A 72,089-nucleotide genomic window follows, 5' to 3' on the forward strand; every position below is an offset into this window, starting at 1 on the left:
GTATTTATTATATAGAGATAAAATTAAGTATATAACATTAGATGGACAATGTTATATACATATAATTCTTAAATAATTAAATATTTTGTTTATATTCATTGCACACATTTTGCATGACGATTCCTCCCGCACATGGCTTTGCATGGCAATAAATTTGGTCGAACAAAGAAATGCAACAGAATATGAATATATCAATTGACATATATACATATGGAACGTCAATGTGTAATTAACAAAAAGAAACGTATAATGCCAGTACACGTTAGATCGCCCCTGGCTTTATATATAACATATATAATATAAAATATATTTATAGAATATTTTATATAGAATAGGCGCCTTCCATCGCCCATTCTCGTAAGACGCAACCATAATGTATGTATTATTTTCGTCTCTCCGAGTACAAAGAAATCAATAATATTGAAGCGCCTTTTTCCAATGATTCATTGGATTACCATTTTGGAAAAGGCGACAATTCATTTTCTGCCACAATATTAAGAAAATGTTGCCTCATGTATTCCACACGATTGGAATATTTCTCGTTAGAAGGATTTCCTTCTAATGCTACAGCTGTGGCGAAAGCTGCAGCATAAATTCCACAACATATCCATCAGGTTGTACTTGAATCTTTGCAAATATTATATCATTTGCACTTATTTGTGAATAACGACGATCAATGTAATTTTTTTCTTTAGACGCCAATTTATCGTATGTACAACCGGATAAACTGTCGTACACTCGAAGCTTGGTGCTGTCAAAAAATATACATTGCTAGTGATCACTACAATTTCCTCCAATAATTTGTAAACTTTTGTCGCTATGACTTGCTTCAATTAAATGAGGATATTCTAAATATAACACACTTTGTGTTTTAAAATAAGCTTTATTTCTTACGACGCGTAAAAATCGGTCCAATAATTCGTCGTTTAGTTTGCAACGTACAGGTAATACATTGTCTCTTACTAAATTAATAACCTAGTAAAATGGAACTTTTTTGAAGAAATAATTGTACAAATGCTGCAATTTCGTGGAGAGGTGTGTTTTGGGGTGCTTTTTGACATATCAAAAGTCCCCATGCGTGGAAGCTACAGAAAACTCATAGTGGTGACAAAAAGGTCCAATAAACCTGTTTTTCGTAAATAATTCGAAAAGTATCAAGTTTATGAGCAAAAACATGAATATCAAAATTGTAGCTAATAAAATTCCGCACAATTTGATTTTTTATAGAACTCCGTACAACCAATAGAAGCCGAGATAGAATTTTTTAAAATATGGGTCATTTTGCGACGCGACGAAAACGCGCCCGCGCGTCATGCATTTTTCGTTAATATTTCGAAAATGGCCATTTGGATCGCAAAATCGTTTAAATGAAAGTTGTAGAGCACTAAATTGCGAATAAATTGCGTTTTGTTTATTCCTGTGCGATCGATATTTGCGGAGATACGAATATTTAAAAATTTTAGTGCGCTGTTAGTGGCTAAAACTACAATTTTCGTATGAAAAGTCGATTATAACTCAAAAAGTACTGATCGAACGCATATAGCATGTATTATAAAAGTAATAGGGAATAAAATTTTGAAACTTTTCATGTACATTTAAATTCATTTTGGTAATGACTGTATGAGATAAAGGCAAGAAAGTTGCAAAATTTGAATTTTGAAAGGTATTTTGCAAAATAGCTCACTTCCAGTTGACTGTGGGCTATAATAACATTATTATTTATTATACATTAATTAAAGACAATTAAATTATCTTTAAAATGAGCCGCGGCAGACCCTTCTACAATAAATCGTTTATGAGTTATAGGTGTTTAAAAATAAAGGCCAATATACATTTTTATTAAAAATTACAGTTATAGTTCATATACATATGAAAATGGTCCAGCTGCGTAAGTCCATCACGAGATGTGTGTTACTAAAAAAACAGGCATTGGAAAAATGCTGTATTTCGGATAAATTATGCCAAAATTGCATTTTCATTCCTTTTCTTGTCTATATCTTCATTTCTGTCAACTTCACAAAGAAAATGCACAGGACCTAAATTGAAGGTAACAAAATTTCCTTCAATTTAGGTCCTAAATTGAAAGTAACAAAATTTCCTTCAATTTAGGTCCTGTGCATTTTCTTTGTGAAGTTGACAGAAATGAAGATATAGACAAGAAAAGGAATGAAAATGCAATTTTGGCATAATTTATCCGAAATACAACATTTTTCCAATGCCTGTTTTTTTAGTAAAACACATCTCGTGATGCACTTACGCAGCTGGACCATTTTCATATGTATATGAACTAATAAAAATAGGTTGAAACTAATTTTTAAAAAATTGTTACCCATACGTTTTTGCACTATAACTGTAATTTTTAATAAAAATGTATATTGGCTCTTATTTTTAAACACCTATAACTCATAAACGATTTATCGTAGAAGGGTCTGCCGCAGCTCATTTTAAAGATAATTTAATTGTCTTTAATTAATGTATATGTTATTATAGCCTACGGTCAACTGGAAGTGAGTTATTTTGCAAAATACCTTTCAAAATTCAAATTTTGCAACTTTCTTGCCTTTATCTCATACAGTCATTACCAAAATGAATTTAAATGTACATGAAAAGTTTCAAAATTTTATTCCCTATTACTTTTATAATACATGCTATATGCGTACGATCAGTACTTTTTGAGTTATAATCGACTTTTTCACACGAAAATTGTAGTTTTAGCCACTAACAGCGCACTAAAAAAATTTTTAAATATTCGTATCTCCGCAAATATCGATTGCACAGGAATAAAAAAAAACGCAATTTATTCGCAATTTAGTGTTCTACAACTATCATTTAAACGATTTTGCGATCCAAATGGCCATTTTCGAAATATTAACGAAAAATGCACGACGCGCGGGTGCGTTTTCGTCGCGTCGCAAAATGACTCATATTTTAAAAAATTCTATCTCGGCTTCTATTGGTCGTATGGTGTTCTATAAAAAACCAAATTGTGCGGAATTTTATTAGCTACAATTTTGATATTCATGTTTTTGTTCGTAAACTTGATACTTTTCGAATTATTTACGAAAAACCGGTTTTTTGTCACCACTGTGAATTTTCCGTAGCTTCCATGGGGACTTTTGATATGTCAAAAAGCACTCCAAAACAGACTTCTCCACGAAATTGCAGCATTTGTTCAATTATTTTTTCCAAATCGTGAAATATCGAGCAATTTTACTGGGCTATAAAAGGAATAACCTGTTTATCGAGAAATTCTTTATGTCTCGCTGTATCATCTTCAGTTAGTTCTTCTTTATTTTGTGAATAACTAACAATGATGCAATCGTCATCTTGTTTCGCATTTGTCAGAACAGTAACAGTAGTATTAGTTGCTTCCATTGGTAAAATATTGGATTCGCAACATTGACTTTCTTTGATAATATTATCGTCTATATTATATTGTCGACAATTTTTTTGACCAGTAAATTTTGAGCTGCTTCTTGAGCTTCTATTTTATTATATATTTAGGATTTCTAATAGGCATATGTCTATTATGTCGACTCCAAGATTTCGGGCAGCATGCAATCCTAATAGAAACGTGTTAAAAAGGGCAGCATTTGAGTATTCCAAAATACATTGTCCCTATTAACACGTACTATTTTCAAGTTTTTTGGCGTCCACACAGTGAAAATACAATATTCTCGCTGCGTTACACTTAACTGGCCTTGAACTTGATAGAAAAATCGATGTTTTGATCAATGATTTATCTTATCTAGATTTTTCTTATCAAAAACGCTTTTTAATTGAGGCAGCGTCTTTATAGCCTCTTCCGCTATTAAATGTTCAGCTGATAGAGGACATTTTATTTCTATCAGGCCATCTTTATCTATGAACCCATCAGGAGAAGCACCCAAGCATGGATTTTTAACATCAATGAATAATCAGCAAGTTTTAATCTCCTTTTTCTTTTTTTTTTGTCCAATTTTTTTTGCAATTTTTTTCCTCTCGCAACTATATTTCATAGCCGCGGTATCGATAGAGGGAGGAAACAAAATGTTCTTTACAATTGCAGCGCAAAATGTCACATGCAAACCGCATCTGGCATAAAATGCAACCAGCTCACGAATAAATCGCCTCTGGGATAATTTTTTAACCAGTGCGCCTTGCAAACCGCATCTGGCATAAAATGTAACCAGCTCACGAATAAAGCGCCTCTGAAATAATTTTTTAACCAGTGCGTACATGCAGACTACATCTGGCATAAAATGCAACCAGCTCACGAATAAATCGCCTCTGGGATTATTTTTTAACTAATGCGCACATGAAAACTGCATTTAGTACAAAATATTACAACCAGCTCACGAATAAATCGCCTCTGGGATAATTTTTTAACCAGTGCCCCTTGCAAACCGCATCTGGCATAAAATGCAACCAGCTCACGAATAAATCGCCTCTGGGATTATTTTTTAACTAATGCGCACATGAAAACTGCATTTAGTACAAAATATTACAACCAGCTCACGAATAAATCGCCTCTGGGATCATTTTTTAACCAGTGCCCCTTGCAAACCGCATCTGGCATAAAATGCAACCAGCTCACGAATAAATCGCCTCTGGGATTATTTTTTAACTAATGCGCACATGCAAACCATTTTAATAATAGACTTTATATATACTATTTATATGTTCTATTAAAGAATTGTTTTAAAGATATAATTTGAAAAAAAATGTAAAACAATTTTCATAATACTAATGTTTTAATGGACTTTATGGAAGTCAAATTATCAAATATTATCGTTTTCAAATGATACAAGTCATCATTCAAAAAGTGTGATTAATGACGTTAAAAATCCGTCTTGTGTTAATAGAAATATTTGGATTTTGAGATCAATGGACAATTTCAAGAACATTATAACATTATTTTATTATTTTGATAATTTGATATTAGAGAATAAAGTATGTGCTTTATAAAAGTGAAAGTGTCAAATGGGACATCGTAACTCTCTCTATATATATTATATTATTTAAATAATATTATATATTATTATATTTTATATGTATATGTATATTTTTATATATATATATATATATATATATATATATATATATATTATTTATATATAACTTATGAATCAAAATTCATATTTGATAAAAAATATAAATTTATTGGAATAAGATCGCTCTTTGAGTAATGAAATCTTTCATTCGAAAACAATATGCCGTAACATAATTGGATAATAATATAATAAACAACATATGATATAACAACATTAAAACAATTCTTTTTATATAAATGAAAATACTAACCTTTTCATCCAGCCTTCCTTGAAGAAAACGTTGACAGAGAGACAAATATTTCCAATCGTGCTGTTGACCCATAAATAACTAACACTACACAAATAACTTCACTACACAAAACTACACTAAACGATATTAGAGCGTGCATCAGTAATGCCGAATCAGATGCATGGCTCACTCTCCGTATGACGCACACACAAGCGCGAGTCGTATATATATGCCGCGCACGTGCCAAGCTCACATGTAAACGGCTCGCATTTGGGTGTGCGTCATACGGGCCGTGAGCCGGTTCGGTATCACCGACGTGTATGTAAGTTCAATATAGTTAGCAAACAAATTCAATATTTCGCATTTTCTATTATTGCATTCGTTTGGGAATCATTTGGGCAAGTTTAGGAAAGCATTTTAATTTTTACTTGACAAGCATTTTAATTGATATATAACTAAAAAGCATTAGAACTAAAAAAAGGTATTGTGAAAAGCGGGAGCGCGTCAAGAACGAGTAAATTTTGATTACATATTAATTAAAAATAATCTGATTTATGTCGTGTTTGGTTTCATTTTAATCGCAAAAAGCTCACTAATCCATTACAATTATTTTCAAATTAATAAAATGCGAAATAAAAGTTTCAATTTTTATTTTATAAGATATTTATATTATAGATCAGATAAGATCTCCGCGAGACTGGTGAGTCGTCGAAAGCAAAAGAGAGAACGAGTAAGGAGCAAGCGAGATGGTCAACATCAAAGGCAGTTCCAAGGTCTCGTTTGCGAGCTTTCCTTTATTTCCAGTCTTTCGTATCATATTTCATCTTTCCGCAGAAAATAAAATTTTTTTATTTCGCATTTTATCGATTTGAAAATAATTTTAACGGATTAATGAAATTTTTGCGATTAAAATGACACCAAACACGACATAAATCGAATTACAAACATGATAAGTTATACTCGGCGATGTGAGCCCATGCGCGGATGTTGATGCGTAAAGAAACTGCGTAAAGAAATTAATTCTTTTCACGAAAGAATTTTTAATTAATACCCAGAGCACATATTTTCTAGATTCTCATTTTTGAGACCCCTAAAAAACCCGCTCTATAACCCCCCAAAGAGATGTAGACGAGAAAAAATATCGGGGCGAAGTCGCTGAATCGGGAATTGAACCCGAGTCTTTCGCTTGCCGGGCGACTGCTCTTACCACTGAGCTATTCAACCCCACACCGATACTTCACTCGTCTATTTGTTTATATAAACCTCCTGATAGATAAATCGAAGAACGCGATTTTTCAGCCCCGCGTGATTTCAAATGATTTGAAATTATATTCGGCTCCAATATTTACAAACATGATAAGTTATACTCGGCAATGTGAGCCCATGCGCGGATGTTGATGCGTAAAGAAACTGCGTAAAGAAATTAATTCTTTTCACGAAAGAATTTTTAATTAATACCCAGAGCACATATTTTCTAGATTCTCATTTTTGAGACCCCTAAAAAACCCGCTCTATAACCTCCCAAAGAGATGTAGACGAGAAAAAATATCGGGGCGAAGTCGCTGAATCGGGAATTGAACCCGAGTCTTTCGCTTGCCGGGCGACTGCTCTTACCACTGAGCTATTCAGCCCCACACCGATACTTCACTCGTCTATTTGTTTATATAAACCTCCTGATAGATAAATCGAAGAACGCGATTTTTCAGCCCCGCGTGATTTCAAATGATTTGAAATTATATTCGGCTCCAATATTTACAAACATGATAAGTTATACTCGGCGATGTGAGCCCATGCGCGGATGTTGATGCGTAAAGAAACTGCGTAAAGAAATTAATTCTTTTCACGAAAGAATTTTTAATTAATACCCAGAGCACATATTTTCTAGATTCTCATTTTTGAGACCCCTAAAAAACCCGCTCTATAACCCCCCAAAGAGATGTAGACGAGAAAAAATATCGGGGCGAAGTCGCTGAATCGGGAATTGAACCCGAGTCTTTCGCTTGCCGGGCGACTGCTCTTACCACTGAGCTATTCAGCCCCACACCGATACTTCACTCGTCTATTTGTTTATATAAACCTCCTGATAGATAAATCGAAGAACGCGATTTTTCAGCCCCGCGTGATTTCAAATGATTTGAAATTATATTCGGCTCCAATATTTACAAACATGATAAGTTATACTCGGCGATGTGAGCCCATGCGCGGATGTTGATGCGTAAAGAAACTGCGTAAAGAAATTAATTCTTTTCACAAAAGAATTTTTAATTAATACCCAGAGCACATATTTTCTAGATTCTCATTTTTGAGACCCCTAAAAAACCCGCTCTATAACCCCCCAAAGAGATGTAGACGAGAAAAAATATCGGGGCGAAGTCGCTGAATCGGGAATTGAACCCGAGTCTTTCGCTTGCCGGGCGACTGCTCTTACCACTGAGCTATTCAGCCCCACACCGATACTTCACTCGTCTGTTTATATAAACCTCCTGATAGATAAATCGAAGAACGCGATTTTTCAGCCCCGCGTGATTTCAAATGATTTGAAATTATATTCGGCTCCAATATTTACAAACATGATAAGTTATACTCGGCGATGAATCATTTATCTATCTGGAATGATTTATCTATCAGGAGGTTTATATAAACAAATAGACGAGTGAAGTATCGGTGTGGGGCTGAATAGCTCAGTGGTAAGAGCAGTCGCCCGGCAAGCGAAAGACTCGGGTTCAATTCCCGATTCAGCGACTTCGCCCCGATATTTTTTCTCGTCTACATCTCTTTGGGGGGTTATAGAGCGGGTTTTTTAGGAGTCTCAAAAATGAGAATCTTGAAAATATGTGCTCTGGGTATTAATTAAAAATTCTTTTGTGAAAAGAATTAATTTCTTTACGCAGTTTCTTTACGCATCAACATCCGCGCATGGGCTCACATCGCCGAGTATAACTTATCATGTTTGTAAATATTGGAGCCGAATATAATTTCAAATCATTTATAAATCGAATTACTTTTAATTAAAAAGATAATCGTAATTATGATTATTAATTAATTTCATTTTTTATTTTATTTTTTATAAATAATATATAATGAGAATAATTAATGAGAGTTTTACGATTATAACATCAAACACGATATAATTCGAACAATTTTTACTTAAATAAGTAAAAAATTAACATTTTTCTCTAATTAAAAAAATTATATGTGTGTGTATGTGCGTGTGCGTGTGCGTGTGCGTGTGCGTGTGCATGTGCGTGCGTGTGTGTGTGTGTGTTTTTATACATGCATAAATATGTATACAAGCAATTATGTTCACCGCGCGATTGCTTAATATGGCTACATAAAAATGTTTCAATAATAACATATAACATGTTATTCGTAGTATATAAAAATATTGCACGCAATTACGCAATAACTAATAAAATATATTAATTAATTCATATATATGAAATTTCTTATCTATAATTTATAGATATAGCACGGACTTGAACCTGTTGTGGATATTAGAATAAGAATCTCTTTTTAAAAATCATTTATTTTATCAGAATTATTCACTACAATAAAAATTATTTACTATGATAAAAATTACTAGTTACGATTAATGCTACTTGGCCCGTTGCCTCAACAAGAATGAATGCTCGCCCTGCTTTGTCCGTTCATCGCAAGAATTGTCTTATCGCTTTTGCTTTGTCTGTCGATCGAAAGAATTTCCTTATCGCTATAGTGTGTCACTTGCTGTGAACCACCTTATGCCTATATGACATGCACGACACCTCCCTGCGTTTTTAAGAATTGTTTATAGTTTTCTTATTTTGTTAAAACGATTCTTGTCCATGATTGGGATGGCTGATGCATAAGCTACATTTTGTGCTTTATCGTCTATATGATTAGCATTTTCTCCGAAACTGCAATTATTATAACAATTTCCGCACATCATTCTAATAGTTTGAATTAACAGTTTAAAGAATCCTATCTTTGCTAGAAATACAAAAGTAAGTCTTCCTATTGCTACATATCCTATATAGTTTAAGTATTGCATTAATTTTTCTTTCCATGTTTTTTGTCTTTGATGTTGCATTATCTTATCCGCTATATTTTCTATTTCATCTAATGATTTTCCTATTCCTTGTAAGTCATTATTATTTAATTTTACACTTAATAAATCTTTTGGAATATCAGACTTAGTCAATGTTATGTTTGGCAGTTTGATTTTTGTATCAAATATGTCAACTGTAATGTTTTCTTTGGTTAGATTATTAGGTCTTAGTGTCACTGAGTTGGATATTCCAATACAATCTGGCACTAAATCAATCATTACATTTCCTTTTAATTTCGGTCGCCTTGTTTTATTATCTGTACATAATAAATATGTTAATTTATTCTTCTTTAGGAATAATGCCTATCCACTTGTTTCCCGTGTCAGATTGTATCCAATACAATTCTTTAATAATAGCATATTTACTTTCACATTCTTTACTTGAACGCTTAGTAAGTATATTTAATAGACAATCGTTATCTTGTCTTATTGAATAACCTGATTTATTTCTTTTTATTAATTTTATGTCTCTTAATTTTCTTCCTTTTTCTAACTCTAGTTCTATTACGGGAATAAAATACATTTGCATCTCGTCTAACAATATAAATCTATTCTTGATATCAATTATTGATTGAAATAGCCATCCATGAACAGGTAAAGTTATTACTCGTTTTACGTTTAATTTTGCTTCTTCTAACAATGGAATTTTCATTTCTATTAGTATTCTTTTTCCATTTAAGATTGCATTTATTTCGCAAATATTAATTAATGTTAAATAATTTTTTTCCTCTAGTTTTACCGGAAAATTCCTTACATGTTCGTGTGTTCTGAGTATTTCAAACAATCTTTCAGGTGTTAAAATATAAAGTTTAATAGTGCCATGTTTGGCATCGTAAGCAAGTTCTTCTATACGCTTTATTTTATTTTTTAATTCCATTATATCTAATTCTATGTCAAATATTAATTCGTTTATTTGAATATTTATTTCATTACTTCTACTTAAATCGCGTACTTTATTAAACTTATTGTTTATATCATTTATCTGTTTTTGGGATTTATTTAGGTTGATTATACTGGAACCTATCGAGATTAATATAATACTTGTTTGGTTTCTTATATAGTGTAATATTTCTTTTTGATCATTATACAATTTGTCTATTTCGTTATTATAGTACGTCGCATCTGATGCATCTAGCGTACCAAATAGGATTTTGCTAACTTCTCCGATAAAATCAAATAGACCTCTTTTGATTCGCGAGGAGTTGCTGTCTAATCCAATAAGATGGAAGGTATTTCTTAGCTCTCCCCGAACTTTATTAAAAGTAAATTCGTTTTGAAATTCGTTGAAAGGAAGAACATACAAATTTTTCTCCATTTCTAGTGTTTTTCATGTATAGATTATTTAGTACGTATCTATACATTGTATCGATCGCGTTTAAGTCGATTTCTATGTGAAAAATCAAAGCCTATTATGAGTTTCCATTCTTCATGGTAGAGTCGAGCTTGAGCTAATCCTTCTAGGACTATATTTTCATTATTATCAAGTCTTGTTACACGATATTTATTGTCGCCTTCTTGTTCAAGTCCGTTAACGTATGCCGTGGTCGTCAAAATGAGTAGTATAATAATAATAAGTTTAATTTTCTTTTTCATCATCGCTGCTTTCTGTAATAATTAGATCTTTATGTTTAAATACCTTTACGTTTGTCCGATGATGAATCACTTGTCTTCCATTTTCATTTACTATCACTGAGTTATTTGGTAGAGTTTTAATGACCTCGTAAGGTCCCTTTCCAACGAGGTTGTAAACCTGTGGCTATGTAATTTTTTGTTAAGACTTTCATTTTTGGAAAGATTGGTTCTAGGTTATCATAGGAAGTAGAGGGTTGGTTGTGTTCTAATTTTTCTCTTACTTCTTTTAATTTGTTTTCTTGTTCAAACTTTCTTCTCTCCTGTAAATGTTGTATTTCTTCTTCTTTATTTATTTCTTCTAAAATTGAGTTAGCTTCGTATCCCATTTGCAATTCAAAAGGTGTATAACCGGTCATTCTGTTTTGAGTAGTATTGTATGCTAGCATTGCTTTTGGTAGTAGTAGATCCCAAGGATTTTCAGGAGTGGAGTAATGTCTAAAATATTCTTTTAATATTGTGTGACTTCTTTCGTTTTTTGCATTTGATTGAGGGTGATATATGGAGGTAAGGGTTTGTTTTGTCTTTATTCTTCTACAAAATTCATTGAACTCTTGACTCATAAACTCCTTTGCATTGTCTGTTAGGATTTCTTTTGGTTTTTCAAATATTCTAAGCCATGAACTCTAAAATGCTTTTATTATTGCAGCTGTTGATTTGTCAATTAATGCTTCGCAAATCATGTATCGAGTTAAATAATCTTGAATAACAAGGATGTATTGATTTCCTTGTTCTGTTTGCTGCAGAAGTCCTACAATGTCGAGCGACACCTTTTTATTAGGTTTTGTAGGGATATCCACTTTTTGCTGTTTATATGGTTGTTTTTCTGTGTTTTTATTTCTTTGACAGGATTCGCAGTTTTCGATGAATTTTTTGACGTCTTGATAAATTTCTTTCCAAGTGTAGTCCTTTTGTATTTTTAATACTGTTTTTTCTATGCCAAAGTGTCCTCCAAGCTCTGAGCTATGTGCTTCCTGAATTATTCTTTCTTTATTTGATGGTTCTGGTCTTGACAAATATTTTGTTAGCTCCATTTCCGCTGCTATATCAGCAAATTCGATTTCGTGTTTCTTTTCTGTAATTACATTTATAATTTTGTCGTCTCCTATCAAAGAATTTATTATTTTTTGTTTGTAATTTCTTGTCTCGCCCGGATCTAGAAATATTATACCTTTCTTTATCAGTTCTGGGGGTCTCCATAAATACATGATAGTAGGAGAACCTTTATTAGTTTCATGTTTAATTGTTACTTGATTTTTTATCCTTAATTTTTCTTTTTGTTTTGGGAATGCTTGACGTGTTTGTTCATCTCTCGAGTTTTTCGAAGGTATTGATTCTACTTGTTCTTTTAGATAGGTAGTAAACTCGTCTTGTGTATCGTCTTCCGAAACATCTCCATAAAATTTCAAGTATTCATCTAATTCTCTGTGAAAGTCTTCAATAGTGTTTACATTCATTCTGGAAAGAGCATCAGCGTTAGTGTTGATTTTTCCTGGTTTGTAGATAATTTCATAGTCATACTCCTAAGTTTTAATCTCCATCGCATCAGTCGAGAGTTCGGATCTTTTACATTCATTAGCCATATTAATGGTCGATGATCTGTCACGATTGTAAATTTTCGTCCATAAAGATATTGGTGAAAGTGTCGTGTCGCCCATACAATTGCTAGTAGTTCCTTTTCTGTTGTCGTATACCGGACTTCCGCCTTGTTTAATGTTCTGGATGCATATGCTAATGGTCGATCATTACCAATTCTTCTTTGGGAAAGCACGGCTCCTAGTGCAGAATTGCTGGCGTCTGTAGTGAGTATAAATGGCTTTTTCCAGTTAGGATATTGTAATACAGGGTCTTCAATTAGCATTTGTTTAAGTTTTAAAAAAGCGTCGTCTTGTTTGTTTATCCATTTAAATGTTTGATCTTTCTTTATAATAGCTTATTTATTGGTTTTGCGATTTCACTAAATTTTGGTATGAATTTTCTATAATAAGAGCAAAGTCCTAAAAATTGTTTAATTTATTTTTCGTTCTTTGGTTTAGGATAATTTTTAATCTTATTGACTCGTTCTGGATTCGATTTTATACCTTCAGCAGATATTATGTCCGAGATAGGCTAATTCAGGTTTTAAATACTCGCATTTGTCAGGTTGAAGTTTTAGGCCGCATTGTCTTAAACGTTCAAATAGTATTTTTAAGTTTTTATTATGTTCTTCAATTGTATGTCCGTATACTATTATATTGTCGATGTAGACGAAACAGTTATTTCCGATCAAACCTTTTAGTCCTTTATTCATCATCCTTTGAAAGGTAGGTGGCGCGTTTCTTAACCCGAATGGCATACGCGTATATTCGTAATGGCCATCCTGAGTAGAAAACGCAGTCTTTTTAATGTCCTCTTGTTTCATACCGATCTGGTGAAACCCAGATGTTAAGTCAAATGCGCTAAAATAACGAGCGTTCCCGAGTTTATCAATTATTTCATCAATATTAGGTAGTGAGTAATTATCTTGAAAGGTTTTATCATTTAGTTTCCGATAATCTATTACTAATCTCTACTTTCTTTTTCCTGAAGCATCTTGTTTTTTTGGAACTATCCAAAGCGGTGAGTTATAAGGTGAGTCGCTATCACGAATTATTCCTTTAGCAAGCATCTCTTTTATTTGTCGTTTAATCTCGTCTTGATGAATCAGTGGGTATCTGTACTGTTTGGTTTGTATTGGTATTTCATCGGTTGTTTTTATTTCATGCTCAAGTATAGAGGATAAAGGAAGTGGATCGTTAGGAAGAGTGAATATGTCATGATACGATAAAATTATATCTTCAATTTCTTTACGTGATTTATTTATGTAATTAAGCCTAATATTATTCTTTAATAATTTTAATCTTTGTAAATTAATCTCGCATTTGTTTAATGTAAAAAAAAGTGATTCATCGTACGGTATTATTTCGGATATTTTATTTGTTAAATGATATGGAAGAATTGGATTGTTTTTTTGGTTAAGCCTAGTGATAGCCTCAATATCATTGTCAAATATAACTAATACAGATTTTTTATCTTTACTTAATTTGTAATTTTACTTTCTTTAATATATTGCCTAATTTAAAGCAATTATTTGTTAGTTCAAATTTATGCGCGTATAATAAATCTGTTTCTAAAATGCCATCGATATCTTTTATAAAATTGTCTTTTATTACCTGTATTTTATGTTGTTTATTTTGAAATTGTGTGTTTACTGAATAAAGGCTATTATATACGGTTTGATTATTTCTATTCCTTTATCTCGCGTTATATTTTTATCTTAAGTTTACTTTCAGATATCATTGTTATTTCACTACCTGTATCTATCAGAAATTTTGCCTCGTCAAATGGATTAATTTTTAGTCGTACGACAGGTCTCGTTCTGACCAATTTTCTTCCAGAAGGGGCTTCGTAACGTTGTTGATCCTTCCCCTTTCTCTTGAATCACCGTAGTTGTTCCAGGTGAGTTGGCTGTTTTGTGGTCTCGGCGAAAATCCTTCTTCTCCTGATGATACTTCTTAGTGCGGCATTCTTCCTCAACGTGTCCGTTCCGATTACAGTAATTGCAGAATCTTACTTTTGGTTTTACATCTCGTTTATCCCTTTTGAAAACCTTATTATCATTCCTGTCAAACATTCGGCTGTATCTAGTCTCTAAATCAAACATTCTGGCTGCTTCGAAAGTGCTCTGTAAATCGGTCGTTCTTTGTCCAAGTAAGAATATTGATATATCTCTTCTAGCGTTACGTTTAAATGCTCTCACAGATTCTTCAGTAGTTAGTATTTCTCTTGTTTCGATCATCGAGGGATCATTGTTAGTATTAATAGCAGTTATCACTTCATCATGAATTTTTGAAAATCGTTTTATAAATTCATTCATACTTTCGTTTGGCTTTTGTTTGCATAGATTTCTTTTTGTAGCTAAAGCAGAGACATCTATTGTTTTACCATATAGAAATCGTACCTTTTCAATTAGTTTGTCCAACGAAGGAATAGTGTCCGCTCTGATGGCTGTTGCTGCTTTGCCTTTTAATTTTTGCGATAGTATAGCCAGCAGTAAATATTGATGTTGATGTTCAACTAGTATCGTTCGAATATGCATGATCATGTTAATAAATTGTTCCGCATTTTGTCCGTCAAACTCTAGTATCATGGGGATGCACTTTTCATATTTCTCAATTCGGTCAATTGATGCTGTTTCTGTTAAATCTTCTTCTGGGAGTCTTGGATACAGATTTTGAGGCGTATGATAAGCTGGTCTTCCTTCTATTCGCGCTTCAAGTTGTTCGATTTTCTCTTCTAATTTTATCATTTTATCTATCATAACATTCACTGCTGTTGTTATTTCATTAGGAGCGCTTGGTTGACGTATTGGTGATTGAGTTTGCGACATATTATTGGGTGCTGTCACGTAGTCTTGTACCAGAATTAAATTTAATGAAGATTCTGTTAAACTTACGTTGGTTCGAGTTTCTCTCCAATGCCACTGTGGATGCAGGTTGTCTGATTGGTCGTTCACCTGCGTCAGTTTTGCCTAAGCCTCACGGTTACGCGGATCCCAGACTAACTGTCACCAAAAACTGTGAACTGTGTGTAGTGTGCTTCGGAATTCAGTTAAGATTTTGTAGAATGCACTGCACTTCACAATTCACTTTTTTTATGTGAATTCAATACGAGACATAATTTAGTATCCCGCACCGCTGCAACTAATTTATGTTGTGGATATTAGAATAAGAATCTCTTTTTAAAAATCATTTATTTTATCAGAATTATTTACTACAATAAAAATTATTTACTATGATAAAAATTACTAGTTACGATTAATGCTACTTGGCCCGTTGCCTCAGCGAGAATGAATGCTCGCCCTGCTGTGTCCGTTCATCGCAAGAATTGTCTTATCGCTTTTGCTTTGTCTGTCGATCGAAAGAATTTCCTTATCGCTATAGTAAAAAGTAACAGCCATAGACCATAAAGTATGCATAATCGGAACTACATTAAAAATATAAAGCGTCATTACCATCGCAAATGCACGCAGTCGATAAAATAGGAAATTTTTTCATATATAGTGAAAAAGGATATTCAGATTAAGATTTATTTATTTATTACATTGTGAAATTATTATTTCCTAAACTATAGGACCGTTACACAAGTGTTTCTCAAATAATTTCACGTCAATTAAAGAAGAAAAAATAATAATTTTTATTATTTTGTCTGCTAACTATATACGTAATTAATCAATTTTCATTAATTATAAGTAAATCATTATTTCTAGAGTTATAAAACTCTTTTCCTAAACTTTTCCAAACAATTCCCAAACGATTCCAATAGATTGCAATAATGAAAAATGAAAAATAAAAAATTTGTCTGCTAAAGTGAACAGAGGAAATTTTTATTTATTTATTACATTGAAACTGTTATTTCCCAAACTATAAAAATGCTTTCCTAAACTTGCCTAAATAATTCCCAAACGAATGCAATAATAGAAAATGCTAAATATTGAATTTGTCTGCTAATTATATTGAACTGTGTATGTATGTTACTCTGTACGCATGAAACAGACAAGGATAGTACTCTTGTATTTCCTTGTCACAGAAAAAGATTATAGCTCTGACTATCGCGACACCAGTCAATCTGCTGGTGCACTAATCTACTGCTCTTTTTTACCCATTTATTCTCGATTTCGTATGATACATATGCACGAAAGTGTATTCGACAAAAATTATTTTTACTACACATCAAATTCATTTTCTACAAGTTTACATATATTCTGTCATGCATTTCCTTAGACGAAACGAACTTATTTTGTACGGGCAAATTGCAAAACTTTTATATTAATAAATATAGTTACGACTTGACGCTACCAATCGATAATAATATAAAACTGTAATTTCTTATTTTCTTCATTTTTAACTGAAAATTATACTATTTCAACGATCGTTGCTGTATATACTTTAATCATGGAGAAGCATTTTTCATTCTGTACAACCAATAAAATAATTTTTGTCTAATATTAAACAATCGTTTTGATCGGTAAGGTAGAACGGTACGACATCCCCTTAAATACTAATTGTAAGTATTTATTTATTTTAAGTTGATTATTTTATTTATTTGGGTGGATTAAACGCCACTGATTGCGCTGCTATTTATTTTAAGCATGCCTTTAATAATGTAGAAGAAATTTTATTACATATGACCTGGCATGGTACCAAACATTTGAAAGCTTTAAAAAAAACTCGTTTTGCACAGGCTTGTGAAAATAAATAAAGATTAAATACTTTTTTAAATAAAATATATTTTAATATTAATTATAAATTTATAATATTAAATAAAAATGTTTTTATACATATATAGATGCCATGAGTAATAATTTACATTTTACAAACCCAAGACGCGATGAATTTGAAGACGCAATGGTCAAGGGTAAAAAGTACAAAAGAACGTTTTCGTCGTCAACAAAAACGATCTTTCGACGAAATAGATCAAGAGTATAAAAAATCAACAGCCTTCTATTAAAAGACAAAAAATTTTATTGGATAAAAGAAATAAACAGCAATTTGACAACAATTATCCTAGTAAGCCACAAAAATAGAAGCTAATGAAATATAAAATCAGAAATATGCGTATAACTGATAATATTTATTTTTCAGATAATGAAGTAGAGGACAATTTGGCAGACAATCAAAGCTTTGACGAAATTGAGAACGATATCTTCGATTAAAGATATGATAAATTTTGGAAAAATTATTATTAAGTATATTAAATTATAAGTATAAAGATTTATTAAGTATATTAAGTTATAAATATAAAGATTTATGAAGTATATTAAGTTATAAGTATAAAGATTTATAGTTGTAAAGATATCCAATTATTAAGTTGAAAGATTTACTATTATTATTCAATTTATATATTTTATTATAATTAATATTATTATATTATTGTTTATAATTTTTGTTGAAAATGTATGTATATTGAAAATATTTTTAAATAAATAATATTTAGGAATAATTCTTCTTGTAATAATTATTTATATATTTAAAAAAAGCTACCTTTCGAAAAGATTTATGTATTTGCACAATGCTGACAATCTGGAAGTACAAAATGCTTGCACAATGCTGGCATAGCCGTTGAGCATGATGTGCCGTCACTATGCTCGTCAGATGCGAAGGCAGCGGGACGTCACAATGACAGCATGCTTCTGCACGCGTGGCTACATTGTGCGGTCATAGTGGAAACATTTGGTTATCTGGGTATGTTATTGGATCGATCCGTGCTAGATTCATATTGCGAATCTCAAAGTACGAAACATTATTGGCTGCGTATGAGCTTTTTTCATTTTGATAATATTATTGGAATAATATACAAATATATATTTTATTAAAATACTTTTATTGAAATTATTAAAAAATTAAATTTTATATGAAATAAAAGCATTTTAATTCTATTATATATACGTATATTACTTCTTAATATATGCTAAAGTGGAAAAAGATTACGCGCAGTTAATAATATGTAATAAAACATTAATAAATCTATATGTTTCATACTTTTGAGATCCACATTTATGGATCTAGCACGAACACGAACCACAATTTATGGATCTAGCATGAACACGAATCAATCGTTCGTTTTATCGTGACGCTAGAAAGTCGATCCAGCCATGTAGTTCCATCGGCTCTAAAATCGATCCAGTTAGCGCCACTGTACCGCGGAGAAAAAGCATCGTAAGAAAAACGACGGCATGGCCCCTCTCAGGCTGCAAACCCAAGCAGCAGAATAGCGTAACGTGGAACGAGAGCGAAACCAATCACGAGCGTTTCTCGTTTTTCGTTGCGTTGAAACTTGACCCCTAACTACCCATGGAGCGCAACGAGCGCACCGCAGATTTTGCGCAACCAATCACAAATCATTATTTCATAAGGGTTAAAATCAACATTAAAACTTTTTTCATAGTTTTTAACATCTTTAGTCAATACTTCCAATAAAAAACATATTTTATTTAGTATTTATGTACATGATAATAAAAATGAACGACATAAACAATATTTAAAAGTCATTTTAGAAACGTACTGTTCGTTCCGCGTTACGCTATTCCGCTCCATGGGTAGTTAGGGGTCCGGTTTTAACGCAACGAAAAACGCGGAACACTTGTGATTGGTTCCACTCTTGTTCCACGTTACGCTATTCCGCTGCATGGGTTTGCAGCCTCAGGCTTTTCTCTACCAGGACTCTAGATACGCGTACTAAGTACTATACTAGCCAATCATAGTCATTCTTCTTAAGAATGGAATGGCTGTGATTGGCCAATAGTATTTAATACACGTATCAAAGTATGCGGTGTAAACAAGACCTATATGAAATCAGATCCGAACGACCTCTAAGTTTAATGCTAGAAAATTGAAGTGCTAGAAAATCGAATAGCGTCGCTATTCTATATGACAGTTATCATGGCTACATTTAATGACATGGAGCTGCCATATTTTTTCTGCATAGGGCTTGTTCGGCCTGTTAGGGGGTCAATTAAATTGTTGAGGTTCGGATAAAGTCCGGAGATGGCTAATACAAGATAGTTTCTGATAACCAAATATATAGTGCATGTAATAAACAATTGAGCAAGATTTTGAAAATTGAGTGAATTGTTACAGCAGGTATGTTTGCATTAATTGAGTGGTTACTTAGAATCGCCGACGAAAAAACCGATTTATTCGAAACAGTTTCCTATATATGTTAGATAGAGGAACTCTGCATTACAAATTTGCTCACGAATGGCAATGTATACTGAAATTGTGACGAGGTTATGAACTTGAAATCTAGGACGATTATATTGCAACTACATTGTAATGATGTATATATTATCCATTTGACAAAATTACTTAACAGAATTACATGGTACAATAACATTCGCATGAGATTGGGTCATAAGGAGAAATTTTTGCGATTTTGTCAAATTTTACTCGCAATTGTAATCTTAGTAGATTTTACTGTTTACACTTTTTTAATTTATATGTAATTTTCCTGCTGTACATTTTTCGCTAAATGTTTTTTTTAGTTATCTTTACCATAGTTACGTAATTACCAGTGTAAATGATTTCTGTATTAAATGAATAAGAACAAAATATGAATTAAACTCGATTTTTTTCATGTGTATTAACATGTTTATATATCGATGCACAATATTGATAATAAAAAGCCATTTTATTTTACATATTTTTTGTCAACATTGATGAATAAAAACTTAAAACTTTAATTTTTTATTTAAAATTGTCGATTATAAGTAGAATTGTTGGTTGTCAATGATAAAATATATACTTTATAAAAGAAAAATGCATTTTGTGTTTTACTTTTGTATGCACTTTTGTATTTTCTCTTATTGTTAATTTTTTTCCTTATCAAATATATTCTCTTTTTTTCAATTTTGTGTACTTTTTGTTTTTTAATATTTTTTTATTGTTTATATTTTTATTTTATCTGTTTATTTTTTTATATTTATTAATTTTTTTATCTTACTTATTATCCTTTTTTTCTAAATTTTTCTTAATGAAAACAATTGCATGCAACAAAAACAAATCAAGTAATTTGCAGTTTTATTAAAAATTTTAGAAATTTCATTAAAATTTATTAATTTTTTCTTATTAATTTATTATTGATTTATTATAATTAAAATATATATTTATATTATTGTATGAATAAATTATTTGAACCATATAGATATTTATATAACTATCTAATCTATATATTTCAAATTTGTGGGTCAATTTAATTACATTTTCTTTAATATTAATATAAAATTCAAATTATTATAGCAATAAATTATATATTGTAGGAATATCGCAGATAACAACAATGTGGTATAAGAAGATAATCAGTGTTAATAATGACAATGAAAATATCCACTATAAATTGTGGTAAGAAGCAGCTTTATCAATAAAAAGACATGTCAGATTCGTCGCAATATCTTTACGGTCATCCTCCTCCTGATATTATGCCAAAAGGATTTCCAAATATTGGTAATAAAAATTATGTTATTAAAGATGTAATTGTATTTAATATTATGAATATATATATATATATATATATATATATATATATATATATATATAATATTATAGATATATATATATATAAAGAGAGAGAGAGAGAGAGAGAGAATATTTAATATTATGAATATATAAGGAAAAAAAATTTTGATTATTTTAAACATGTAGGCATAGGAGGAAAATTACGTCAACTTGAAAGTCTGTTTATCAATGGTCCTGCCCAAAGTGGACGAGTGGGTCATACTATCTCGATCGAGACACTTATTGATATTTTACTTGTGTTATACGACGAATGTTGCAATTCTTCGTTACGTCGTGAGAAAACTGTTTCTGATTTTATTGAGTTTGGTAAGTTTTTGGATATTAGATAAAGTAATAATTTATTTTATTTAATATTAATGTTTTTTAAATATTTTAATAATTTTTAATATTTTTTAATATTTTAATATTTTATTTAATTAATAAAGCATTAAGTAAATTTAGCTAATTTGTTAGTTTTATTGTTGGCTCTTTATAGTGAAACCAATAACTTCATGCATAAAAAATTTACAATTGACACGAGAAGACTTTGAAATTGTTAAAGTAATTGGCAGAGGTGCCTTTGGGGAAGTATGTGTCGTAAGAATGCGTGGTTCGGACAAAGTATTTGCTATGAAAATTTTGAACAAATGGGAGATGTTAAAGCGTGCTGAGACTGCATGCTTTAGAGAAGAGAGGGATGTATTAGTATATGGTGATCGCAGATGGATCACAAATTTGCATTATGCCTTTCAAGATGACAATAACTTGGTAATACAATTTTATTATTGATGCTGAACACATTTCATATTATAAAAATGTCAATTATGTCTGATATTTCTTTCAAACATATTTATATAGTATTTGGTCATGGATTACTATTGTGGTGGAGATTTATTGACATTATTGAGCAAATTTGAGGACCGTCTCCCTGAAGATATGGCTCGATTCTACATAGCAGAAATGGTGCTAGCTATAGGTTCTATACATGACTTGCGCTATGTACATCGTGACATTAAACCTGATAATGTTTTATTGGATGCAAATGGTCATATCAGATTAGCTGATTTTGGTTCTTGTTTACGACTATTTGAGGATGGGACGGTACAAAGTAACGTCGCAGTTGGTACTCCAGATTATATTTCACCAGAAATATTGAGGGTAATTTTATGTTGCATATTTTGCTTTATATTACAAACAAATATATGTAGTAATCTTAAGAATTTTAACTACTTTACATTCTACAAAATATTTTATATACAAGATATTTTATTAATCTTAAGAGGATACCAGGGTACATCTGTATTACTGATTAAACTCTAGCCTAACCAACATAACATTATATTTGCTTAATAGGGACAGGATGTGGTTCCATGGCAGAGTGTCATACTTGTCGTGTGAAGGATCTTAGGATCGAATCCGTCCGTCCCCACATATTAAGAGTGCTTAATAAGCACTTTAAATATATGTTTAATGAAAAAGAATGATTGAAAAGCAATTGATAAAAGAAACAGTGCATAAGAAAAAAATAATAAAAAGTATTATTGTACATGTGCAAGATAACTGTTTGGTTGGAAGCACAAAAGGAGTTTACTAGTTCTTTAAAAAAAATATTTCTTTAATATAAAAGTTTTGCAATTTATACATATGAAATAAGATTATCCCAGGCTAGGAAATGCATGAAGGAATATTAGTAAATTTGTAGAAATGAGCACAAATATTTTAGTGCTTATTTCTACAATTTTAATATTTTAGTGCTCATTTCTACAATTTAGTAAAAATATTTTTTATCAGACTTCTAGTTTATTTCTACAATTTCTATTTCTACAAATTTAATTTTACGGAATAATCTTATTTGTATGTATAAACTACAAAATTTTTATATTAAGCAAATATATTGTTATGTTAGGTTAGATTTTGATTGATATAGATGTAATTCAGCATCTTCTTAACAGATAAATGTTTTGAAAAAAAGCAATTTTTTAGAAGAAAAATTTTTTTAATAAAAGTTAAATTTTGAAAGCAGCGAGAAATGGTAAAAACCTTGGGCGAAAGTTACAAAAGCAGATGAAAGTCAACTTTGGTTTCTAAATAGAAATTCTTATTTTTTTATTGTATTTTTAAGATTAACTAAAATAAACATTTCTTTTAATGTTTTTTTTTTAAACTCGTAGTTTTCAAAATATTTTACTTTAAATCACAATTATTACTTTTAATTTTATACATTACCATTAACTAGTATTAATAATGCAGATTGCAGTTTTTTAAACTTATGTGAAACAAGTACACTATTGGTGTCATGTTTAAAGTGCTTATTAATATGAATTCCCTTATTTTTTACATTTGAGAATATTTAATTAACATGAGTTCCCTTTTCGCTTTTGAAGTGCTTGACTAAAGTCATTAAGACTTGAGAGTACTAAAAGAGTCTGATATTAAAAGTTGAATATTATGAATTAAAGAGAGTAAAAAAGAGTAAAATGTTTACTTGACCTCAATTTATCTTAAAATACAATAAAAAATAAGGATTTCTATTTAAAAAATCAAAGTTGACTGGAATCTGATTTGACCTTCACCCAAAGGGCAAATCATGATCACTATTTTACTCTATTTACATCTATTTACTCTCAAAATTTAACAATTTTTATTTAAAACATTGTTTTCTACAATTGCATTTTTCCGAAAAGTTTGTTAAAATTAAAATAAAACACCTTACATGTGTATATATAAGGTGGTAGGTTCCATTTTAATTTACTCCCCAAAAACTTTTTTATATTTAAATGCAAAAAAATGCTTCAGGTAAAAGTTGTTCAATTTGAAGGAAGATATAAGATGGTACCATATTGATGTAATTTTGGATATATATGCCAAGGTCATATGAAAATCAACCTTGTTTTTTTTTTAAGTGAAATCACCTTAATTTTTTCATATAAATCAATTCCTCAATATTCTGTGTTATAGGATATGATGACCAAAAATTCAATAGTTTACGAGATATTTCATACTTTAACATAATACTGCAACATTAACATTATATTTGACATAATAACCTATGAAATATCTCGTGAAATATTTATTTTTCAAATATCTTGCCTCAATATTTTTAGACTAATAAGAAGAATCAATTGGTGTAAAGAAAACATATATTGTCTAGAAAAAAAAAACATTAATTTGTAACAACAGTTACATATTTTGCTTTATACTTAAGGTTATACTATAGGTTTTATGTCTCTACTAGGCAATGGAAGATGGTCAGGGACAGTATGGTCCTGAATGTGATTGGTGGTCTCTTGGAGTATGTATGTACGAAATGCTCTATGGTGAAACACCTTTTTACGCAGAATCCTTAGTCGAAACTTATGGAAAGATTATGAATCACAAAGTAAGTTTTTCCTAATTTTTTTTATTTAATTTAACATTAAATATATTATTATTTAATTTAGATATATTTGTTCATTGAAAAAAATTAATGCTTTCTTTTACAGAATTGTTTTGATTTTCCTGTAGACCCTATATACGACGTTTCTGAAGAAGCCAAAGATCTAATGCGGAAATTGATTTGCAGCTCTGAATTTAGACTAGGTCAAAATGGAATTGACGATTTTAAGGTAAATTTTGCTACAATATGTATAATTGTACTAATATATTTTATATCATTTACAATCTATTTTATATTTAGCAATTAAATTTTTTTTTAATCTTTATCATATTAGATATATCTAATATATGTCAGAAATTTTTCTTGGTTACAGATATTTTTTAATGAATTTATTGAATAAATTTATTTGACAGAAATATAACAAAGAAAAACCTATAATTCTTATTTAAAGTCTTTAAGAGATAATGAAATCTTTTTTGTATTATGTAAATAGTGTTTAACAGATAATATTTAATAATCACACATGACACGCGCGCCCGCACAGATACACCCACCAGGGTGTATACTCCTGAGAAAAACCTGGAAAACCTGGTATTCTCAGGGAATTTTATTATACCTTGAAAAAATCATGGAATTCTCACGGAATTTCGTTAGGATTCAGCGAATTTTAAAAAATATCAAAGAAGTATTTATTTTTAAAATTTTTAATGAAACTTTAAAATATTTTAAGTGTAAAATTTGCTTAAAATATATTTTTTGTTTATATCTATATAAAATTGTTTAAAATATATGTTTTTTGTTCATGTCAAAAAATGATACGCTAAAATAAATAAGCTTATTTTAAAATTGCATCTAAAAATATTTTAATTTTACCTAGAATTTTGAATAAAAATACCTGGAAGATCCTGGAATTCTCAGGGAATTTTTTTACAGAATTTGAGTATACACCTTGTACACAAACATGCAACAATGAAAATTAACAAATTGTGACTTACAATATTTCTTAATTGATATGATGCTAAATTATACATGAATTTTACTTAAAAATCTCGAGAAATATAATACATAATTATATAATTTTTATAAATGAGAAATGTATGATATTTACAATAAATACTATATAATTTTATGAGATGATTACATTATAATTCTAAGTATATTTTATGCTATTTTTAAATATAGAAGCATCCTTGGTTCAATGGAGTCGATTGGGATACACTCAGAGATAGTACTGCACCGTACATTCCTGAAGTTTCATCACCGAGTGATACGTCAAATTTTGATGTCGATGATACTGACGTTCGTACTTCTGACGCTGTGCCACCAGCTGCTAATTCTGCCTTCTCCGCGCTTCATCTACCATTTGTTGGTTTTAGTTTTACACAAGGGAGGTATGAAATATTAAAAAAAATTTTTTTATACATAACAAATATTACCCTTCTATATCTTTAATACTTAACAATGATACAAAAATATACATTTTAGTTTAAGAATATCTTAATGAATAATAAATTAATATAATTAAGAATTAAGAATAATTACAATATATTCTTGATAATTATTTAACAAAGCTCACACACAAAGGCGTTCTCTCTTTAGCTTATTAAATGAATTTAATTACTGTATCTATAACATATGAAGATACTGTAGTAGAATGTTGCGAATAATATATTATTATAGTATATTATGTATATGTATATAATATATGTATATGTATATATATATATATATACACATATATATTATATACATATACATAATATACTATAATAATATATTATTAATATAATATACTATATAATATAATATAATATAATATAATATAATATAATATAATATAATATAATATAATATATATAATATAATATACTATAATATATATATATATATATATATACAAACAGAGTTGGGAAAGTTACTTTATAAAAGTAACTCGTTACCCTTACTCAAAAAGTAACGAATCGTTACAATTTCCGTTACTTTTTTTCTATACAATATAAACTTTACATAAACATTTTTTTAATACAAGATCAAATTTTTACACTAAACACTAAAAATTTTTGAACATTATTTTACATTAAAATAATCAAAATGATATAATTTTTTGATAGTGATATTGCTATTGATATAAAATGTATAATAATTTTGATAATAATAAATTATTTTAAATACGAAACTTTTGAAAAAAGTGTAAACAAGCTTTCTCAAACACGTTTAGATTTTGTAAATGTAAATAAAGTAATTGTTTTATTGTTAGTTCACTTTCGATAGATTTGTAAATATGGTTAAAATCGCTTTCTTCACGTTTTTTCATTTTTTTTATTTTAAAATTCTAACACGATATGATAATTTTCATAACATCGAATTCTTGACTAATCATTGAATTATCTGTCTATTTAAATGGTTTTTTACAAAGTAGAAAGATACTAGAAAGAAATGCAGTTTCTATGTGATACTATGTTTCTCAATACTCTTATCAATCTTTAAGTTTCATTTCACACATATGTGCACACGTATCTATAGTATTTTATATGTTACATGTACCATATAAAATGCTCGCATATGCATGAAACGAAAAATATTTGTTTCTTTATTTGAAAATTTTATATTCGAAAAAAATATAGTATATTCAAGTATAATTGAAAAATATCCCAGACTGCACAGGAAGGTCAAAAGACATCTTAAAGATATTTAAAAGACACTAAGACGTCCTTAAGTTGTCTTTTAAACATTTTTTTATAGATATGTATTGTCTGGAAAGTAACGATAAAAGTAACTGTTAATTTCGTTACTCGTTATCAAAGAATGTAACGAAGTTACTTTTTCCGTTACAAATAAAATTTACAAGTAAGGCGTTACTTCCGAACCCTGTATATATATACATATATATATATATATATATATATATATATATATATATATATATATATATAGTGGATTAATTAATTGATATTAGAAATATATTCTTTTTCATTGTTGGAATTTGACATTGCAGTTGCATATCGGATCTGGGTTGTATTTCCGCTTTGTCTCAGACAGATAAACGTGTGCAGATACTTGAGGAAGAAAATGCACGATTAATACAAATTATTGATGACTTGAAAAATCAGTCGAGTATAAGTCATTCTTCACCTGGTATCTCACCTGATTCTAATAATGCAACCAGAAAACTACAAGACGAAATAAACATTCTTACAAAACGTAATTGCGGTAAAGTCACATTTTAAACTGCAATAATATTTTTCTAAGGTTGGACCTACGATTTTGTAGCCCTTATACTATTATGATTTTTAAAAAATCTCATGTGTTCCGTTTCTTTAACATTTCATCTTACTAACTGACACCTTTTTTTCCCAAAAATTTGGACAAAAAAATCTGATTATAATTAAACACACAAAAAGATAAATATTACAATATCTTTTGCGATAAGTATAAAAAATGTAATTTATTAAAAATAATTCATAAAAAATAATTTTTATTATTTTAATACCAATTTTATTAACAAGAAACATATTTTTTAAATCTTTTTTATACTGAATAGAGAAAGTCCCTAATTTGAGATCCTAAGTTACAGCTTATCTAGCTTATTGTAGATCTGACTGCTTTTATCTGTCTCCATTACACAGTATTTACAAAAGATTATTTTATACAGAATTGGAGTCACAATTGAAGTCTATGGATGTTCCACGTGAATTACGAACTTTAGATAATGGTGATATGATGAAATTCCGTGAACTAGAAAAGCTAGTTCGATGTCTACGCTTGGAGAAGGAAGAAGTTATGAAAGACAAGCTGGATGCACAAGAGAAATTAAAACTTCAAGAAAAAGAATTGAAGGATGCGCTCACACAACGTAAACTCGCGATGGCAGAATACACGGAAGTGTCAGATAAATTGTCGGAACTGAGACAGCAAAAACAAAAATTATCGAGGCAAGTTCGAGACAAGGAAGAAGAACTAGAAGTTGCGATGCAGAAAGTCGATACCTTACGCCATGATATTCGAAAGGCCGAGAAACTGCGCAGAGAACTGGAAAATAGAATCGACGAGGCAATGGCGGAGACCAGTAAAGAAAGAAAATTACGAGAACGCAGTGAAGAATATTGCAAGCAAATGCAAGAAGAGACGGAGAAAATCAGACAACGTTCCCTCGGAAATGACGTCAGTGCGAATCATGCCTTGGCAACTCAGGAGATTAATAGGTTAAAAGCAGAAGTTGAGAAACTTGAAGTTCAATATAATGAAAACTTGACTCAACAACAAAGCAGGTTTAATCTTGAGATTCGAAGTATGCAAGAACAGTTACATGAAGCAGAAACTAGAAGAGAACTATTAGAGAGGGAAGTGCAACTTACAAAGGAGAAATTGGATGCTGCGAGATTGGAAAATATTACAGATAGTGAAGAAACTATAAATGAATTAAACAGACGTCATGACAGAGAAAAAATTATGCTAGTCGAAGAGAATAAGAAGCTTGTATTAGAACTCAGTGCTCTCACTGATAGTGTTAATAGATTACAAGGCGAAAGAAGACAATTGGAAGACGAATACGAAGAATTAAGAAATAAAAAGGAAGCAATTGCGCAGTGGGAAGCTCAAATTACCGAAATTATTCAATGGGTATCAGATGAAAAAGACGCTCGTGGATACTTGCAGGTTTGTACATATAAATATATATATATATATATATATATAATTGTTTTCTTAAATATAATTATCAGTCAGTAAAGAGATGGTAACAAGTACACACACACACACACACACACACACACACACACACACACACACACACACACACACACACACACACACACACACACACACACACACACACACACACACACACACACACACACACACACACACACACACACACACACACACACACACACACACACACACACACACACACACACACACACACACACACACACACACACACACACACACACACACACACACACACACGCACGCACGCAACACGCGCACACACACACACACACACACACACACACACACACACACACACACGCGCGCGCATTATGTACGTATGTGTGCGTGCGTGCGTGCGTGCGTATATGTTAGTCTTCTTATAAAAAGGAAATTTATTTTGAATTTCAGGCTTTAGCCACAAAAATGACGGAAGAATTGGAATTCTTAAAACATTCGGGTGGAATAAGCGGTAGTGTTGGGAGTGGAACCACTTTGACCGATAAAAATTGGAGAAATCGTCGGTCGCAGAAACTCGATAAAATGGAACTCTTAAATTTACAGAGTTCCTTACAGAGCGAAATACAAGCGAAGCAAACAATTTCGGAAGAACTCACTAAAACTCGATCGGATTTGATAGCTGCACAAAAGTAATTTAATTTTCCATTGAAAACTTACGCACGAAAACTTATTGTATGTGTGTGTGTGCAAAGATAATATATAAAGTGAATATCTTTGTTTCTTTTTTTATTTCTTTTCTCTTTTTTTAGAGAATTAAAGGATCTTAAGCAGCGATTAGATACTATGTCACATGAATTGAAGCGAAAAGATATGCAAATAAAAGAATTGCAGGCGCGTCTCGATACCGGTGATGGCTGTAAGTACATTTCAATTGACAATATGAGAAACAAGAAGAAATACACACAAAACTTTGTTTACTATATCGTTATGGGAATATTATATCAACACTTCATTCAAAAGTTTTACATAATATGTACTTAATTTGTGGATGTGTTAATCTTTAGTCAAGCATCAAACATGTCCTAAGTTCTGATTTTGTTCTATAAAGATGTTACTGACATACATGCACGTACGCATGCGACACACACAAACACACACACAGAGGGTGAGTCATATTACAGTTACAAATAAATATGTTTTAACTTAATTATATAGAAATTTAACAAAATTAGAATAATTTGAATAAAATAAATATACATTTGAAGTCAAAAGAGAACAGGTGAATGTTTAGCCAAACTATAAAAATATTTTTCAAAAATCTTTTATTATCAAATACTTTTGCGCACATAAAGTAGTTTATAATAGAATAGTTTTTTTTTTTTTTTTTTTTTAATTATTAAAAAATAGAGAAAAGGAGGAATAATGACAAGAATTGGATTCAAGAGAGCAAAAATAACAAAAGAAAAATGAAATTAAAGACATAATACTTATAACCAATAATATAACCAGAAAGAATGTAATTTTACACTTAAATATGTGAAATGCAATTTTTTCATATTCTTTATTTTCGAAAAAAAATTTTGAATATTTAGGTATACAGACACTTAACTGTTTGGACTTGACATTTTTTGTTATACATTGTTTTTTTATGTATTTATACATAATATTTATACATATTTTTTTATACAATTTTTATACATAGTATTTATACATATATTTATATGTAATTTTATCTTTACCAATAGTAAGACTCTTAAGGGCCGTCTACAATAGGTGTTGTAAGTCGTTGGCCGCAAGAAATTAACCAATCACAGTTGACCTTAGAGAAGAATATCGAATATCATTGGTTAATTTCTTATGGCTTACGACTTGCAACACCTATTGAGACGGCCCTTTAACAATATTTTATCATTTTTTATTATTTTTTTTTATTAATTTTGCTTTACATTGTAGTTATGTAAAAAAAGAATGTTGTAGAAACATTTTACAAGAATTTTAATATTATTGACCATTTAGATTTAGAAAAAAGATATGAAAAGACATTTACATACACAATTTCTGACAACACTCATAGTTAATCTGTGCAAAAACTTGTCAAGCCCTAATGTCTTTTGGTTTTAGCCATAACTGAGATGATTTTTAAACATTTTATTTTGTTATTTAAAACACTTTTCTTAATTGATAAATTTTCTCTTTTGTCTCGGCTTATTAGGCATTTTTCACTATTCTTTCTTTTGAAAAATAACATTTTAGAAACATTTTAGAACATATTCAATTTTCTAATGTGTTAATATATTCAAATTTCTAATAATTTTTAAATTAATAAAATAAATATTTTTTTAAATATCCTGTCTTATTACGTATTCTCGAATTTTTTATGTTGATACTTATATAATGCTTATACATGCTTATAAATGCAGAAATAGAGAAATCATGTACAAATCATTGAAGCTTATTATTAGATCCAAATATAGTTAAATGCATAAGAAATATTCAAAGTTGTGTTTACCGAAAAGAAAGAAACCTTGTATAAAAAAATTTGACTTAAATTATATAAAATATTTTTTGATTGGATCTCTACTTATAGAACACCTTGTGTATAGGTACATTATACGCGCGTGTATACACATATACACACAGAGCTTAACAAAAAAAAAGAAAGAAAGATTTGGAATTTATAAGATGAATCAAATAAAAAATAGTAAACTTAAGTCTTCTAATCAATCGCTGGTTTAAATTGGAAATAATTTTTTATTTTGCTAAAACAAATGATTCTCTTGTCTCCATTTATTGCATGCGATATGAAGACAAAGAATATTCTCATATATTCTCATTCCGATATTTATGAAAGATATTCTACACATATTCATTATTTTGCACCTGCTTATATAATACTCATAAATGTCCTTTTTTTATAGATACACGTTATATATACATACGAATGATACGTATACACATGTATGCACGCACACATTTATGCATATCTTTTTTCATTTAGGATATTTTATTCTTATGGAAATTTATATTTAATTATACTTGCATATTCGGTGACGGCTTTTGCATGCATATCTTCGAGCTAATGTAGTTTTGTGGAAATATTAAATAGTTGCTCATATGCAATATTATTTGTTTGTCAATTTATGATTATGCTCACGCATTATCTATTTTAACTATAAATAAACAAAAAAATTGTGTTAAACGTCTTCTATAGAAATCTAGGAAAGAATTTTTAGTTTTTAAAAATACTTTCTAATTAATACATATCTAAAAACTGTTGTCTAAGGGTGACGTTCCATGGCGCGTATCGAACTCTGCAACCAATCACAGAAGTTCCGCTGTTTTTAGCACGCCGGAGTTATATCCTACTGTCCCATGGAGCGGATTACGCGGAAGCGGAACCACCGGATGGCTAAACAGCACTGTTTTGACATAATTTTTGAAAGAGTTCTAACAGAACGATCCCGTGATTGGCGATCCACTGATTCCGCTTCCGCATAATCCGCTTCATGGGATAGTAGGATCAAAACTTTGACATATGTTGAACACAAACACATGTACTTTTTGACACATATTTTTTAGAAAAAATGGATTCAGAAACTGTGCTACTAGCCACTTTCTGTTTATTTAAAAAATTAAAACAAAGTAGTATTTTTTGTAAAGAAGAATTGCGACGCAAAATATTCCAATGTATGCATTATATACACTTGTAGTAAACGAAGAAGAAGAAGCTAGAAAAAAGCGACAATTTTGGGTGCGACCTATATTTAGTGTACATCGACGATTATTACAAGGCGCGAGTGATAATCTTGTTAAAGAAATGGAAACTGAAGATAAAATAAAATTTGTGAATTATTTTCGAATGAATCCTATTATATTTCAAGAATTACTCAAATTAATTGGTCTATCCATTATTAAACAATATGTGGTTCGAGATTCAATTCCTGAAACACGTTTGCATATTACACTTCGTTATCTGGCATCAGAAGATAGCATGACATTGCTTTCATAAAGTACACTTACACTTTGAGTATGCGCTCGAATAATAAATTCAGCAGATCATTAGCGTATCAAAAACGGCGGATCGTCTGTCATGGGTCGCAGTTTGATACGCGCCATGAGACGTCACCCTAACAGTTGAAAGTAACAAGATTTAGAGATTTATTACATATGTGCGATTTTCAGAAAATATGATAATACTTTTTTTTAATTACTTTTGATATTAAATTGAGATAAAAATAATGTGCCGCGATACAGCAATAAAACAATAGTTTAATTTTTTTTATAGAATATTATAATCTAAGTGATAAGGCATTTGCACTTTGAAAATATTACATATAATTACTGTAAACTTAACATAGGTCTTTTTTTTAATAATCTTTTAATTCTTTTTGTATTAATTCACAAAGAAAACTGAATATTATTATTAGGACAATTTTATTTATTGAAGAGGAAAAATCGTTGGAAATTCTTCGACAAATATTAAATGTTATTTTTAATTTTAATTTTAAAGTTATAAGCACATCAAAAAATGAAAATTTACGGATGTTTCGGGCGTAAAATGAGATCTAAAAATGTACAGTTTTACATTTCTAACTTTTCATACAAAGCAAGGTTTATTATACATATACATACACATAAGTCAAATATTTTTTATCTTTAGAATAAAGCCTATTAGATGGAAAAATTGTTAAACAAAAATGTCTCTTGTCGTACAGTTCCTATATCAATCAGTTTCTGAGGAAAATTATATGAATGCTTAGTCTATACAGAGTGTCCCATAAAGATTGAATCAACGTTCGTGAGCAGGTAGAGCGCATTAAACTGAACAGAAAAGTCCTGTACTATTTTGCGATTTTCGAAATAATTATTGAGAAATTAATTTACAAAGATCGGCAAATCCGGCACGAGTATCAGCCCGCCGCAAAAGAGAACGTTGATTCAATGTATATATGTATATATATATATATATATATATATATATACAGGGTGTCTCAGAATGACCGTATCACCTCTCGAGTACAGATAAAGCGGGTTAAATGGAATAGAAAAGTCCTGTACCATTTTGCGAAAGGAATATATTTTTATATTTGAGGTTGTGAGGTCAAAGTTACGAAATTTAAAATGACGAATTTTAATGTAACAAATAAAAAATTTAAAAAATCTTTTGATTTAATAAAATAAAAATTGGAATTTAAAAACACAACTATAAATTTGGCAATGGGAGTCATGCGCGGATATTAATGCGTACAAATTTCTTTTTAGAAATTAATTCTTTCACGAAATATGATGGAATTTAAATAAAATTTTTGAAACCGCTAATTTCAAATTTAAAATAAAAATTTATGAATTTAAAATTGTGAAATCAATATGATAAGCAAAAAATTGATATAGTTCAACTTTTGGATCTTTAAGTCGCCATATTTTGATCTCAGATTCAGCAACTCAAAAACTCCCAGAAAAGAGGTAATCTTTTTATAATTTTATTAACTCTTTTGTCAAAAGCATTTTTGGTCCATAAACATTTTTTCTAACTGCTAAAGAATTAAGAACCGATTTTTACCCAGAGTGAATCTTCAAATTATTGGACTATTATCTTTGACAAATTCGAAGATTTGAAGTTGCCAAAAATAATTTTGAATTTTTTTTAATCTTCGAAGTTAACTTCACAGACACATCAAACTTTGAAATTGAAAGTTAACTTTGAAGCTTCAAAAACATTCGAAGTTACTTTTGACATCTTTGAAATTGTCAAAAGTAATAGCTCTTTCAAACTCGTACCAATAAACAAATGCATCAATCTTCTCAAAAACTATTTTAAAAAGTAGTCATTAATTTCTATTTTACAATAAATCCAATTTTTGCATAAAATTTATAAATAAAAATAATAAAACAGAAAACTTTTATCCGCCTCAAAAATCTAGAAATCTTTCTTTTGTTTTTGTGATATAAAGTAGATATTACTTCGAAAAGTTATTGCATGAAAAGTCGAAAACAGTATGGAACTGTATATTTTTAAATTTCGCTTTGCATTCAAAATATCAGACGATATTTGATGAACTTTGTTTTTGTTTATATTCGTAGTTTACGTCGAGAGCTTCTCAAAACACTATAATGAAATATTTTTTTATTGATTATTTAATAGTTATTAAGTACTTTATAAGTACTTAATAACTACGTTATACTCTATAAGTTATTATATGTATACTTTTCGAGTTATAAGGAAAGTTACAATCCGCATTGCATTAACATTATTTAAAGTATACCACAAAGAGGTTGCAAAATCAAATTTACATTTTTGTTGTGTTTCTACATGTATGTGTGCAAATACAATAGAAATGTAAATTCACTGGTGGAACCTTCACGCGTTACACTTAGGGTAATTTATACCGATGTAACTTTTAATTTATACTGTAACTTTTAAGTCTAATTTAAAATGTACTTAATGAAAAAAATACTTCGTTATAGTTTTGAGAAGTTTTCGAGATAATCTGTAAGAATATATAATGAGAAATAAGGGTTTCCATTTAAGAAATTGAAGGTATAGTTATTTAAAGATCTTCATGATTTAAAGTCAAACCAATGACACCATTTTATGTTTCTCTTAGAGCCAAACAACTTTTGTCTGAAACCCCGTTTTGTTGTCTAAAATCCCAAAATTTTTAGATAGTTGACAAAATAAAATGAGACTATATATAAAAAACAATTATCACTAAATTGTTACCATTGCGGTTATTATTTAACGTAATGATCTCATTATCGGTCGAATAAATAAAAAACGTTATTTGAATTTTTCTAGATTACAAAAATATTTTTGTCGTTCTGCTACAGGTGCGAGAAAATTTGTAATTTTAAAAACTTTTGTTTACATTGATGTACGAATTATAGAGATCGTTGTCTGGGATCTATCTAGTATAGTAATTCGATTCTCCAGTACGGTATGCGATTCTGATTTCTAGACTACAAAGTGCCTCTGTTTATTGGCGTAACGAGCTGCGTGTGGGGCCTCTTATTGCTCATCTTCAAACTATATTTGTGACAGCTGTCTCATCCAGCGATACATCAAGCAAATCTTCAAACATCGTTAGCACCAAACCCCAACGTATCATCGTACATCAGCTGTCGTCACCCTTACCAGTAATACGTGTCCCCCGCAACACGACTTGTCGCTTATTAAATAGATTCGTTCCAGTCAACACATTCATCAATCAGAATGCCATCACCATCGTATCGCCACCCGGTAAATGATGTGGCAAAAAAAAGAGCGATTTTGGATTGGATATTTTATTGCTAATTCTATATACTTAGCACAGAGCTATGTTATATCTTGTTATTTCTTATTTTACATATCTATATCTTATACATATATATATATTTTTTTTTATATCATCATATTGTTTTTTTCTAACAGAAAATCTGAAAAAGAGAGAACTTTTACCTGTGTATATATTATTTGTAAAATTTTATTCATTTTGTTGTTCCATATTTTAGCCAAGACATAGCACTGTGCTATCTTTAACACTTATAATAAGAAGACAATTATATTGTGTACGCCCAATGTTATTTCTGTTTAAATTATGATAGTGTTGACAGGTTTTGTAAATTTTGTTCCTTAATAATATCATTAGTTTTATTATCTCTCTGTAATATATCTTTTGATCAATTGATTATTTTAGTAAAACTATTAATATATATAATGTGTCACATGAAGTATGCTTTGTGTACTAATACAAGCTAAAACTAATGTTTCTAAGTCTTTTTTTAGTGCATTTTTTAAATTGCATTCTACAATATGTATTATATCTGCCATAATGAAGCATGTTTAATGTATCTCTACTTTTGTGTATATACTACTACCTTTTTAAATACTACTATTTTTATGTAATATTAAAAATAATACACTTACTACTGTTATTCTTTTTTTCGTGAGAAGAGAAGCATGTATAAATTGTATAAATGTTGTGCTAAATAGTTTACCATTAGTGTTTTCTGATAAGATATTACATGTGAATATGTAGTACTGATGTCGAATTTTTAATATCAAGACGACAATATTATTTCTCTCACCTGTTTTCGCAAATGTTTTACAAATTTTATAAATATTTGTATTATATAAATAATTATAAAATTTTAAACACATTTATACTGTATTACTATTGATATGTTATTTATCCGATCTTTGTTTATTTTAGTTTTAGAACGTCCTACATCACAGATGTCATATCTCGAACATTTTCTTAAAGAGACAACAGGTAGTACACGTCATGGAAGTGTCGACAGCGTAGAAGGTGACATCGAGGATAATCGTGCACCTAGTATTACAAGCAGCAAAAGTAATTTGTCTGAACTTAGTATTGTAAGTATATTAACATATATTTGATAACTTTAAAATAGAAAAAAGGTAAACCTTAAGAATAGGGGACCTCTTTCTACAACCTTGACTTTAACATATATTGTCAAGGGTCATAATCTTGAATAACTTCCAAAAGGTTTTAACCGTCATTGTTTATTAAAAAGTTACAAAAAGGTTTTATAAATAGAACATAATTTTCTGCTACCATGTACATTTTATAAAGCACACTCTTAATAGATCTATTTATTAAAACGTAATAAAATAAATGTATTGGCGAAGAAGAGGCTCCGCTTCTTCCTGTGTCACCATCCCGAAAACTCAACCTATGTTCGAGGCGTGGAATAAACCTCGCTTCACGTGAAGGATGTACATTAAACATGTACATCCTCTTATCCGAAACTTTTTTTTATTATAATTTTGGTAAACTGTGATAGTGCTCACATGAATTTTCAATACCATGCGCGAGATTTTACATTGGAACTTCACGCAATATTATCAACCCTTGGTAGGTTCTATACTCTCACAAGTTTTGTTACTTTTATTTATATGTATAAGCGGAACAGCGTGAAGTTTCCGTCTCCCTGTGCATTCCCATGTATTAGAAAGTATGTGTTGAAGTGTAATTTATTATTATGTACTGCAAGGTACATGCTGGAAAAAAAACATTCAGGTGGGAGTGCACAGGCGACAGGGTATCACTTCCCCTCCCCATCCCCATGCCTTCTCAATAAATAAAATAACGAAACTTAAGGATATGAAAACAAAGACTGACAGTACTGCGTGAAGTTCCAATGTAAAATGTTACATTCCAGGAACCTCTGAAACCTAATAACCCTTGCTTTGCATGGTATTGAAAATTCATGTGAGCACTATCACAGTTTATCAAAATTATAATCAAAAAAAGTTTTGGATAAGAGGATGTACATTTTTAACTTCTGAAACCTATATGGACTCCTACTTGTAAGCTCTGTTTGTTAAAAATACCTAAAGAACATACAATAATATTTATGTTTACATACCAAAGCGATCACTTCTAGCAGAAAACTAAATGGTATCATGATTGTTTATGTACAATTGAAAACGTATCTATGTGATTCTTTACGAAACTTTTATAAAAACTTTAGTAAACTATGACAGAGATAGTCTATATAAATTGTCAATTTTACACACGAAGCGAGATTTATTCCGCACTTCGAAAATGGGTTGGGTTAGTTTCTTTTTTTTTCAGAGATGAGTGCAGGAAGAGAAGTGGAATCCCTTCTCTGTCAATGCGTTTAATTTATCACGTTTAAATAAATAGATCCGTTTAGAGTGTGCTTCATAAAATGTACACGGTGTCAGAAAATTACATATAATTCATAAAAATTCTTTTGTTTATAACTTTTTAGTAAACAACGACCGACGATTAAAACCTTTTACTCAGGGAGTTACTCAGGGTCATGCTCTTGACAACACATCAAGATCGAGAAGGAGGGTCTCTTTTTTAAGATTTACCATATATGTATATACATATATATATATATATAAAGAGTTGGGAAATAACGAGAGTTACTTGTAACGAAGTTACAGTTACAGTTACTTTTTTTCAGTAACTATAACTGAACTTCGTTACTTTTCTCTATCTGTAACTGTAACATAATTTAGTTACTTTTTTTGATAACTAATAACTATTTTAATAGTTACTTTTTTGAGAGCATGCGCTAAAAGTATCGTTCTATATATTTTATTTTTATTTACCGACTTACCGACCAATTTTTTGCATCATAAAAAAATAATACAGTATGGTAATAATTTAAATATAAGAAAAATGGAAAAAGATCAATAACAATGAACATTGTCCTAAATTTAAATTTTTTATTATGATTATATGATTATTAAGTACCTTGCGATTATTAAAAGTTAAGATTAATAATATTTTTTTATAACATAAAATATATTTGGATATTTAAACACATTATATTTTGATAATAACTTGAATCACCAGTGATGAAAATTATATTTAACATTATATTTTATTATTAATATTATACAGGGTGTCCCATAATTCGCGAACCACCTGTCAGGTGCAGGTAAGTTAAACTGAGTAAAAAAGTTATCTACCATTTTGCAATTTTCTCAATAATTAATAAGATATTAATTATAAGAGATCAGCCAATCGGCGCCTGGCAGGAGCGCGCGGCACGAAAAACTCTTCTACTGTTACTTGATACTAGGCACGCCGACGAAGCGGTGGGAGGAACGCATTGACAACCTGAAGAGTCACCTATAGTTGGCGTGCCTAGTATCAAGTAACAGTGGGAAGGTTCTTCGTGCTGCGCGCTCCTGCCGGGCGCCGATTGGCTGATTTCTTATAATTAATATCTCATTAACTATTGCAAAAATTGCAAAATGGTAGATAATTTTTATACTCAATTTAACCTACTCTACCTACACCTGACGGTGACCTGAGTGGTTCGCGAATTATGGGACACCCTGTATATATTGTCTCATAATTCATAATATATAAAATAATAAATTTATCAGTATTTAGATAGCATATGATTCAATCTTTTATCTTTATAAAATTATTATTTAATATACATAAAATAATATAGCACATAATATACAACAATGTAAGCTTTTTATATTTAAAATAATATTATACAATCATTTTGAAAAAAGTAACTGAAAAGTAACGACTCGTTACTTTTTGAGCAACTGTAACTGTATCGAGTATTTTTCAAAATCGGTAACTTGTAACTGTAATTAGTTACTTTCTCAATGAAAAAACTGTAACCATAATTAGTTACTTTTACAAAGTAACTTTCCCAACCTTGATATAAAGTATATACATTTGTAGATACTCACGGATAAAATAACTAAACTTTTTTTATATAAAATAATATTTAATATTTCAAAACGATGTTTACAAGATGACTGTATGTGAACGAATGAATAAATATGTTTTTAACAAAACAATTATATGTTGTTAAGATAATGTTTAATCAATATATTAATTAATGAAATTAGTTTTAAAATGAAAAGGTAAATATATATATATAAAGTTTAATTATTTCTTTTTTTTGTAGGATCCCACATCGCCATTATCTCATGAACTTTTGAACAAGTCTTCATCTCATGGTCAAACTAATTTACAACCAAAACCTAAATCACATCAGTTCCTCGTACGGACATTCTCGGCACCTACAAAGTGTAATCATTGTACATCTTTAATGGTTGGATTAACTAGACAAGGAGTTGTATGTGAAGTATGTGGCTTTGCTTGCCATATGCCTTGTTGCGATAAAGTACCTCCAATGTGCCCTGTACCTCATGATCAAAGTAAGTAATACTATAATAATTTGTATGCAAATGTTTATAATTAAAATTTAATTTCAAACTAAAATATATGCCGATCTTGAATAATATTTATGTAATTTATTTCTTTGTTATATAAACTTTGTTATATATTTGTTTTTTAAAAAGCTTACATTCAAAATAGTGTTATTTAAATTATGTTTCCTCTATCTTTACGATATCGTTAGTTTTTTTATTATATAAGTTTTATGTTACGATTTGTAACGTTTCAGCCAAACGGCCATTGGGGATCGATCCTACAAGAGGGATAGGGACTGCATATGAAGGATATGTCAAAGTGCCAAAAATGGGTGGTGTCAAGAAGGGTTGGGTGCGTCAATTCGTTGTAGTTTGCGATTTCAAATTATTTCTCTATGATATTTCACCAGACCGCAATGCTTTGCCATCTGTATATGTTTCGCAAGTATTAGATATGCGAGACGAAGAATTCAGCGTGAGCTCGGTTCGTGATTCTGATGTAATACACGCTACAAAGAAGGATATTCCGTGTATATTTCGGGTAAAAGTTCCTTGATTTTGTTGTAATTATACAATAGATATATTTTTATCTTATTTTTTAAGATTAATCCATTTGCAAAAAATTTTTGCATTAATCTCTTAGTTAAAATTGAAAATATACAATAAGAGAGCATTTATATATATGTGTGCATATTAATGGTAAAAGGCAAAATAATTATATATATGTATGTATATATATATATATATATATATATATATATATATACATATCTGCATATAATTAATAAATTCTGATTAATTTAATCTTATGTTAACTCATATTATTTTTACTGTAATATTATCTAACTATAATACTTTGACAATTCTACATTATATCTATACATTATATCTACTTTACACAATTATGTGTGTAAGCATACAATTAGAAGTTTATTGTACATTATACTTTTTGCTTGGATTAAATAATTTTTATTTTAATTTAGATAACGACATCACTATTGGAGCCTCCTGGATTGAGAAATCATACATTAATGCTAGCAGATACAGAGAGCGAAAAGACAAAATGGGTAGTAGCTTTAAGTGAGCTTCATAGAATTTTAAAGAGGAATAATCTTCCTAATACAACGGTATATATTTAATTACGTAATATATATAATTATGTAATGAAAAATTTAAATAACAAAAAAACTTCGACGCTCTGTCGCTTTATTCCTTTACATCTTTTTTTATATCTTTAAATATTTGTCATCAAGAGAATCTTATAAAATCATTTTTTGGCAAATATAAAATATTAAAGCTTTTTATTAATGCATATTTTCTTTTTTTGTTTTAGATTTTTAGAGCGAAAGAATTATTGGACAATACCTTGGCATTCATTAAAAATGTGATGTCAGGAGCAATTATTGATCCGGATCGTCTAGTCATTGGTACAGAAGAAGGTCTCTTCTGCTTAGATTTAGATCGTAGTGGTAAGATATCTGAAATATTTTACATTATAGATTTTTACAATAAAGATTATATCTTGTAAAAGGAACTATATATGTGTATAAAAATGTTTTATTTATAAAAAATATTCATAAGTATAAGTAATTGTATTTAATTAAGTACAAATGATTGCATTATGATTGCAGAAATTGCAAGAGTCGGCGAAGGAAAAAAAATATATCTTCTCGAGTATGTTATTGAAGAACAATTGATTGTTGTATTAAGCGGAAAACAACGTCATGTACGGCTGGTTCCAGTACGTGCCTTGGATGGAGATGAAGTTGAATGGATTAAAGTCGCGGAGACTAAAGGATGCATTACATTAACAACTGGAGTAGTGCGCCGTAATCCACTTAATTATTGCTTATGTGTTGCAATAAAAAAACAAGTAAGGCGATTATAGAATTTTTTGTAACAAAAAATTTTAAGTAATTATTTATTGTTCTTATACAGAGCCACCTCTGATTTCAATGTCCTTCACATATGTTATCAAGGTCATCACCCTGAGTAATGTGAAGATTTTAGGTCGCGCTCAGCATTTATTAAAAAGTTATTAAGACGGAAAGTTTGTAATTTTCAACGTTGAAATCTATTTATTGACATTTTCATTTAATGGATACATAGTACATATGTTATACTGATTTATCTTTCTCGAAAGAATTTGAAAAACAAATATGAACAAAATATACGTACAAGTAAGATAGTACATTAAGTAAGTAAAAATGATATAGTGACGTTCGAGCGAATGTAAATAAACATTCAAAGGAATTTCTGTGTAAGTGGAAAAGTGGAAGATACTTAATCGACATTTCTTCGTTATGTTGTGTATGTATGTACACACACACATACGCGCGCGCGCAGGGAGAGGGTGCAAGGGGGCCTTTGGCTGCCCCTCCCGCATCCACTCCGCCGGTAGGGGTGCTTTGGACAGAAATGCGCAAAAGTACGGTGTGTACTTTGTTGATGGTAAATTACAACTTAACTGACATAGTTATTTCTCAACAAAGTACACACCGTACTTTTGCGCACTTCTGTTCAGGGCACTCCTACCGGCGGGGTGGGTGCGGGAAGGGGGGGAGCCGAAGGACCCCCTTGCACTCCCTGCGCGCGCGCATGCGTGCGTGTGCGTGTGTGTGGCCACAACGAAGAAATGTCGATTAAATGTGTTTCTAATAAATAATTCATTAAAACTTTCCGTCTTAATAACTTTTTAATAAATGCCGAGCGCTTCCTAAAATCTTCACAACATTATTCAGGGTGATGCCCTTGATAACATATGTTAAGGACATTGAAATCGGGAGTGGCTCCGTATGAGTAAATAATTACCATATTTTATTATAAGTTTTATTTTATTATTTAATTTAACGCTCTATTTTAATGTTTTTATTTTTCTAGAATGCGTCTCAAATCATCATCTATGAAATAACGCGTACAAAAACAAGACATAAACGGTTACGTGAATTGATGTTACCATGTCATGCACAAACTCTGCAAGTTCTTTCCGAAGGTCGCTTGTGCGTTGGCTATCCATCTGGTTTTTCTATTTATAGTATTTTGGGAGATCATCATCCTATTTGTAAGAATATAAAACAAAAGTTTTTTCTTTAATAAACCCACATCTCATTTTACAGCAATTTATATATTATCTTTATTGCAAATTTTTATTCCTTCAGCTTTGGTCCATGCTGAGAATACGCTCTTAGGTTTTCTTACCTATAGTGCCGTGGATGCGTTACGTTGCATCGAATTAGCACGGGGTGAGTTCTTATTAGTCTTCCATACATTAGCGATATATGTTGACAGTCAAGGAAGGAAGAGTCGAGACCGAGAGATAATGTATCCTGCAGTTCCTACAGCAGTTAGTAAGTATCAATACTACAATCATAACTATATAATTATATTAATTATATGTGTAATTAAATTTGAATGTCAAAGCAGTAAATTCTCTCATCTTATTCTCGTTTAATTTATTATTTTTGTGAATTTCAGGTTATTGCGAAGGATATTTATTAGTGTATAGCGAGACTCATATCGATTTGTTTGATTGTATATCTGGAGACTGGTTACAAACGCTTAATGTGAAACGAGCTCGACCATTAAATATTTCGGGCTCCCTTACATCTTGTGTAATAAATGACATGCCGTATGTTATTTATCTTAGCAATTTACGTCAGCGTAAGTATATTTTGTATATAACATACATTCCAAGTGTTCATATACTATTTAATTTTCACATTATTGAATTATTTATTATTGTTTAATAATATTATACATTGTGTTAGGGGAATTATTAAATTTAACACCATTAGATACGAGTGGTAGACAAATAACAAGACCACGACGACGGTTTTCGCTGAGAGAAGGCAATAGAACTGTTCGCCCTACGGACAGACGTTCGAAAATGATTTCTGCACCCACAAATTTCAATCATATCAGCCATATGGGTCCAGGAAATGGAATACAGGTACATAAAAGAACTCGTTTAGAAAGTTTTCTACTCGATCTTTTATTTTATGCTATACAGGGTATCCTCAATTTAAATGGCAAAACTTCAGGAGCATGCAGGGGACCGAAAAACTAAGGTGAAAAGTCCTTTAGAGATTTGCTCATTTTTGCTTTATTTTGGAGAAAATCGCAAAAATTTAATCTGTCATTGTTGCTCTCTTGAGTTGATTAGCACCGAATAAACTTTCTACTTCAAGGTTCCTTATATATGTAAACACTTGATGTTATCCTTTATATTCTTTTGTTTGTTTACATTCATAGATGCAATAGTACACCAAATATCACCAGAATAATGTCTAGCTGCAATTAATGCAGTCAGTGCTAGATGTAATGCTTGCATTGCTGCAAGAAGACAGCATTTTGAACAATATCTGTATTAAATAGATGATGACATAAATAAAATGTAAATAAATAAGTTAAAAAAAACGAAAATTTGTTTCTTTTTTTTGCGATTTTCTCCAAGATGAAGCAAAAACGATCAAATCTCTAAAGGACTTTTAGTTTTCCGCTACATGTTCCCAAAATTTTGCCATTTAGATTGGGAACACCTTGTATAAGTGAACAAAATACTTTAAAAGATCACTAGGGTATATTTTAGTCCCTTTATGTTTTATGTGAATGTTTATCAACTCTATATCATATATTCATTTTGTTATTTTTTAAATTACAGATACAGCGTTTATTAGATTTACCTACGACATTAGAAACTGCTGATCAACAACATACCAGCCACCATAGTAGTTCCCATCTTCACAGTAGTCAGCAAAGAGTAAGTAACAAATTCTTGATATTTAGTAAATAAGAAAATTATTTTATTTTAATTTTTTTTTATATTTAATTTTAATACTAATATATATACATATATATATATATATATATATATATATATATATATATGTATATATGTATATAATATATATATATAATATAATATATATAATATAATATATAATACAGTTCATTTCAACATGTCAACAACATTTTACTTACAAAACGCTTTTTTAAAAATTACTACAACTTTTTTTGACCAAGTTACACGATTTTGAAACTAAATCTGTATATTTTAAAATTAAGGACAAAAAATTTTTCAAACTATTAAAATATAAAACTCTGAAAAATGGGAGGTTCCATTTAAAAAATTAAAGCGATTTTTATGTGACCTTCAAACAATTTATTCAAGGTCAAATCAATGGTATCATCTTATAGCCTCTTCGAAACCATACAACTTATTTGATTTTAATTTATTTGAAACATTTTTTTATAACTCTTATAGTTTTTGAGATATTTAGGCGTCTCAATATAAATACTTCAATTTATATATATGCATACACTCTAAAACATCTCACACACACACATACACACATACGCACGCACGCACGCACACAATACATGGTGTCCTGAAATTACCGTACTTCTTTTTAAAGGCCGATTCTCTGACTAATTTGGAGATGATTTTTTTCTTAGCAAAAATGTCAAAGATTATTTTAAAAAATTTTCCAATTTTGGCTATTACATATCTTTATAATTAAGCCTTAAATTAAAATGAAGTAAACTTTTAACTCTCTTGAAATTAATTGAAAAATGTAATTGTTTTAATTTTTTAACTCTACGAAATTTAGTTTGCAAAAAACTCTTTTAATCGCTTATAATTCGAAAATTATTGATACCTCAATATTTTTGCTGAGAAAAATATCTTTGAATTTGCCACAAAGTTCTTAAAAAGATGATGGTTTCAGGACACCTTGCATGTATATTAACCTTTTTTCACTTAATTTTTTTACAGTTGTATGATTCTACGCTTCAAACACCAAACAAACCAGCGCCACTGCCTCCTAGGCATCCTCCTTCCGATGCACGTCGCCTGAGTTCCCATATTTCGAGAAATTCTGGATATTCACCGCACAACGGTAAATTTATACAAAGCATTATACAGCTATCGAGCATAAACAGAAAAAAAAAATTTACAAGCACTTACATATTTTTTCTTAAGAAAGTGTTCTTTACACTAACTAATTCCTGATTATTTTTTGCATAAAAATATTAAGGTAAGAGATAATAAAAAAAATGAATATTTTATTAAATATTTTATAGCTTATGTGAAATTAAGATATAAAATATCTCCTGAATAGTTCAATTTTTGGTCATTCTATTCTAATAACTTCCCAGATAGCACAAGGATATCCATTGTATATCCAATGAACATCCGCTTCTGGACATTAGGATATCCATAGAAAGTCCAAGTAAGATCCGTCGGACATTCGATGAACGTTCATAAAATGTACATTTGTCACAATTTTGTACGTACACAGAATGTCCGCAATATACCCAATTTTGGACTTATTATGGATATATTATGGACTGATTTTGGATATAATTTTAAATTGTAAATTGTAATTAGAAAAATTGTAATTAGAAAAACAACAATTAGGTGACCTTTTTTAATTTTTATTTATTTATAATATAAAGATAATTTTTTGTGTTAAAAATATTTAACACAAACAAAATATTTAACATAAAATATATAAATTTTAATAAACTGGTATAAACTATATAGGTGCAACTATATATATGTATATATATATATCTAACTATATCACACATAACTTGTCACATGTATCAGCTGGCCAGCAATATGTCATATCGCTTTAATTTGATTATTCATCATCAGTACATATTCAGTTTGTTAATTTTTTTTTCACTTGCATCGAATCTTTCCTTTGCTCTTCGTAGCCTTTTTTGTATAGACTCTTCTATATCCTTTCTTGTAAATGACGCGTTGTATCCCATACGGCACAGAAAGGCTACAAGACATCTTAAAGATATCTAAAAAAACAATGAGACGTCTTTAAGTCGTGTTTAAGTCATCTTTTAGAGACATGTGCCCTCTGGGATGCTTCTCCTGCAGCTGAAACAAAATATATATCGAGCAATAATAAAAATGTTTTTAAATTAATTATTTATTTTTAGAGATTTTCGACTTATTATTGCGTTTTGAGTTGTTCATTTTATTTCATATACATTGTGTGCTTTATCAACATTTGTAGGCTTTCTGATATACGTATATTCTACAGTATCAGAGAGATTATCAGATTTGATAAAGCAAACTTCTTTATAGAACGTCAAATAAATAAATAAGCAATTCAAAATCTAGAAAAATGGAACAAGATCGTGAAAACTTTCAATTTTTAAATTAATTATTTAGACATTAATTACTTACTCATTAACATTTCCGTTAATTTCAATTCATGAAATTTTTTTTTCTGTTTCTTTCCAAACCAACTGTATTGTTTGGCTAGTTTGTTACTTAAAAGTTGGTTTAAATTTCGTTTTATGAATTCGTATGAATGTTTGCCACCAATACGCGATGCTTGTGTTACCTGCAATGCATTTATATTAACTTTTATATTATCTCATATTATCTTATAATTTGAATTCTTAATTATATGTATATAAAAGTTTAAAATAATTGTGCGTGCGTGCGTGCGTGCGTGCGTGCGTGCGTGCGTGCGTGCGTGCGTGCGTGCGTGCGTGCGTGCGTGCGTGCGTGCGTGCGTGCGTGCGTGCGTGCGTGCGTGCGTGCGTGCGTGCGTGCGTGCGTGCGTGCGTGTGTATATTTTATGTTGAATATTTTAATCTTTTAATATTTAATATTATAGTTATATAATAATCTACTTTATATATTTCTTACCTGTATTATTAATTTTTGCTATCAGAACTTTTGTTATTAGCAATACTTGTAGATGATGATTTTCAGAACTACTGAAAAATAATTAGAAAAGATATAAATATCGGTGCTTATATTAAGAAATTCATATTTGAGGTGAATAACTAATTTCTTAAAAATACAAACTCGCATCTAACCTCGCAACAACGTGTATTAATGTGTAATTTAATGAAATGTGGAAATTGGGACACGTAACAATTAACAGAACGAATAAGATTATTGTTAATAATAAGAAGTTTTCATATATATTAATAAATTTCTCTCTTTGAAAATAACCACTTTCTTATGACGAATATTCTAGCCTAGACTTTAGCACGCGTGCACATAATAACAAAAAAACAAAAGAATTCGTAGAGTCGTATGCTTTTTGTCTTAACGTCAAATATATACGATACGACACAGCGCACATGCGCGTTAACTTTATCATTTTGATCAAGGGCTGCGTTCAGCAGAGAAAGCAAATCAGTGAGCGCTTAGTGATTCTTTATTGTGATTGGTTCTTGCATTTAGATCTTCGTTGGATCTAAGTGCAGAAACCAATCACAATAAAGAATCACTAAGCGCGCACTGATTTGCTTTCTCTGCTGAACACAGCCAATATGATAAATAAATATGTTAATAATTATATATGCAATGCTCCACTAACTATAATAGCATAACTATAATGTATGCATAAGTAATTAAAATAATTAATAAATAATTAAACACGAAATATATATATAGCATATATATATTATAACGATTGATTTGTTTAACATGAATATTTTATATACTTTTTAACTAATATTAAAAATTAATGTATATTAGAAAAATTGCTCTAATAATATTAAATATATAATAAACATATAATAAATATTAAATAAAAAATCATAAAAATAAAAGATCCAAATGCGAATATAAACGGTACATCCAAAAGATGTGACTAACAGGATATCCATTTTAATTCCAAAAACGGATATTCCTTAAATGTCCATTTTATGTTCATGGACGTACAGATATAAAATGGACTTAAAAAGGAGATCCCTGGAACGTCCAGTGCTGTCTGGGTTTTTACACCGAATATTGCGAGAAATAAATTTATATTAACAAATTAAGGTGTTTCCATTTAAAAATTAAATTGTCCTTTATATAATCGCGGAACCTACACCTATACTCAAGATCAAACTAATATCCCTATCTTTTTCCTCTCTTTGAATCAAACAATTTTTATTTGAAACGTTTTCTGCTATAAATACGTCATTTATAAGATATACAAGATGAGCAATTAAAGTAAGACACCCAGTTTTTTCACTTTTATTAAATATCAAATTAAATACATAGGTTCAACAACATCACGAAGAGGTCCTGCACCACCACGACCAACTGCCACGCCACCTTCTTTACCACGCACTCCGGTGGACCAAATTGATTCTGAATCGATACATTTGCGTTCACATACTCCACTCTCTCTTGGCAGTATCGCATCATTACACAACAAGGTATGTTAATCTTGTTCTTTTTATACTTGTAAGTTATTAGTCGAATATTATCACGAGACAAAGGACAAATTTATTGAATTTATTACAAACTTACATGTTTATCGACCTTTGTAATAAATTACACGTTTTTAAATATAATACACGTTTTGTAAATATAATACGCGTATGTATACGTGTATATGTATGTCAAAATGTATATATAAAACATTCTATCATGTGGTATAAAATATTTTCATGCTTTCACAATATTGCGGATGAAAATTCGTATAAAAACATTGAAAACATAAAATTTTTTCGCACCATGAACATTTTATAAATGAATGATTTGTCCACACACGCATTTGATATACATTTCGTGGACAAACATTTATATATTGTGTGAAAAATATAAGTACTATATGATTCCAAAACTGATTTTGTTTAATATTTAAACATTCTTAAAATTTCCTTAATTTAAAAAACGGAATTCATTAAAGAAATAAATAATGAGTAAAAAAGTATTATATACCTTACATAAAGAAAAAAAAACGAAGCAGCGGGACTCGGACGCTCGCCATCAACGCAAAAAGCATCAAGACGGGAGCCTCATTGTCAGTTCTCTCGGCTACGCCGCCTTCTTGCCAAACAGTCTAACCTTACCGTTTATGTGCGGCCGAGCTCCGTGAGCCTAACTTTGCTTTGCGATTTCTCCTAAACTAAGGCCCATTCATCCAAATCTCTTTAGGGTTTTTATCCCCTACCTTTAACCTATCAAACGCTCTAAGACTCATTAAAAAAGCGATTTTCAAGTTGACGTTATCTCCTTGTAAATCTTATTTCCTTTGATAAATATATGAAGAGATACATATCAATGAGAGCAATATTGAAATTGTGTTCAAACTATGCAATAAAGCGAGACACATTTATATTTTATTGTCATCGATAGCTTAGATATGCATACAAGACATACGTTATACACATACATAAGACAATAGAGCAGTAAAAATATGTTATATTGTTCAACGTGTTAAACACAATGCGAAATTATTCTTTACATGTCTAAAAATTTTGTATATAGATACTGCTATCGATAATGGAGGAATTAAAATTGTCGGTAATATTGACAATTTTAATTCCGCTTAGATGAAGACACTATCGCATCAAAGTTTGGCTATCGCTTTAAGATCCCCTTAAGTTTAAAGTAATCCGATAGAAGAATAAAAAGTTTATATTTGTTTTACTTTACATTTTATTAAATGTATTATAAAATGAGAGAAAAGATAAAACATAGATTAACATAAAGCTTACTTTTTATAATTAGTGTACGCTAAAAATATGTGAGATAGATATGTAATGTATTAGAATTTGAAGAGAAAAGAGAAAAAACAAGAAGTTTAGAATACTTTTATATTCACAACTCATAACACATTTATAAAATTAGTATACAAATATTGTATGTTACTTAAAACTATAGTTAATAGTTTTTATATATACATATATATTTTTTTATTAATACAAAATCGTGTGTGTATATGTATATATATATATATATATATATATATATATATATATATATATATACACACACACACACACACACTTCTTATATACAGGAGCATCCATCTGGTGGCAGCCCTAGACATTCGATAGCTTCAAACAACAGCTCAAATCCATCGACACCACCGAGTCCAGCCCACGATCATGGATCATCATCGTATGATTCGTAGATTTTTATTTAACACTTATAAACCTAAGTAAAACTGGTATGTACCTAATACATACTTGAGAAATGATCAATTTAGTATATACACATAGATATATACATACATATGCGCGCATGCGCATCCCTATATTGTATATGTGTGTATATATATATATATATATATATATATATATATATATATATATATATGTTAAGCTTGTATTTTTACATATTTTTACTACCTACTTTTTCATTCTCCATCTGCTTTTTTATTGTTAAGAACACATTTCTATGCAAATAATCATGTTGACTAATGGAATATTGTTAATCTCCAAAACACGGCTATAATTTGAAATTTAATTTTAATGTTCAAGTCTAATATATGTAGTCAGATAATTGTATCATATACTTTACAGAAAATTAGTACTCATGTTTGATCTTAAAACTGGAAAAATTGAAAATTATCATCCGATATTTGTCGTGCAATATAATTATGTATATCTAATACGCAGTATATGAGTCAAACAAGTAATATATTATTATAATAATGCGTTTTGATGAGTATTCACTGGTACTTTATGTATAATTGTTCATATACTATACAGGATGTTTAAAAAAAAGGATTACATAGGAAGGATATTACATATTTTGAGAGCAAATATTATTGATCAAAACAAGAAAAATCCAATAAACATCCTATAACAAATATCTGCTGAGATGGCTTTATCATCACAAATTATTTATCATTACTATAGGAAGTGCTTTCCAAGCTAAACTGGCCTTTCGATTGTTTCCATTGACTAAACCGTAATAGAAAATCATACTTGCCATTTTTCATGCAAGAAAATAGACTTCTATTATATACATATATTTACTGATTAAACTCTTTACTGAACTTTACTGCTCTCTGTTTAATATAATTTTATAGTGTTACCTACAACCACAATATCTAATAACAAATTATTAGTTATGTCTGCTCACTGCAAAACTAGTATATACTCTTTTATTTATTACATTATAGAGGTGGCAATCAATAAAAATAATAAATAGGAAGATTGTCTATATCTTTGAAGATATTATTTGTGACTTTTTTTGAACATCCTGTGTATATATACATACATCTATATGTATATACGTATATGTATATACATATATATATATATATATATATATATATATATATACAAGGTGTTAAAAAAAGATTGAAAAAATTAGAAACAAGTGAAATCGCATAATTTATTAGTGTAAAATAAAGAGTTTTTCTTATATAAAGTTATGCTTTCCGAATCTTTGTCTTCAGTACGTAAAAGGCGTTAAAATTTTTTAAAAAAAATTGTCTGTATTATAGCTTAAGCAGATGGATATCTTGTCGACATAAATCCAGTTGAAAATTGTCAGTTAGAAAAACATGAATACATTGTTTAAGAGTGCATTAAATGGTCTTGAACAAGGAAATTGATCATGTAACTAAAAATACAAGTTTTGAACGAGGAAGGCTATTCACGACAAAAAACTAACAAGTTCCATATTTACGCCACTAATTGAGATGAGTTAATTTTTTTATTATTTTATATCTTGAAAATAAAGGTTTGTTGGGCATTATTTTATATTAAAAAATTCTTTTATTTTTCACTGATGAATACGCTGTTTCATTTGTTTATAATTTTTTTGGTATACCTTGTATATATAGGATGTAACTAAAAAAACATATAAAGCTCACTCTCAAATACAGGACACCAATTCAAATCGAAAAATCCTGAGCCATTTTTTTATCTGAGCTTTCTATTCAATCTTATATGGTGTTAAAATAAGCTAATTAGCGTTTGTTTATAGTGGAAAGCTCTACTTGTTATGAGGTAGCATCGAAAAGTATTAGTCTCCCTATAGACAGGCGTTGACTGGCTATCTTTAACATTGTATAAGAATGAATAGAAAGCTCAGATCAAAAAATGATTCAGGATTTTTCCATTTGAATCTGTATTTGATGATATGTTCTATATATATTTTTTTTAATTACTCTATATACACATATCTATATACAGGGTGTCCCCGAATTGCCCGATCAACTCTTGTGGGTAGATAGAGCGTGTTAAACTGAAAACAAAAGTGTTATATCATTTTGCTAAATTCGCAATAATTAATGAAATATAAATTAATAAAAATCGGCCAATCCGTGCCAGTATAAGCGCGTGGTGCGAAGAAACCTCCTACTTGTTACTTGATACTAGGCGCGCGACGAGACAGTAGGCGGAGCGCTCTACAAAGGGCGTACAAAGGGTGTACTGAAAGGGACACGTACAGTGCGCGCTGTGTTTATGGCTTGCCGCGTGCCTAGTATCAAGTAACAACTGGGAGGTTTCTTCGCGCCGCGCGCTTATACTGGCACGGATTGGCCGATCTTTATTAATATATATCTCATTAATTATTGCGAATTTAGCAAAATGATATAAGACTTTTGTTTTCAGTTTAACACGCTCTATCTACCCACGAAAGTTGATCTGGTAATTCGGGAACACCCTGTATATAAACACACACGCATATATATATATATATATATATATGTATATATATATATATATATATATATATATATATATATATATATATATGTGCGTACGTATGTGCGTACGTATGTGCGTATGTATGTACGTATGTGCGTATGTATGTACGTATGAGCGTATGTGTGAGAATATGTATGTGCGTATATATGTACGTATGTATGCATATATAATGCGTGTATGTATGTATGTACATATATATGTACGTACGTATGTACGCATGTATGCATGTATGTATGTAGGTAGCTATGTACGTATGTATATGTATAATACAGTCAATTTTCTTTACAAAATTCAGCAGTGTATTATTATAATTTTCTGATTTTTAAGAATTTATATGTAATAATTTATAATACACTCTTAATGAAGAAATGAATTATTAATCATAAATTATTGTAAATATTTAATGCACTTGACGATTGTTAAGCCCGTTTTATGATGCCATATCTATTTCTTTCGAGTCGTCGATCTTTTTATCTTGACGCGAGAATATCTTTGCATTTTACATAAACAAAAAATTAGAATCTCGGTCAAATTAACTAGCAATAAAATATAAACTATTTAATGTATTGTACGTATTCTCTTTAGAAGTAAAAACAGTAGCTGCAAATATATGAATATAATCATCATTATAACCGGAATAGCTACGCGATTTGTACGATTCTTAATTAGCGCGAGAAGTATCTTAAGGAGTTTGTTCACCATCGTATTCGTAGTTCTACGTACGTGGAAAATAATAGTATTGTAGAAACGTGTGAATGTTTTTATGAAGTGAAGTTGCATATTTTTACGAAGCATCTCTTAATTTTTAAAGTTTTTACAAGTATAAGTTTTTTAATTCATATATAGCAGAATTTATGAAGTTATATTGTAATAATATGCGGCTATTGCTGCATGTTTGTATCTTGCTCTGACTTATAAAGATATATGTAAAAATCGTGCTTTTTAACTTTGAATTTTTCGCAAAAACTATGCAGATTAATTGTGCAAAGCATATGAGTATATATATATATATATATATATATATATATATATATATATATATACATATATATGTACATATATAACTACAAATATATGTATATTATATCACAAATAATATAGTATTTAAATTATTTTTATATAATTCGCTATTTCATTAAAGACTGGTAGAAATAACATCTTCTAAGGTGAATAAATTCCTTAATAATAACATTACACACACACACACACACACACACACACACACACACACACACACACACACACACACACACACACACACACACACACACACACACACACACACACACACACACACATTTAAAATTATATACTAATTTCTATCAATGTAATTTGTATTATACACAGTCTTTTCGCATGATTTTTGCGGGAAATGTTTTGATATAAATGAATTCAAAAATAAAATCGAAGTTATAGAAAATATTCACAAAAATGCTCGATTTTAAACACTTTTTTTCGCTTTTGAAAGTGTTTATCACTTCGCATGACTATTCCGTTTGCGATGTTAAAAGGATGCAAATTAGATACAACGCGAGTCGATTCAATGCCTTATGACTAATGTTTTCAATTGCGTCATAATGCACTAATTATATATGGTATTATTTGGCGTGTGAATAATAGAATAATCTTGTATGTTGCGAGGTCTTGCTGAGAATAATAGTTATTAAGACAAATTATTGCACTCACCTTCTGTATACGCGTTATAGGGTGTATATCGAATGTACTCCAACTGAAAATAGAATGAGAAAATATTGTCTTTTGACAATTTATCCATTCATTCTCTGATCAAGGTCATAATTATCAATTAATATAATCTGTCTTAGCGCCAATTATTTGATAATGCCAGTGTGAAATATTATAAGAACTATATTATGGTTTGGCGATTACTTAATATATAAAAGATTACATTTAAATATATTTAAATATAATGTATCGAAATTAAAAGGAAAATGTTATAAAAAAAGATAAAAACAAGGACATACTATCATTGACTAAAGACATCCTAAATTTTTTTTAATACATTTAATAATAATTAGATTTTAAATAACGTGACATAATGTTATGAATTGCAATGTTTTCGTTACTTTTATAATGAATATACAAGAGGCGCAGAATGCAAGATGTAAAATCAAATGAGATATTTATTTTGAATAGGTATATTTGCGCTTTGTAATTAATAATTGTAATTAATAATTGTAATTAAATGATTTTTTGCTATTGGTTTTTTACTTAGCTTTAATTAGTGATATATATATATATATATACACAGGGTGTCTCATAACTAACGAGCCAACGCTCGTGAGCGGGTAGAGCGGCTTAAATGGAATAGAAAAGTCCTGTACCATTTTGCGATTTTCGGAATAATTATTGAGAAATTAATTTACAAAGATTGGCAAATCCGGCGCGAGTATCAGGCCGCTGCAAAAAAGATGACAAAAAAGACGGCCTTAAGGACGGTCGCTAAGCGCGCGCGGCGTAAATAGGCGCCATTGCCTCGTGGTTACCAGGGGCATAGACGAGAAGCATTGATAAGAACAATAGATTAGCGATTATTATTTAGCGACCGACCTAGCGGTGGGCCGTCCTTCTCACCATCTTTTTTGCGGCGGGCTGATACTCGCGCCGGATTTGCCGATCTTTGTAATTCAATTTCTCATTAATTATTCTGAAAATCGTAAAATGGTACAGGATTTTTCTATTCCATTTAACCCGCTCTACCCGCTCATCAGCGTTGGCTCGTTATGAGATACCCTGTATATATATATATATATACAGGGTGACCCAGAACAATCTTTCGTCCGTAAAATGACGTATTTCTGACACAATTCTAAGACAATTTTTCCTTTACCAAAATTTGATTTGAAGCGTAGTTTTTGTGTTATAAGCAAAAATAGTTAGCAAATCACGCGTCGAGTATAGAAGGCAGGCAGAAGCGGCGCGGCACACCGACGGGCGCAGCTGACCGTCCGACGGGTGATTACCGCCGCATGAGTCGCTAACTATTTTATCTTATAGCATAAAATTATGCTTTAAATAAAATTTTGGAAAAAATAAAGAAGAAAATGTCTTATAATTACGTCAGGAATACATGTTCCTTAAAATAACATTAATGACCAAAAGTTGTTCCAGATCGCCGGCCGTTGGACGCTGCGATCAGCTGATTGCTACACGCGATGTGTGTATGTCTGAGTGTGTGCGTAAAAGGAAGGGAGTGAGTGAAAGAAAGAGAGAGAGAGAAATAACCGCCTTCGCGACGGCGACGCTCCTTCGATTGTCATCGACATTGTCGTCAACGACTTCAGACTAATCGATATATTGATTTTCCGGCTCAGCTGAGAGACACATCGCGTGTAGCAATCAGCTGATCGCAGCGTCCAACGTTATTTTAAGGAACACTTATTCCTGACGTAATTATAAGACATTTTCTTCTTTACCAAAATTTTATTTAAAGCATAATTTTATGTTATAAGATAAAATAGTTAGCGACTCATGCGGCGGTAATCACTCGTCGAACGGTCAGCTGCGTCCGCGCTCGCAGTGTGCCGCGCCGTTCCTATCTGCCTTCTGTACTCGACGTGTGATTTGCTAACTATTTTTGCTTATAACTCAAAAACTAAGCTTCAGATCAAATTTTGGTAAAGGAAAAATTGTCTTAAAATTGTGTCAGGAATACGTCATTTTACGGACGGAAGGTTGTTCTGGGACACCCTGTATATATATATATGTATATGTACAGGATGTCCCAGACTTACCGAATTATCTGATAATGGTGGATTCCTGAGGTCATTTAAACGAAAATCCTAATACCAAAATGTCAAGGCTACAATAGTTTTCAAATGGTAAGAGTTTAAAGTTGACCAATTAACACGACAAAACTTCACGCGCTCAGGCACATCGCATATTAAAAGTGCCACCGCACTAAATTTAATAATTATCGACATTGAAATATTGATAAATTATGTATTTAATTTATTGTTGAGTTATTGTGTCTTAACAATAAATTAAATACATAATTTATCAATATTTCAATGTAGATAATTAAATTTAGTGTGGTGGCACTTTTAATATGCGACGTGCCTGAGCGCGTGAAGTTTTGTCATGCTAATTGGTCAACTTTAAACTCTTACCATTTGAAAACTATTGTAGCCTCGACATTTTGGTATTAAGATTTTTGTCTCTAAATGACCTCAGGTTAGGTTAGGTTAGGTTAGGTTAGGTCCATTATCAGATGATTCGGTAAGTCTGGGACACCCTGTGTATCTATATCAGAAATTTGTATACATTTCTAACTGTATTTATTCTTCTTTATTTATATATTTATCTATCAATTTATTGATTTATTTATTCATTATTCAACAAGAAAAGTTAAAATAAAATTTTAATAGAGAAAATGTACCGTAAGCACGAAGGATCCCATGGCATGCTACGCTCCTAAATATTCCGGCCGCGCGCCGTCTGATTAGTCAACTTTAATTGTTATAACTCGCTAAATAATGGTCTGGGCCAAAATCGGGAAAGAAACTTTTTATTCACAATTCCACCTTCTTTCACCCCCTAAAGTGTTAATTGAGAATTATGAGGCACCCTATATATTTACTAAAAAGATAGTCATGAGAAAATTAACGTAAGAATTCGTACAAGAAGACAACTGTCTCAGGATTTTATGCCAATAGCTTATAGTACAATATATTACTTAATAATCAAAAGACTCGAACAAATTACTATAATTTCATTGTTATTATTTATATTACTGTACACATTTTTCTAATTCTAACAATTTTTAAAAATTTTTAAAAATCTTGCACAATTAAAAATTTCGATTATTCACAAACATAATTGAATAAGAATCTGAAAATGCGCAACATTTAAGAAACATCATATAATTTTATTTTAAGGCTACTGAGTATTCACCGCGGCCATATTGATTTATGCGAAAAGTAGCGAGAAATGACACCCTGATTTGTGTTGCAACTGACATGTAAATAAAAACATATTTTAACGAAATAATACTACCAATGTCTTTAGCACATCTAAAAAAATGTACGACTGGTAATCCTTTCTCTTGACAATTGATAAATAGCCGTAAATTGAGTCCGAAATAAACCTTTGAAATGCGGAAAAACACGCGATTTGACAGCTGCCGAAAGGAGAGGAAAGTGTTACTTTACATAGTTTATTCCTTACACAGCTTAGCAGCCGTACATTTTCACAAGTTTCATAAATACGTTGCACATCACAACACTAGCAAAAAACAAATAATTACGACGTAGGTTACAACATAAATTGGGCTGTCATTTCTCGCATACGAGACTATTTTTTACGCTTTCTAGTTCATTGATTTATAGCAGTGAGGCGTTGCATGAGAATTTTGACATGTGGGTAACATGTTGATAACATGTAGGTAACGTAGGACATATTTATAGGCTGCGTTCTTTTTGAACGCTCACGCGCTGAAAGCATCATACTATCTTTGTCGCTTATTATATGTCGAAAAAGATACTACAATTTTCATATTATATGTCATCTTGTTATAAAAAATAAATTTTTTTATTGCGGATTTTATCGGTTAGAAAATAATTTTAATAAGATTTTTGTGATTAAAATGACACTAAACACAATATGAATCGGATAATTTTTAATTACATAAATAATATTTTGATTATTTATGTAATTAAAAATTATCCGATTTATATCGTGTATGGTGTCACTTTAATCGCAAAAATCTCATTAATCCATTACAATTATTTTCGGACCAATAAAATGCGAAATGTAAAAATTTTATTTTCCTGCGAAAAGATGAAATATGATACGAAAGACTGGAGATAAAGGAAGGCTTTATCTCCAGTCTTTCAAGGATTCGATTTTCGAGCCGCGTCATTTAGACATCACTGGCTGATATGATCGCTAATGAAAATTTATCGGGAAAATAAATAAAAGAAAGGTTTTTTTAGTTTAAAATTTTTAATGTTAATTTATTTAATAACTATATATATTATCAGAGACAAGCCTGAGAGGTGCCGTTTTTGAGGAGGGAACCCATTCTCACCGCGGTACAGTGGCGCTAACTGGATCGATTTTAGAGCCGGTGGAACTACGTAGCTGGATCGACTTTCCAGCGATTCGCATCCGTGCTAGATCCACAAATTATGGTTCGTGTCCGTGCTAGATCCATAATTGTGGATCTCAAAAGTACGAAACATATACATTCATTAAGGAGATCCTAAACGCTTCTTTTTTACCGACGAACCACATAAAAACTTTGCGTGTACAGATATTTTTTTTGGCTACTCAAATCGATAAATCCTTTTCCACAATTGATGTACTTATAAGAACAAAGAATGGGCGCTATAATTTAAGCTAAGAAAGGGAAAAAAGTAAGAAATTACAGTTTTGTTATCTGCTCGTCATGTCAACATTTGTTTGAAATAAAAATTCTGCAGTTTTTCCATACACAATATATAGCGCCCATTCTTTGTTCTTATAAGTACTTCAATTGTGGAAAAGGATTTATCGATCTGAGTAGCCAAAAAAAATATCTGTACACGCAAAATTTTTATGCGGTTGTGTGATGCGAGATCGAGACACAAAGAGTAAAAAAGAGCCGTAAATAGTTGCCTAATATCGTGATAGATGGCATTACGATTTTTTTCTGGGCCATGTTCGCTTGCAAGCTGAAAGTGTGTTCTGTCTTTGTTCAACTTTCAATAAGTAACAAAGATAGAATGACGTTTTTAGCTAAGGCAAATTTAGTCTATGTATTGCTGTTGCTTTTTCACAAGCTCGTCTAAACATTTATATCTCTGTTTTCTTACATGAAAAAGCGATATGTAAGCGAGTGATTAGAAAAAGATAAAGTAATTATATATATATATAAAGTATATAAAGATTATATATATACATATATAAAGATATATGAAGATTATATATATATAATAAACTCAACACTTTACTCTCGACCAAACTGGCATATATTACATCAAAATTACACTTCACAACGTTTCGACCTTCATTTAGGTCCTTATCAAGTGATCTACAATGTTGTTAATTTATAATTAGTACAAGAACATTTATTTAACAAAAAGAATTAGTTTATTATGTAAAAATAATAGGAATTAATATTTCACATAAGTCGATAATTAGCGAGTTAAATTCAATGGGAATCAATGTTACAAAATTTTAAAGAGTATCGATATTTACTGATTAGATTAGATGTAACATGGTAAACACTATTTTTCGTGTCAGTTAGACAGCACGTCTTATAAATGCAAATGTTTTAGAGAGACTAGAGGACATTCAATATTTTGTCATATATGATGTTTAAGTTATCCATGTCCTTTTGTAAATTGATAGTGTTGTTGTTTATTTTTATAAAGAACATTTCAGCAATTTCTCTTTTTCTGACGTGTTTTTCATTATGTAAAATCGTAGGTAATGACCAGTCAAAATCATGGTTAAAATCAATTCTATGTTTGCTAATTACTGAGTGGTTACTCTCATGCATTTTTATATTTCTGAAATGTTCTTTAACGCGAGTGATGAGATGTCTTTTGGTTTGTCCAATGTAAGACAAATTACAATTCTTACAATTAATTTTGTAAACGACCTCTGTCTTGTTTTCAATGGGTAATTTATCTTTACCTAATGTAATTATGCAGTTCAATTTATTTGGAATTTTATATACCACTTTGAACCCTGCGTTCTGGCACCAACGTTTGAAGCAAATAGAAAACAAAATTCAACGTTCAATTTTTCGATTTATTCGTTACTTCACATTAGTAGTTGCTCAGTCTCCTACGTGTACGTTTCGCAAGAAATATTGTCGTACGAAAATGAGTTATACTGCCGTGGAATATACGGATATGATTATCACGTACGGAATGGCCGGGAAAAATGCACGTGCCGCGGCGCGTTTGTACGCGGAGCAATTTCCCGAGCGTGAACGACATCCCAATCACTTAGTGATTTTAAGGTGTATACAACGCGCACGAGAAACGGGAGTTTTTGTAGCAAATCGCCAAACTGCTGGTGCACCAATGCAGTATGGTGTAAATGATGAGGAGAGGGTTCTCGGAGCAGTGAAGGATAATCCTCAGATTAGTGTGCACTGTTTGGCTAGGATGCTTGGTCTCTCACGAAACATAGTGCATCGTATCTTGCGCCAAAATGGATTACATCCATTTCATTTTCCACGAGTACAGCAACTTTTGCCGAGAGACCGAGAACCACGCATCTATTTTTGTGAAAGTATTTTTATTTATTTATTTAATGTATTTTCCTGTTATTTTTAATAAATATTAATAGTCGGCGAAACATGCACAGGGTTTCTTGTACAATGTCGGCGGGATGATTCTTTTCCCGACCGCATTCTATGGACTGATGAGGCCACCTTCACGCCCAACGGTATTTTTAATAGACGTAATTTTTTATTATGGGCGGAAGAAAATCCGCACGTCATTCGAGAACACGCTTTTCAATATCGTTGGGCAATTAATGTATGGGCAGGAATAACGGCGAACGAAATCGTAAGTAATAAATTTACAGAGTAATCTAAAAAAATTTTTTCTTGCAGCTTCACTAAATTATTTATTTCGGAAATTTTCAGATTGGTCCCTACTTTCTACCGCCTCGTTTAAATGGAGAAGCATATACAAATTTCCTCCAATCAATTGCCTGTACTTTTGGAAAATATTCCCCTCCGCGCAAGAGCGCAACTAATTTTCCAGCACGACGGGGCACCTGCACATTTTTCGCGACAGGCACGCGAATTTTTAAACGCGCATTATTCGGACAGGTGGATGGGTCGAAATGGCCCAATCATCTGGCCGCCGCGATCGCCAGATCTAAATGTATTAGATTATTTTGTATGGGGATATATCAAAGATTTGGTCGAACACCAGCGTAATGGTACAGAAGCGGAAATGCGAGAAGCAATTCTCGCAGCTTTTAATACCATCACGCCGGATATGGCATATCGCGCGACGCGCAATATTATTCGAAGGGCCGAACTCTGTGTACGAGAACGAGGAAGGCATTTCGAACAATTTTAGCTTTAAATAATGAGTGGATTAGACCTATTGGGGATACCACTATAAAAAAAATGCGCCTTGCTATCTACCGCAAGGTGGTGAGGAAACGATAGCACATTTTTTATGCTGCGTGCGCGCGTACGAGAGAGAGAGGGGAAGAGAGAGAGAGAGAGAGAGAGAGAGAAAATAATTTTTCGATGCAAAACTTCAGCGTTAGACTCTGAGCACAATAGAGAAAACTAGGAATAAATGTTAAATATTATAATTAAGAATTATTTTATAATAATAATTGGAAAGACTCTGATATACAAATACAAATTCGGGTATGAAGGGCTTTCAAACTTTTATTAACAGCCTTTCATATTTCGAATTTGTATTTGTATAACAAAGTCTTTTCAATTTTATTATTTTAAAATAATTTTTATTGCTCTAATATTCATTATTTCATTATTTAATATTTATTATTTATTTATTTCTAACATTTGCACATACTGATAACTGAAAAAGTCAGACGCCATTAAACGAAGCGCGCACTATGTGTGTGACTCTTCAGATTGTCAATGCAGAGCGTTCCGCCTCCCGCTTCGCCGGCGCGCCTAATATCGAGTAACAGTGGAAGGCTTCTTCGTGCCCGCTTCGCCGGCGCGCTCTTGCCGGGCGTCGATTGGCTGATTTCTTATAATTAATATCTTATTAACTATTGCGAAAATTGCAAAATGGCACATAACTTTTCTACTCAGTTTAACCTACTCTACCTGCACGTAACGGGTGGTTCGCGAATTATGGGACACCCTGTATATACAATTTTTTTTTCAGCAAATATCAAACAAAAAACAAATCGAGGGAGATGTAAGAGCGGTAGCGTCGTCTACGCTACAAGCACAAAAGACGACGTCTACGCTGCAAACGAGAGAGACGACATCGATGTTTTAAAAAGGACCACGACCAAATAAAATAATTCAAAAGATTAGTTATTTATATAATTACGCACGCACGCACGCACGCATTTATATGTATCTAAATAAATAAATAAATAAATAAGAATATGCATATATATATATATATAATATGCATATGTGTATGTGTATATGTGCATATGTGTAGTTTATATTGATTTTTTAGTAAATTTATATACATACAAATGTGTATACATATACAAGGTGCCTAATGATTTTTATTATATTTTTGCAGGAAATAAACGAAGCAATATGACGAGCAATCAATAAGGATAGAAAAAGGCGGCAAAGGTACATGCAACCAGTGTATAAACTGTGTATATATTGGTCGCATGTACCTCAAACGCGTCCCCGACACCGGCACCGGTATACGTGACGTCGTATGCGGTACCACCGGCCTTCGCAGCATCAACGCCGGCATACGTACCACCAGCCTTCTTAGCATACGCCCCACCAGCATATCCACAAACATACAACCCAGCGAGCACTGCATCGGCGTACGTATCGCGGCCTTTCTAAATAAAAATAAAAATATATTATATATATGTAATTATAATTATATATAAATATATATACATATATGATTATAACTTTTGTATCTTTTTTTTCTACCTTTTATAAGTTTGTGTGAAGTATTCATGATATACATACATATAAACATATGTGTGTGTGTGTGTGTGTGTGTGCGTGCGTGTGCGCATATGTATATATATCCTTTTACACATACAATTATACACTGACGCATAAAGTATGCATTGTCATATATATATGTGTATATATATATATATATATATATATATATATATATATATATACAGGATGTCTCAGAATGACCGCATCACCTCTCGAGTGCAGGTAGAGCGGCTTAAATGGAATAGAAAAGTCCTGTACCATTTTGCGATTTTCGGAATAATTATTGAGAAATTAATTTACAAAGATCGGCAAATCCGGCGCGAGTATCAGGCCGCTGCAAAAAAGATGACGAAAAAGACGGCCTTAAGGACGGTCGCTAAGCGCACGCGGCGTAAATAGACGCCATTGCCTCGTGGTTATCAGGGGCATAGACGAGAAGCGTTGATAAGAACAATAGATTAACGATTATTATTTAGCGACCGGCCTAGCGGTGGGCTGTCTTTCTCGCCATATTTTTTGTGATAGGCCGTCCTTCTCGCCATCTTTTTTGCAGCGGACTGATACTCGCGCCGGATTTGCCGATCTTTGTAAATTAATTTCTCAATAATTATTCTGAAAATCGCAAAATGGCACAGGACTTTTCTATTCCATTTAACCTGCTCTACCTGCACCCGAGAGGTGATACGGTCATTTTGAGACACCCTGTATATATATATATATATACATGATATATATACATACATACATATGTATATGTATGTATATCATGAATACTTCACACAACTTATAAAAGGTAGAAAAAAAGATACAAGTTATAATCATATATTTATATATATTTATATATAATTATAATTATATATATATTTATTTTATATTATATATTATATATTTATCATATATTTTATTGGTGAAAAGGCCGCGGTACGTATTATGCCGATGCATTGCTCAATGGGTTATGCATATCGGTATATGCATACGCCGGTGAAGCGTACGTTACAATGGCCGGCGGTGGCGCATACACTGGCATCGGTGCTGCATAGGCTGATGGTCCTGAGACCGCGTACACCGGCGTCGGTGGCACGAAGGCCGGTGGTGGCGCGTACGCCGGCATCGCCGGTGGTGGCGCATACACCGGCATCGGTGCTGCCATTGTTGGTGCGTATGACGCTGCATGTACTGGTGCCGGTGTCGAGACGTATGAGGTACATGTGGCCAGTTTATACACTGGTCGCATGTACCTTTGCCGCCTTTTTTCCGCTCTTCGAACTGCTTCTTTTATTTTCTGCAAAAATATAATAAAAATCATTAGACACAAATATGTATATTGTTGTGCCCGTGCCGTGAGGATAGGGTCTTTTGGGATATTCACCCAAAGAGTTGGAACTCAGGCAGCAAAAAAAAACTCCGTACTAGTTTAGTAAAAGAATATATTTCGGTCGTACCGTTACACTTATCTTCACTACTGTTAGTTCGCGTATTCAGTCGTCGTGTAGACGAACCGTGTCGATAGGTCGATAACTTATTTACGCGCGACTTTCTTATTAGCTACTTTCTTACGAGCGACCGCGATGGGTCTCGCGATCGGTTTATATATCGCTTTAATTTCGAGGGTGGAAGGATGAGGTTTTCCGGGTCGGAGCGCGGGACGTGCTCCGTGCTCGGGTGTCGTAATGCTTATTCAGCTTGACCGTGACTTGTTTTTTTGTTGGTCACGTCTTATTTTTTTTTCTTAATCTTTCTATTTAATTCTTAATTTTCTTATTTAATTCTTTTAATGCTTTGCTTTGCTTGCTTGATTTTAGTTTCTTATTTTTTAATTTTATGTATTTACTTTTCCTTTCCAGGTAAGTGTATCGGGTTACGACATCCTTCCCCCTTTGGGAAAAGAAAATTTACTAGCGGTAAATTTTCTTTACCTTATTTTTGCTTCTTAGTCTATGTTCTTACAGTCTGTCTTATTAATATAACATGGCTGTGTTGTTTCCGTCATCTAGTGTTGTGTCGGGTTGGTAAGGTCTGTCATAAATTTTTTCTCTTTGTACTCGTGGTATGCTTATTTGAATTGTGCTTATTTTGTCCTGTTGTTCTTTTTTCGTTTGCTTCCTTTTTACTAGGTGAGTTAATACTACAATGCTGAGTATAATTATTGTTCCTGTGATACCTGATATCGCGGGATATATTACATGTTCTCGTATCAGTAGACTATCTTTATTTATCTGTCTGTCTGTCTCTGTCAGTGTGTTACTCAGTTTCATTAATTCGGATGGGTTCTGTATTATTTTTCGTAATTTTATGCTTTCTATCTTGTCTTTTGGTTCGTTCGTCTGTATTTTCAGTATGTTTGTTAAGTTGTAGTCGAGTATCTTTGTATTTATATATGTTGTTATGGCGGGTTTGTTCGCTTTTATTATTATGTCGGGCGTTACTAATTTACATTTTTCTTTTATTGTTATTCGCCCTGACCTTTTGATTTCGGTTTTCTTTGTTATTCCGTTACTACATGTTATTTCTATTGGCTGTCTTTTTCTAGCGGAGTATATCCATGAGTTCGCGTCACTCAGCGTTATCCATATCGTTGAGTTGGCGTGTATGTGTCGTGTGTTACAGCTGTTTATATGTGTGTCTGTTCGTACATATGTCTGTACCTCGCATAAAGCTTGGCTGCTATGTGGTGTGTTGGATGACTTCTTTCGCATACATATTTGTTGTCGTTTCGCATACATTTTTCTAATTCGCTTTCCGTGGTTGTAAAATATGTTCGACTATCGATGTCTATCGCTATTATCGGTTGGCTTACTTCTATACATATAAATGTGTCGTCTTATTTATGGATGGGTAGAGGGATTGCTTTTATTATCTCGTAGGGTACATTATTAATGGAAATCTTACTATCGTAATTATTCCTATACTATCGTAGTATGCGCTTATTTTTATAAATTTTTCGATCTCCCCAATTTTCTGGTGCAATGTTGAACGGAAAGTGCGTTCCTTGCGGTATTTGTACCGCGATTTCCTTAAGATTATTTATTATGGTTTCGATCGGTAGTATTCTTATGTTTATTATTCCGCTTTTCGCGCTATTTAAATGCGTTACGATATCGATAATATCCGTTATTAATCTTCTGATGATCGCGTTTAATACGATGAAATGTTTGTCCATCTCTTCTCTGTGTCCGAATCCTGTTTTCATCTGTATCCAGCTTTGTCGCATTTTCTCTGTCACATTTAAAAACTTGTCTTCATTATCCTGTATTATTTTCTCTGATTCTTCTACGTGTGCAATGGTTGCGTTTAACACTTTAATTTGATTCTTCAACGCATGCTGTAATGTTTGTTGATTTCCTTCTAGCATTTTCAATTGTTCGTTAATTACTTTTTCGTCGTCGGCATCCATCGTGCCGAATAGCGTTTTGGCTATGGTTCCTAGTCCATCTACGAGTTCTCTCCTTGTTTTCTTTGCTAACTGATAGGTCGTTCTTAAACGTGTGGAGTCTCTATCGTCCCGTTCGCGGTCGTGGCGCTTCCTTTAAAGGTAAGATTTATTTTATTTACATTTACTTTTCTTCGCTTCTCTATCGCTTTCCTCCGCGCGCGTCGCCGTCTACTATTCTAATTTTCGATGAACGCTTTCAATCGGTTTACGTGTACGCGTATCATCCTTCTTCCCATTTTTATCGTATAGTTTACGAATTTTTCTCGGTAATTAGATAGGGTCCGAGCCATATGGAATCTAACTTCTTTGATCGCCCTCTACGCACCGTTTCGTCGTGTAGCAGGACTTTCTCTCCTACTTTGAATGTAGTTTCGCGTGTCTTCTTATCGTAATTTTCCTTCGCTTTTATTTTTTCGTTGCGTAGGTGCTCCTTTGCGACTTGCTGCGTTGCGCGTAATTTTTCTCGCAGTTCGCTTGCGTAGTTTTCGTACGTATATGTAGGTTTTGGCGGTTGCGATAGAGTTGTCGGTAGGGTTGCTCTGTGTCCGTAAATTAATTCGAATGGTGTGAATCTTGTCGCTGTGTGCGGAGTAGTATTATACGTGAACATTGCGTATGGGATCCATTCGACCCAGTCGGTTTGATCTGCGTTGATATAGTGTCGTAAATATTCGGCTAGTGTACGATGTGATCTTTCCAGCGCTCCGTTGCTCTCTGGATGATACGCTGGCGTTTGTATCTTTTCGATTTTTAATAGTTTGCAAGTATTCTTAAACATTTCGCTTAGGAAATTTGTTCCTTGGTCGGTTAGTATTTTTTCTGGAATCCCATGCTCGAATATTATTTTCGTTGCAAATTCTTTTGCGATTGTTGCGGCTTCTTGGTTCGCTATTGGTATCGCTTTACTAAATTTTGTTAAATTATCTTGGAAAGTTAAGATATACTTGTTTCCAGTATTTGTAGTTGTTAGTGGTCCGACTATATCTAATGCACATTTTCCGAATGGCTTATCGGCAGTGTCCGTGATTATTAACGGTGCCTTATTTTTTCTTGACAGTTTATTTCGTTGGCATAGTTCGCATTTCGCTATATAATTTTCGTCTTTCGTTATTCCTTTCCAATTATGCATTAGTCGAATTCGATTTATTGTTCGTTCGATTCCTTGATGTCCTCACCTAGGGGTGCGTTGTAGTATTCGTATAATATCTTTTATTTCTCATTTTCCGTGTATTCTTGCCTTGTTCTCGTGTCGCGTGCCTCTTCCTCTTTAATTGCATTGATATCCGCTACGTGTCGACTCAGCGCGTCAGCGTTTCTGTTCGCTGTTCCGGCTTTATGTATTATTACATTATCGTATTCTTCTAATTTAAGTCTCTATCGGGTCAATCGAGATCCGGGGTCACTGACATTAAATAACCACACTAACGATTTGTGATCCGTCACGACCGTGAATTTGGTTCCATATAAGTATGGTCGAAAATGTTTAACGGCCCATACTATAGCGAGTAACTCTTTCTCTGTCGTACTGTAATTCTGTTCTGCCTTTGTTAGTACTCGACTCGCGTACGCTACGGGTCGGTCTTGTCCTATCTGTCCTTGCGATAATATGGCTCCGATTGCATAGTCGGATGCATCTGTCGTCACTATAAATTCTTTTGTAAAATCTGGGTACTTCAGTACCGGTGCTGTCGTTAGTTTTTCTTTTAGTAATTCAAAGGCGTTCTGTTGCGCTTGCGTCCACTTGAACTTGTTTTCTTTCTTGGTTAATTTTGTGAGTGGTTTCGCTATTTTGGAAAAATTTTCAATAAATTTCCGATAATATCTGGTCAATCCTATAAATGCTTGTACATCCTTGACCTTTTTTGGCGTCAGAAAATTTTTTACAGCTTTTAATTTGGTTGGGTCGGGTGATATTCCGTTCTCCGTAATTATGTGTCCGAGATATGTCATTTCCTTTCTCAGAAATTCACATTTGTCGGGCTGTAATTTTAGTCGGTTTTCCCGTAATCTTTTTAGTACCTCGATTAATCTGTTATTGTGTTCCCTTAAACTAGCTCCAAAAATTACAATATCGTCTAAATAAACTAGACATTTTATTCCTTGCAATCCGCTTAACACTGCGTTCATTAATCGCTGGAATGTGGCGGGTGCGTTTTTTAATCCAAACGGCATTCTGTTAAATTTGTAGTGTCCGGACGGCGTGGAAAAGGCTGTTTTACTTTTGTCATTTTCTTCCATCTCGATTTGGTGATATCCTGATGCCAGGTCGAGGGTAGTAAAATATTTTGCGTTCCCTAATTGATCCAATATGTCCGTAATATTCGGTAGAGGGAATGAGTCGCCTATTGTTAAGTCGTTCAATTTTCGAAAGTCTACCACCATTCTAAATTTTTGTTTTCCGGATGCATCTAATTTCTTCGGAACGACTAGTAAGGGTGCGTTCCATTGGCTCACGCTTGCCCTAATTATTCCATTATTCAGCATCTCTTGCATTTGTCGATTGACTTCCGTCTTTTGTTTTTCTAGCAGTCGATATGATCGTACGTTAACCGGTGCGCTATCTGCTTGTGTTGCAATTTGATGTGTCACCGCGTTCGTACATGTGAGTGGCTCTCCGTCGGTGTGGAACACGTCACTGTATTCCTCGCAGATATCTCTTATCGCTTTTTCCTCTTCCTTATTTAGGTGTCCGGTGCGGAGCTCTTCTAATATTTTCTCGGTTTGTCGTAGACTTTTCTCCTCCGTCATCGAATGTGCGAGATTTATCTCCGTTGCGTCTTCGGCTTCAATTTTCTCAATTGTTATCTGTGGCATTGTAATTTCGACTTCGTTTTCGTTTGTATTCATTACGCTCGCAGGGCATAAGAATTTTTCGGGTTTGACTAGGCAGTTCCCTATGAATACGCCTGGTATTATTTCCTCTGTTCGGGTTACTCCCATCATGTTGATTGTCGTTGCCACTTGTACTATTGTTTCGCTCCGAGGCTGTAATGTGATCTTTTGATAAGGGTATAGTCTCAGTATATTTCGTCCGATTTTTAGCTGTTTCGTTGAGTAATTGCATATCGCTTCTTGTTTTTTGAGAAAATCTATTCCTATTATTCCTTCATACTCAATCGGAAAATCGTCTTTTATGACATAAAATCTATGTTTTATTTTTTCATCTCGCAACTTTATCGTCGCATTTATTCGTCTAATGGTATATACTTGGTGTCCCATCACGCCCGTGAGGGTTATTTTGTCTTCGGTTATCATCGTTTCTCCTTTTAGATTTCTCACTTTGATAAGAGAAATGGCTGCTCCCGTATCGCAATTATATAAATAACTAACCTTTTGGACAATTTTATTTTGCCGTGGTCCTTTTTCGGTTTGTGTAGACGCCGTCTCCTGCGCTTGTAGCGTAAACGACGCTCCTATATCTTCCTGGTTTTTTTTTATTTGATATTTGCTGAAAAGAAATTGTATATATATGTATAATATATGTATAATATATGTATAATAATATAAATAAATATAATATAATAATAAAATAAATAATATATTTGTATTTGTACTTACAACTTGACATGTTTCCCATTCTTTTATCTCTTACACGACGCACATGTAACAACGCGACCCTAGCAAAAGACGATCGACAGTGATGCTATTTCTGAGACTCTGTCCACTGCTGAAATAAAATGAAATAAAATGGCATCACTGGATCGGACGACGAACGAGCTCGCATACATACACCACGAAGAAGCCGTGTATGTGTGCTATAATAATTATATGTCAATAATGTATATATATATATATATATGTACCTCTATTTTCATATATTTATATACATTATATACATATACATATT

At 31.4% G+C, this 72,089-nt stretch overlaps 2 protein-coding genes and 1 long non-coding RNA gene across 4 annotated transcripts; 2 read left to right on the forward strand and 1 right to left on the reverse strand.

Moving 5' to 3' along the window:
- Positions 1-19,475: 19,475 nt before the first annotated feature.
- On the forward strand, positions 19,476-52,765 carry Gek (serine/threonine-protein kinase gek). 2 transcript variants are annotated; one of them, XM_072887579.1, is made up of 28 exons: positions 19,476-19,638; positions 19,722-19,879; positions 20,814-20,997; positions 21,196-21,375; positions 21,545-21,816; positions 21,907-22,206; positions 24,284-24,427; positions 24,531-24,653; positions 25,607-25,815; positions 27,420-27,634; positions 28,077-29,080; positions 29,546-29,784; positions 29,905-30,011; positions 30,204-30,260; positions 37,285-37,448; positions 40,514-40,766; positions 41,015-41,301; positions 41,744-41,887; positions 42,094-42,229; positions 42,392-42,633; positions 43,641-43,821; positions 43,919-44,107; positions 44,235-44,420; positions 44,528-44,709; positions 45,421-45,519; positions 46,534-46,657; positions 49,795-49,952; positions 51,545-52,765. In XM_072887579.1, the coding sequence occupies exons 3-28, from the start codon at positions 20,925-20,927 to the stop codon at positions 51,656-51,658; spliced, it is 5,382 nt and encodes a 1,793-aa protein (XP_072743680.1). In that variant the 5' UTR covers positions 19,476-19,638; positions 19,722-19,879; positions 20,814-20,924; the 3' UTR covers positions 51,659-52,765. The 2 variants fall into 2 exon arrangements, with proteins under 2 accessions (XP_072743680.1, XP_072743679.1); XM_072887578.1 differs by lacking the exon at positions 19,722-19,879 and having other exon boundaries at positions 19,477-19,638.
- Positions 47,189-48,867, reverse strand: LOC140663428 (uncharacterized). The gene is made up of 4 exons (XR_012046279.1): positions 48,612-48,867; positions 48,439-48,509; positions 47,968-48,127; positions 47,189-47,655 (listed from the first exon to the last, which is right to left on the reverse strand). It is a non-coding gene; the product is annotated as an uncharacterized lncRNA (long non-coding RNA).
- Positions 52,766-59,894: 7,129 nt separating the features above from the next.
- Positions 59,895-63,253, forward strand: LOC140663791 (uncharacterized). The gene is made up of 3 exons (XM_072888254.1): positions 59,895-62,438; positions 62,514-62,716; positions 62,797-63,253. Exons 1-3 carry the CDS (start codon positions 61,814-61,816, stop codon positions 63,094-63,096), a joined length of 1,128 nt encoding a protein of 375 aa, XP_072744355.1. The 5' UTR covers positions 59,895-61,813; the 3' UTR covers positions 63,097-63,253.
- The last annotated feature ends 8,836 nt before the right edge of the window (positions 63,254-72,089 follow it).

The sequence above is a fragment of the Anoplolepis gracilipes genome, chromosome 3 (assembly GCF_047496725.1).
Source record: "Anoplolepis gracilipes chromosome 3, ASM4749672v1, whole genome shotgun sequence".
In the NCBI taxonomy this organism is placed as follows: Eukaryota; Metazoa; Arthropoda; class Insecta; order Hymenoptera; family Formicidae; genus Anoplolepis; species Anoplolepis gracilipes.

What these genes read in the sequence shown, in the direction of transcription:
- Gek (XM_072887579.1), top strand. Translation starts at nt 20,925, where the DNA reads ATGTCAGATTCGTCGCAATATCTTTACGGTCATCCTCCTCCTGATATT. An exon ending in ATTTGTCTGAACTTAGTATT is followed by an intron (nt 37,449 to 40,513) that starts GTAAGTATATTA and finishes TTTTTTTTGTAG; the next exon opens with GATCCCACATCGCCATTATC. An exon ending in CCCTGTACCTCATGATCAAA is followed by an intron (nt 40,767 to 41,014) that starts GTAAGTAATACT and finishes GTAACGTTTCAG; the next exon opens with CCAAACGGCCATTGGGGATC.
- LOC140663791 (XM_072888254.1), top strand. Translation starts at nt 61,814, where the DNA reads ATGGGTAATTTATCTTTACCTAATGTAATTATGCAGTTCAATTTATTT. An exon ending in ACGCATCTATTTTTGTGAAA is followed by an intron (nt 62,439 to 62,513) that starts GTATTTTTATTT and finishes AAACATGCACAG; the next exon opens with GGTTTCTTGTACAATGTCGG. An exon ending in GAATAACGGCGAACGAAATC is followed by an intron (nt 62,717 to 62,796) that starts GTAAGTAATAAA and finishes GGAAATTTTCAG; the next exon opens with ATTGGTCCCTACTTTCTACC.